General features: G+C 41.1%; 2 pseudogenes; both read right to left on the bottom strand.

Moving 5' to 3' along the window:
- Positions 1-7,279: 7,279 nt before the first annotated feature.
- Positions 7,280-41,189, bottom strand: LOC147464196 (pentatricopeptide repeat-containing protein At5g27110-like; annotated as a pseudogene).
- Positions 41,190-41,234: 45 nt separating this feature from the next.
- Positions 41,235-41,857, bottom strand: LOC147464195 (uncharacterized; annotated as a pseudogene).
- Between the last annotated feature and the right edge of the window lie 25,654 nt (positions 41,858-67,511).

Here is a 67,511-nt window from a genome sequence, read left to right as displayed (position 1 = left end):
CAACACACAACTGGGGCATGAACACCAGTCTCACACAATATGGGTAAAAGATACTACATACAATCACAAACTGGAGCAGAAACTTCGCTCATAGGGAGAATCTTACACAGAAAAACAGCAGGAAAAGAGTGAGTAATTTTGGACAAAATGTCACAGCGGCCATCGCGTCCGGAATGGCCCAAAACCCCAGTTCTACAATGTCAAAGTGCTCAAATCCGACCTCGGATGAGCAGTTTTACGGCCAAAACAGGCTCCAAAATGAGCAAAAACACACCTGCGGCGGCTGTTCCTCCTCTCTTCTCCACGTTTTTTTCTGGTCTTCTCTCAGTTTTTCAGTTCCGACACTTAGCTTTATTAGTTGGCACCCTTGGCCTTTTAGATGACCTCAAACGGACCCCGAACAGGCCAAAAACTGACCTCGCAGTGCATAGTTGTCACCTTTTTGCATCATTCGCACACCTGGCACTCAGCTTTTTTTCCAATAATGCATCTCGCCACCACGTGAAGTGGCCCCAAAAAAAGGTCCTCATGATGACCTTTCTGCATAATTCTCACAAGCAAACACCCACGTTGTGTCCGTCCTCATCTGCGTGCAAATATTGACCTCGTTCGCCCTCCTGACGCCACTAGATGCCATCTGACGCACCTGCTGACCTCACGTCGTCGGCCCGCGGATAGCTTCCCTCGAGAAGTTTTACGCGCTACCAACTCCTCCTTATTGTAGAAAAACACAATGGTACTAGTAACGATGAAAATCGATGCACTATGTACATGGTGTCCTACCTGTACACATGTGGGCCCCACGAAACCACCTGGCTCTGGAAAATGGGCAATACTTTATTTGATGCACCATGCATGGGTATGTACATATGCGCAATCCCTTGCTCCAAAAACTCCTAACAGCGTAACCACCTCACTCGCCGCGCATCATGTGATGCTTAGTCGCAAAGATAAGCCTTATAAATAAACTTGGGCGTTTAGCCCCCCCTTGTCCTAGTTTACTAATTTTTCCTAGTTTATGTTTCAAAAATCTAACGACGTTGCACATCTAGTGATTCCCGCTTGTAGTTCTCCACCGTGGATCCCATGGCCAGGGCTTCATTGAAGACCCCGTGTTACTTAGTCATGAGGGTCCATGCCCAAGGCAAAGATCTCTCTCTCTCTCTCTCTCTCTCTCTCTCTCTCTGCGTGTCTCTCTCAATATTCTCTCTTCCACTTGCTGAGAACAAGCTAAAACAGCCTCCTTTACCTCTTGGTGTCCCGCCGCCTCTTGGTTGCTTCTTCGGGTCGCTGCATGCAGCAAATTGCACCATTGAGCCAGGCTCCACACACACCTCCGTTCTCTTTCTCTTAAGCGCAACATATTGTTGCTTGCTGCTCACTTTTTCCAGCCCTTATGTCCTTCCAAGCTCTTTTTTTTTTACTGAAGAAGGTTTTCTTTAGTGCTACACTAAGATCTAGTACCATCGATTTAATTTTCTAAACCTTTTGCAGCTTGCGTTTTTTTGAATATGCTATCATTGGATTTGAGTTTCCCACTTGAGCGCTCCTCTCTGATTTCAACAAAGAGCTTCTCGCTCTTTGATGCATTGAAAGAGACTTCTCCAGCTTGTGTAAGCTATACCAAGCTTGAATTCTTCCTCTCCCCTCTTACAATTAGTGTATGAGCGACTGCTCTAGATTTAGAATAAATTTGCACAGACCTATGCCCTATTAAGCCTTAGGCTCTTGGTGCGGGGCGTGTACACGCCAAGAATATGAAGCCACGGTGCGACTTGCCCGAGCTCTGATACCAGTTGTAGAGTGCGGCGGCGATGCGAAAGCGTGCGGTGCTATCTACTAAGAATAAGAGGTCAATGGAAGTCAATGGGCAGCCAGGGCATTGGACGTCCGACCTGAGGCAAGGCACATGCCGCCTTTACCTCAACACTAAGTTTGAATTTAACCATGTGTTTGTATTTTTCCAAGGGATCATAAAGGCCACATTATGGAAGCCACTTTTTCAAACGTGCAGTTTAGTATATTGGTAATTATGTCCAAAATTGTATGAGAGGCACAAAGAGCTCATCGCGCATGCGCGCCTGTGTGTGTGTGTGTGTGTGTGTGTGAGAGAGAGAGAGAGAGAAGAGAGAGAGAGAGAAGAGAGAGAGAGAGAGAGAAGGGCTTGATGATGATGGTAACTATCTATGATAGCAAAATGCAAACTCTTATTTCACGCCGAAATAAGACTGGGTGCATCTAATATGTTTGTAAAGAACGGTGTTGCTTCACCGACAAGGAGGCAAAATCAAAAGGCGTATTTTAGCTTGCAACATTTTGCCATGAAACACAAAGGTAGATGTTGTAACACATTAGAGTTAGTCAAAGTGTGAATCATATAAATCCTTTTGAAGGCATCATGTTTGAAATTGGCTCCAAAATCTTGAGCAACAGAGCAAAAACATCATGACAAACGGTTGTTGTAACAGGAGGGAGGCATTACGTGCCTGTTAGAGTTGATGATTTGGAAGCATCCGAACTAAGGAGGAGAGAGAGAGAGAGAGAGAGAGAGAGCTCCCTCTACCCATTTTGTGACCGTTAATGAAATCCCATGCAGAAGGCGCTGAGAAATGGATGGGCACAATCTTCTCGAGCCGCTTAGGATCCCGTTGCCGTGCCTTGTTGAACTCTGACCCACGTATTCAAACATCAATAACTGAAATCCAACATAAGGATCTAAATTATTTGTAGGGAGCACTATTTGCCCCTCTCTGCCACTCACAAGCCTCTCCCTAGCGGCGGCAAACGATATCCACTTGATTAAAAAGAAGGAGCCCTTGCAAGTGTAATCACCACCACACCATCAGACTCTTTGTTGTCCTTCCCTGAGTCATTATCACTGCTTTCCTCATCATGCTTGCCTTTTCCTTTGTCCTTTATAGAGCTTCTGTCTTTGCCTTTGGATCTGCAATCTCTAGACAAATGACCATGCTTCCCATAGTTGTAACACAATAGCTATTGGTCTTCCTTTTGGAATCCAAAGCAGCAAGTGCTTCAACACATCTTTATCACAAATCTGAATTTTTGCCTTGAGTTATTAAATGGATTCCAAAAGCGATGAGATCATCAAATTCCAACTTTTCCTTTGTTTGCCAAAGTGTCTTAGACACCATTCATATGCCTCAAGCAATTTCGCGAATACCAAAGCAAACTAATTGAGTATTGGTTAGTGCACTTTTTGTAGCCAGTAGAATGACCTTAACCTTCATAAGAAAAGACTGTATGGAACTTCCGGTGGAAACTTGATGGCAAATAATTGTCCAAGAAGGGTGATTTCTCGCATCGCAGAATCCCGATCAAACATTCCAACGAGCTTGAACCACATATTTTGGCAGTTTTCAAAGTCTGTATAGGTGGAGAAATTTTCTTTATAAGAGATTCCACAATGGCCGACATTGCCTTTTATTACTCACATTCCAATCAACACATGGTTTTTTATACTTGTCATCCTGAAGGTGGGTGTACCTGTTGCTGGGATCCATCGTAGGATGAGGCTCTGAACCATCGACTATATCCCATAAGTTGTTCCGTGTGAACTAGAGTTGCATAATCAAGTTTCAATGGACGTAGTTATCATTTTCAGTTTATCGTTGGCGGCTTGAGAAAGGGGGGGCCATAATGTTGCAAGATCTGGAAATGATTGTTGATTCCTTCTCGCACTCCAAAAAAAAAAAAAGGTTGCAAAGTCCAAGCTACACACCACATTCTGCAAGCAAGAATCTCCAGAGTTTGCACACGAAGTCACCAAGATGGTTGGCCGGGGAGGTCACCACAATGCCCAAAGGGCACTCACAAACCTGCAGCAAACAACATTTCAAAACGCTAGTGAAGTAGGGAAGTTAGGGTCGCCGGCAAGAGGTGCGATTGTATTTGCCGTCAAAGGAGGGAGGGCTTCGTGGACAAGGCGCACTTCAAAACGCAACAGATAGTGGGGGGAAAGTTTTTCGTTGATGTCACCCAAGTACAACAACCATAGCATTTCAAAACGCAAAGCCAGAGGAGGGCAAGTAGTCAAGCGTCGATGGGTGCTCTACAATGAGTTTTAAAAATGCTACAAGCGAGTCACAGCGAGCGCCACCTCGCAGAGTACAAGGGGAGGGCAACAACAACAAGAACGCCAAGACGTCGGATAGGCAACATTTAAAAACATCGGTTGCAAAGTGAGGAGAGGGGCAATGGTTAAGTATCGGGATGGTTGCCCTTGCATAGGTGAGGCTGACCGGCTGTGTCGGTGATGCAGTTTTGGGGGCCTATGCTTTGTTTTACCATTATGTAGAGCCATTCACAAATTGCATGTATGTACAAGCTTGCAGGTGGACCACCGATTTTGCTCCGCCTTCTTCTCTCTCACCAATGCTTAACCTCCTCTTTGCTTGTAGATCTGATCAGGTCTGCTTGATACAATCCTCATTGACATTCCTCCACGCTTCTAGAACACAAAGATATGATTTATTTGCATTATTTATGAGTGAATATTGTCTCCACGCACGTAACAAATTGTTGTTTGTTTTTGGTATAGACCCATGGTAGTCACCCACAAGACCAATATAACCATCAGCTCCATCATGCATAGTATTGACTAAATACCACGACATCCCCACTAACGTCGTCAGTGCCCATAGTGGTGTAGAACTAGGTACTAACATATGCTCCCAAACACAACACAACACACACACACACACACACACACACACACACACACACCCACACACACACACACACACGCGAGCATACATCAAGACAAAGTTCAAGATACTGAGTTTCTGTCATGACTCGGGAGATCAAGGGCAGACTCGGCCATAACGAAAGCCTAGTACTAAAAGAAGCAATATATCAAAAAAATTAGCACAAAAATGAGGTAGTGGATAGGGCATATGCACCACAAAAGATAGAAAGAATTAGCACAATATCAATTGGTCGTAACTCAGACGAAAACTTCAAAATGTGAAGTCTGCATGTCCGCTATACGACTAAAAAATATACCTAGATGAATCCAGGGTAAGCCCAGATTCACCCTTAAAGGAAAGTGCAAGGTATAGACCCACTGTAGTCACCCACAAGACACTATAACCATCAACTGCATCATGCATAGTATTGACTAAATACCACGACATCCCCACTAACGTCGTCAATGTCCAATAGTGGGTGTAGAACTAGGTACTAACATATGCTCCCAAACACAACACACACCACACGCACACACACATGAGCATACATCAACACAAAGTTCAACGTAATGGTTTTTCTATCATGACTGCGAAGAAGTTGCTGTGTTTGAACGATCAGGATAGGTCGCGTAAAGCCACTTAGGGTTAGCGGCTTAGGATTCGACTGCTAATAGATTGTCGTATTCGAAACGATTAGGGTAGACTACATACGTTAGGCCGTATTTGATACGTTAGGATATGTTGTACCTTAGTTAAAATAACACTCCACTCCAATACAGTCGTACCTTAGTTAAATTGTTTTGGTAGAGAGAGAGAGAGATACTAGCCATCTCCCCCAAGTTCAACAGAAAGATGTGTTAATCAGCTCAGCATAGTGTTAGCGTTTCGTCATTTCAGTCTTAGGATCGTGCTAGCTGCTTAGGGTTAGCGGCTTAGTGTTTGACCGCTAATAGATGACAGGGTTTAGACAGTTAAGGTAAAGCCCCCTTTTTAGGCCGCTCCATATCGGATTAGGGCAACATTTAGCCATTTCAATCCGCTCAGAGCTAGCCGCATAGAGTTAACGCTTACGGTTAGCGACTATGTGTTTGGCTGCTAATAAATAGTCGTACTTGAAGCGTTAGGAGTATGTCGTGTAAAGACGCTTAGGTTTGCCGCTCCAAATCGGATTAGTGTAGCATTTGGCTATTTCAATCTGCTTATAGCTAACTGCATAGAGTTAGCGGCTTTTGGTTTGTCTGGCACATCAATTAGGCCGCTCTAAATCGGATTAGGGTAGCGTTTGGACATTTCAGTCTACTCAAGGCTAATTGCTAAGGATTGGCGGCTTAGAGTTAGCGGCTTATGGTTAGAAAACTTTGGTTTGGCCGCGAATAATAGCCGTATTTGGAACGTCACGATATGCCGCGTAAAGACGCTTAGGTTGGGTCGCTCCAAATCGAATTAGCGTAACGTTTGGTCATTTCAGTTTACTTAGGGCTAGACACTTAGGTTAAGCCATATCAATCTACTTAACGTTAGCTCCTCAAAGCTAGCCGCTTAGGGTTATCGGCTTAAAATTTGGCTGCTAATAGATGGCATGTTTAAAGTGTTAAGGTAGGCTTTGTAAAGCCGTTCAAGTTGAATTGCTCCAAATCGGATTAAGACAACGTTTAGCCATTTCAATCCGCTTAGGGCTACCAACTTAGGGTTAGAAGCTTTATGTTTGGCCGCTAATAGAGTGGCCGTGTTTGGAGGGTTAGTGTACGTTATGTAAAGCCACTTAGGTTTGGTTATGTTTTGCAATTTGCATAAAGGTTATGGTTTGCAAGCTTTGATATGGTTATATTTTGTGGATCTCACCACGGTCAATATGTTCTCACATATCTATGGACTTTCAGGCAAAACGAAAGTGGAGGGCGGTTGCTTTTGCACTCTCTCCTTTGAGTAGAGAGGGCTGGTTTTGGTGCTCCAGTACATGTAACACCAAATGCCAATCCTTTCGACTCAAATTTTCTTTGAGGTTTTTGCATCGGTATGGGCCTTGGAATGAGCGTCGATATGGATGTCGGTACATGTATTTCATTCCAGCACGTATACTGACGCCCTGTAGACGGACGTATGTACCAACGTGACGGTATCGATGGGCATACAACGCCCGGGTTTTTAAAACTTGTTTAATTTCCATCGGTACAGGCACCGGTATTTGCGCGACGTGTTGTAGTGTATAGAGGTATGTCCTTCCCAACCAACTCGTAGGACGCCAAGTTGGTAGCAAGATGGTCTTGAGATTACAGAGAGCGAACATGATAAGGTGAATGATGTAGGAGGAAAAGGAGGCGGAATATCAGCTCTCTGCCTTGTCTTCTCAAGACTAACAGAACTGTGACTTGGCGGTGAGGTCACTAACATTGAGCAGGTGCATTGGGCGATCATTATCCACCACAAAGATATGACCTTTGGGGCTGATCTTCAGCAAGTGGTGTAGGTCATGGGAACTGTCCCAACCAGTAAGAGGGCCACAAAGGTTCGCTTTTGAGTTGAGAAAGCAACTCACATTGAAAAAGTCATCATCATTTTGGACTTGGATACAAGATTTCAGCCCTCCTACCTTGTCCTTTATTTGGCAAGCCAAAAAATAGCCAGCTCATGTAAAAGGACTTCTTCAGTGCACCTAGCCACTCAGCATTTGCAAAGAATGAGATAAGACAACATAAGGGCCAGAAATGTCCTTCTCCAAAGCAAAAAGAGATCTTGAGACTTGATGTGCACGCTGACTATCATTATGCAATTTGCATCCACATAGTAAGGGCATCCATGACGTATATATAGACTCCACTGGCATATGATTGATAATGTGCTCACTTTCATCGAGCCTTCCTGCTCTGGCTAGCATATCAATAATGCGTTAAAATGCTCCACCATTTGAGTAACGCCAAATACTTGTTGCATAGAGAGAAATCTAGAAGTGAGCCTCATTTATGAGGCCGGCGTGACTACAACCTGATAGAATGTTATTGAAAGTGAATCTGTCAGGTGTCACACCATCTTGTAGCATCTCTTGGAAAATTGCTAAAGCATTGTTTGCATTTCCATACAATGCATGTGCTCCAGTCCATTATATTCCATGAGCTTACATCCCTCTTACACATCTTATCAAATATATGTTGAGCAGTTTCCAAGCTGGCCGCAGTTTGCATACATGTCAATAAGGGCATTGACAAAAAGGAGGCCATCATCCATTGCGAGACACACACCGCTGCAATGAATAAGCTCTCCCTTCGTCCTAAAGCTGCCTCAAAGGCGCAAGCAGAGAGAACAGAAGTAAATATGGTCTCAGAAGGAGACCTCCGCATGATTCCATCTTATGAAACAGTTGAAGCGCTTCTTTCCTTGGCCATTCTGTGCATAGGCTGGCAATCATTGCACTCCATGACACAGCAGTCTCGTTCTTCATGCTTTCAAACACTTTCCGCGCATCATCCAACCTGCCCAATCTTCCATACCGTAGCAACAAGTGCTGTAGAAACAACAACATCCGACTCAAATCCAAACCGACGGATGCAATCATATATAGTTTGAGCTTCCAGCAATGTGCTGCAAGCTTGAAGAGCGCACTTAGAAAGCTGAAGTTGCTAGGCAAATCCCATTCCGAAGCATATGGTGGAAAATTTCCAATGCTCTTTTTCTTTTACCATTCTGAACACATGCTGTGCAAATGGCATTTCCAAGAGACTACATTGCAGGTGGGCATTCTATGAAACATTAAGCAGGCAGCATCCAACGCATCACACCTCCATACATGCTTGATAGAGCATTCCAACAACACATCCATCTCGAACCCATACCCTATGACCTCGGCATGGATAATTTGGCCTTGTGATAGTGTGCACTTACTTGCACAAGCACCAAGGGCAGTGACATAAGTTACTTTATCAGGAATTGCTCCTCCTGTTCTCATTTGATGGAAAAGCTCAAGAGCAAGCTTTCCCTTCCTGTGCTGTATACAAGATCCGAGAATTAGAGTCCAAGAATATACATTCATCTGCTGGATGCTTGTAAACACATCCATGCATCGTCAAAGCGTTACATAAACTGTACATTTGTACACGGAGGTTTCCAAGCAATGTGTCCTTTGCGAGAGAACTGTTGTTCACGATGTGGCTATGGATGTGCTTCCCCCTGTGCCAGAGCAACATCGTCTCCCACACTTGCGAACGAGGGAAGACAGTGTAGCTTTGTCCGTGGGCAAGTCGACAAATTGAATACAACGGGCATAACGAAGGAGTCTTTTTTTTCCAAAAGTTGCAATTGGTCGCGAGGATTTTCTAACACAGGAGGAGACAAAGTGCTCAAAAAATGCTTTCAAAGCATGGTAAGGCTTTGCATTTGAGCCACATGAGATAGGATGTGTTGATCCTTCTATTGTAGCTCCTATGGTAATTTTCACAATACCTCATGTGCCTTGGAATCTGCGGCCTATTCTTCCCAAGGCTCATTTGCCAAAGTTAGTAGAGCTACTGAATGAAAAATCAAAATGGGAATCTTGGAGCCTTCTTGTGCTCCATACTCAAACAGGTGGTTCACAGTTCCAAAGAATAATGGTTCTCTACGCTTAATCCAAGATATGCAACCATGAACAAGGTGACAATTAGAAATGTAGGTACATGTCCAATTGTGGATGAGTTTGCAGAGTCCTTTGCAGTGAGGGCAATCTACTCAATTGGGGATCTCTACTCAGGGTATGATCAATTTCAGCTTGCAATCGAAAGCAGAGACTTGACAACCATGAGACACCTTTGGGTTTGGTAAGGATATGTACCTTGCCACAGGGAGCAACCAACATGGTTGCACATATGATGAATGAGATGAATAAGGTCTTACGTGACTTTATTCCTCAAATCACAATGCCTTTCATTGATGATTTGCCTATCAAAGGATGTGAAGAAAGTGACAAAGATGAAGCTTTGGATCTCAAGGGATGTCGCAAGTTTGTGGTAAATCACATAAAATGATTGTGATAAAATTTTGTCTAGGTTGGAAGAAGTGTATCTTACATTGTCAGGGAAAAAGTCTATGTTTGGTGTCAATAAAGTGCTCATTGTGGGGAACATGTGCAGGCCATATGGTAGGAAACCTTGTCCAACAAAGGTAGATGCCATCCAAAGAATGAAAGAAACATGCACTAGAATCACTGAGGTTAGAAGGTTTCTGGGAGCATGTGTCTTCTATGTTATTTGGATTCCACATTATGCACATGTAGCTGATCAGCTGCTTAGAAAGAATCAAAAGTTTAAATGGAAAGAAGCACATGTAAAATCCATGAAAAAGCTAAAGGATTTTCTCCAGTCATCACGACTTTGAGAAAGGTAGACTATGAGTGTCAAAGGCCAGTAATTGTGACAGTAGAAACCAGTCCTACAGGGATTGGATGGGCAATAGGGCAAGATGACAAAGAAGGACACATGTATGTGGTAAGATTTGGAGCAAAGGTACTAAGTGATCGCCAAAGAAACTATACACATATAAAGAGAGAGTTATGGGGTATGGTTACAGCCTTGAAAAGTGGGAGAGAGTACCTAATTGGTGCATGTGTGGTTGTAAAACAGATGTCTACCACTTCTTGGATGATTACAAGCTGCTCAACGCCAGACATTGCTATGTTGCGGTGGATTTCCTACATTGAGTCCTTAAATCCCGAGTTTAAGCACATTGCAGGTAAAGACAATATAGTGGCAGATATGCTATCAAGGGCAAGGTATGAAGATGAGTCACAAATGATTGACGAGGGAGATGATGTAGGCAGAAAGTTATATTCTATCTCTCATGTCAAAGGTAACAATGTCTACATGAATAATTCACTTGAATTGTTCTTGAAAGATCTTTATGAAGGTGATTGGATTTCTATTGGAAGCTACTTGAGTACTCTAACAAAACAGGATGATTGGTCTGAACAAGAATTCAAGAGGATACGCAGGAAAGCATATGGGTACTTTTTAAAGGATGGTTACTTGTGGAAGCATCCTAAACAAAAGGGTGCTACACCACAATGGGTTATATGTAAAAGAGAGACTCAAGTAAAGCTCATGCAAGAATTTCATGAGAGTCTATGGGCTGGACACAGGGGTGTGTGGGAAACCTTCTCTAAGTTGAAAGAAAAATACTGGTGGAAGAGTATGTATAAAGATGTATCTCAATTTGTAGAGTCGTGCGTAAGTTGTCAAATGTATTCAAATGTCCGAAATCATGATGGATTGCACCCTACATATCCACTAGCCATGCACTATAAATGGGTTGTGGATCTAGTCACAATGCCTCTAGGACTCTGGCAGATGAGATACTTGGTTCTTGCACAAGAGGACCTAACTAATCAGGTTGAAGGAAGAGCATTAAGAGCTAAAACCACAGAAGCTGTGTGCAAATTCCTTCTTGATGAGGTGATTTGCCGTTATGGTTGTGTGGGAAAGATCACTGCAGATAGAGGTGAAATGGATGTTGAAGAAGCAAGGGAGTTCTTTTCCACATTAGGAATCAAGCTTTCTCTTACCACAGCTTACAACCCTGAAGGCAATGGAAAAAGTGAAAGAGGGCATCCTCCTATTATCAAAGCTTTGGCCAAGGCTTGCGAAGGAAGAGTTGGTGAGTGGCCAAAACTGTTACCATATGCTTTATGGTTTGATCGTACAACACATAGCTCAGTAAATGGCTACATGCCTGCGGAGATAATGTATGGTCAAAAGCCATTGATGCCGATTGAAGATACAATTCCCACATGGAATGTACTACCTTGGCAAGAGGGGCTTAGCAGGGAAGATCTCCTTGCATTGAGCATAAGGCAACTAGAGAGAAGACCTGGAGACATTGAGGCTGCAAAAGAACGACTCAAAAATGCAAGGCTGAAAAACAAGGACTACTTTGATAAGAGACATCGGCTTACAGGCAAAGTAATTGACAAAGGTGACTGGGTTTTAGTATATGATAGTAGCCTTGATAACCAGTACACAGTCATGCGTAAGTTCTCAAAAAGATGGTTTGGACCATATGTTGTAAAGCATGTGCATGAAAATTCTACTTACAGCTTTTCTGAACTAGATGGTACAGAAGTAAAGATTCCCACTGCAGGAAAAAGGATCAAAATGTTTAAGAGAAGAACTGACAATGATCTAGAAAATGTTGATGAGGAGGAATAGCAAAACACATGTGAAGATGAATCTTTGGAATCATCCATTGAAGAAGAAAGAAAGGAAGATGTACAAGAGGTCTGATCTTACAAAAAAATAATGTGGCACATACCGGAGGACGTGCAGGTTTAGAGGGGGTGGATATCGTGTTGTGACACGTACATAGTGGGAACGCATGCTACAAGATCTATCTTGTAATTTTTTAGATACATAATTATCTTTCCTATAATGTACACATGTATATTTAAGTATAATAATAAGCCTTCTATCTCATCCTATTATTTTTCTCAAGGGTAACCTATTCTTACTTTACCATCATAAAATACTATGGGAAAAGTGTCAATAGCTCCGCCTCTTTAACTTGGGGCAAAAAGCATTGATTCTTTATTTCTACTATCTCATTATCATCTCACACCCTAGCTAGATCCTATATCTAGGGTAAACTCCAATATATATATTCTATGTATTTTTCATATTTTTTAATATTTCTTTTTAAATAGCTACTAGGATGGAATCAAATCCTAGTGGGACACTAGGTGGCATGATTTCAAAGATACACTTATTTTAATGCATTATTGTAAGCATGATTACAAAATTTTGTCAAGGAGCAATGTCATGCTTTCATACGGCATGAGGTGTCCTTTGGAATCAAATGAAATTCTAGGCTAAGGGGACCACAAGAAGACTTTTGCTGCCAGAAATGGACCCTATTTTGATGATTTTTTTACACACGGCTCCAATCCGAATTGGAAAAAAAATTTTAAATGAAAATCGTAGATAATGAGCTGAAGTTTTTGCCCATATTTTTACTTTTTTATTTGAAGCCAGGGTTAAGGAGATATGATCAAAATACTGGACCCCAGTCTACCCACGTCATATAGGGACAACTCATTTCCAACTTTTCCAATTTCTGTTCACACTGGCTCTTCTCTTCTTGTGTAAACCTTGGGGGTTCCCTTCACCTATAGAAGGAAACCTCTTCTTCCTTGAAAAGAACTCAAGCATTCAACCCATTGATGAGAGGAATCCATGAGGGAGTGAGTAGTAACGCCAAATTGTACTTAGCCATTAACAAAATCCTAAGCGTACACTTTCTCCTAGAGGAAGACTAGCCATTCTTGCATGCTATCCATGGAAGATCAACTCTAATCAAATAAGGTCTTCGACTTGGCGTATCAATCAAAGTGGAGTTCTCTCCTCTTCTTCTCTCTCCATCAATAATGGTGTCGAAGGGTTTGTCAAGTAAGATGTGTTCTACATTGATGTTTTCTTGATTTCTTGTTGTTTTCTTTTTCGTCTCTAATCCAACATATATATATATCTAATCTCATCTCGTTAACCAAACCTATCTCTCTCATTCTTAGTAATTCATCCTCTCTACAAATTTTAGGTTCTCCGTGCTAGAGGTACATCTCTCCCCGCAGTATCCTTATTGCCTACGGGCAAGAATAGGGCTTGGGAGGGAAACTCTCTTCTCTTCTCTTCCCTTCTCTTCTCTCATATCTACATTTTACACATACTAGAGTTATCCTAGATGAATAATCCACATGATGATAATTTCTAGCGCTTTCACTATGTACGATCTATTAGAATTTATGTATGGATTAGCTGTAAAATACACTTTCAACAACGTATAGTGTTTCTCTTTGGCCCAGAAAGGCTCAATGAAATACTTCTATCACTGGATCCCATTATACTACCTCTCATAGACTATAACTTTTCTTTTGACGTAAGCGTAGTTATCTTGCTATGAACCAAGAGGATTTGTACACACAATTAATCCCAATCACTAGGCAAAATATATATATTATAGTAAGCACAAAACTACAATTCCAAAGAACAATTCGTAGCCTATTTGGTCAGCCAAGATTGAATACCATTGACTCATCTATACACCCTTTCATATTATCCATGATACGAGATGACTGTAGCCTTGATGTTTTCATCTTTGTGTTGTTTTTACACTCTCTTTTGTGTTCTTTCTTTGTGTGTGTGAGTGCAAGAGAGAAAAAGTGGGATTTCTTTGATTGCACTTCCTTCCAAACCCTAGTCTTCATGGCATCTATGGTTTAACTCCTTCATATAGTTTTTTTGGAGTTCTCTCACAAACTCTCACAGTTATAAGCCCGGTGCTTTCCTGTCAAGACCGCAAATTTCTCGACAACAGGTCTTGCATAAGTTCGGAAATTAGTTTCTAGAGAGTTTTAAATTTAGGGTATAACTTGAGTTGTACATGCTTTCTCTCACTTGTAGGCATTCATGATAGGTGTGCACTTCCACACACTATACATGCGTATGGCTTGATACAATGGTGGATAATAGCTTTTGTCCTAAACCATCATAGATGTTTCAAGCTGGATCCTCACTTGCAAATGCTAGCCTAGTAAACATGCATGGATATGTCTTGTTACTATAGCCTTACCTAATCTAGCATTTGAAATAGAAAGGGAGGATCGAGAACTTAAGCTTGATCCTCTTACATAAGTTGAGAAAGTACTGTCAAGAGTGCTTTAGACTTAGGGTAGAACTTGACTTTTACATGCTAGCTCTAAACTTGTAGGAATTCATAGGTGTACACACTTCCACACACTATGCATGTGTGTGGATTGATACAATGGTGGATAATAGCTTGGTAAACAAGCATAGATGTTTTCAAGTGAGTAAAGGAGACTCAAAATTAAGTTGGAGCCTCACTTGCAAATGCTACCTTAGTAAGCATGCATGGATATGGCTTGTTACTTTAGCCTCTCCTGATCTACGATAGAATCTGTAAGATAGCAAGGGAGGATCAAACTTAAGCTTCAACCTCTTGCATAAGTTGGGAAAGTAGTTTCAAGAGTGCTTTAAATTTAGGGTAGAACTTGACTTGTACATGCTACATCTCAACTTGTAGGCATTCTGCACTTCCAGTATGCATGGATATGGCTTGATACAATGGTGGAAAATACCTACTGCTTAACCACCATAGATTTTTTCAAATGAGCAAAGGAGGCTTGAACTTAAGTTGGAGCCTCACTTGCAAATGCAAGCCTAGTGAACATGCATGGATAGGGCTTGGTACTATTTTGAGAGAAGCATGCATGGGAAAAGGATACTATAACATAAGCTAGAGTCTCATGTACAAATCTTGCTAGTTCTATGCACAGGGGTAGTTGTCTTGAAATGACATAGAATTTTGAAGATGGCAAGGGAGGCTTGAACATAAGTGCAAGCCTCTTGCTTACGTTGGGAAGCAGTTTTAAAAGTGAGTGACTTGAGTTTAAAGTTGAAATTGACTTAATCTTCCTAGCTACCAAAACCCTTAAAACCCACTTATAAGCTCTCTTCTTAGTTGAGGTATAGGCTGTCTAAAACTAGCTTAAATATTTCAAGCAAGCAAGGTTAGTGGGCTTTAAGTTTGAGCCTTTTACATGGGTTAGGGAGTCACTCCCAAGTGTGGCGAGAATCTAGTTTAAACTTCACCAGCCCCCCATGCTAGATACCAACAATTTAAGACCTATCTTGTAGGACCTCTATTAGTGGTGGACTTCCAAGTGAGTCTCAAACTGAAGGCCGAGACTGAAGTGAAAAAATACTTGCTAATACTAGGCAAAAGAGTAAGTTATAGGGGCCATCTTAAACTAGCATAAAGTTTCTAAGTTAGCAAGGTAAAGTGGACTTTAAGTTTGAGCCTCTTGATGGGTTGAGAAACCACGTGCAAGAGTCATTGGATTCTAGTTTAAAATTGACCAGTTCATGTCAAATACCAACAATCCAAGACCCATCTTGTAAAAGATGTCTTAGTTGTGCACCTATAGGTGAGGCCCAAACTTAAGATTGATCCTTAGGCATACACATGATTTCTAGGAAAAAGGTGGGTTGATTTGAATCTGAGGCTACACTTGACAAGTCCATGCTAGTTACCTAGAATCTTACACCCATCTTTCAGTCTCCCTTAGTACTTGTGAAATTCCGAGTGAGGCTTGAGCTTAAGGTTAGGCCTCATGTAACATATGCTAGTTACCTAGAATCTTACACCCATCTTTCAGGCTCCCTTAATACTTGTGTAATTCCAAGTGAGTCTTGAGATTAAGGTCAAGCCTCAGGTAACATATGCTTGAAATTCTAAGACAAAACAAAGGTTATGGGCTAAGAGATCCATTCTTTTAGACTCCCTTAGTTGTGCTCTTTCAGGTTAAGTTGAGACTTAAGGTCGAGCCTCAGGTATACATATGTTGCTTAGACTTCTAAGCCAAGTTGTGGGTTGTAGGTTGTCGAAAACTAGCATAAAATCTTTAAGCCAGTAAGAGATAGTCACCTTTAAGTTCACACATCCTACATGGGTTGAACAAGTAAGTACAAGTGTGACTTGAATCTAAGGTTAAACTTAATGAGTCCATGCTAGGTATCTAGAATTTTAGACCCATGTTTTAGGCAATCTTATTTGTGTGCCTCCGAGTGAGGCTCAAACTTATGGTTGAGCCTCAGGCGTACACATTCTTGCTATCCTAAGAAAAAAGACGGATTATAGGTTGCCCTAAATCATCATTTAATGTTTTTTAAGTAGGTTAGCAATAGTGAACTTTAATTTCAAGACTCTTGCATGGGCTGGACAAATAATTACAAGTGTGGCTTGAATCTCAAGTTAAAACTGATGTGTCCATAATAGCAACTTGAGAATCTTAGTCCCATGTTTTAGGCTCCCTTATCCAAGTGAGGCTTGAATTTAAAGTAGAGCCTTAGGTGTACATGCTTGCTACTCCTATAAAAAAACATGGGTTACTGTGGTATGCTAAAAAAAACATACAATTGTCAAATAGGCCTGAAAAAGTGGAGTTTAAATTTGAGCCTCTTGAATGGATTGGAGATGCAGCTACTAAGTGTGGCTTGAATATAAGGTTACAATTAACCTTTCTATGCTAGAAACCAACATTCTTAGACCCATCATCTTGTAGGCTCCCTCACTTGTGCATTTTCAAGAGAGGCTCAAAGTTAAGGTCGATCTCCCCACTCTACACATGCTTGCTGTACTACGCAAAAAGGTAAAGCGATTTAAAAATCAAGTGAGAGTGTACTTTATGTTTGAGAATCTTGCATGGTTTGAATTAGCACTTTCAAGTGTCTCTTGAATCAGAGGCTCAAACTGAAGGTCGAGCCTCATGTTTACACATACTTGAATCTAAGGTTGCACTTGACTTGTCCATGCTAGCTACCAACAATCTAACCCCCCCCCCCCCCCCCCCCCCCATCTTGTACGTTCCCTTAGTTTTTTATTTTCAAGCGAGGCTTCAAAGTAAGGCCTCAAGTCTAATGTGCTTGATAGTTCTAAGTAAAAAGTGGGTTATGGGCTATCCTAAACTAGTAAAAAGATTCAAGTCAAGGGCAAGTGGACTTTAAGTTCAAGCATCTTGTATGGGCTGACAAGCACTTGTAAGTGTGAGTTGAACTTAAGATTCAACTTGACCAGTGCATGCACATGCTATTAGAAAATTAAGACCCATTTTATAGGCTCTCTTAGTGGTGCACTTTCAAGTGAGGCTTGAACTTAAGGCCAAGCCTCACACATGCTTGCTACTTTTAAAACAAAAGGTAGGTTATAGCATTCCTTAACTAACATGAATTTTAAAGTAGGAAAGGAATAAAAACTATAGTTTCAAGCATCTTGCATTGGTTGGACAATCACTAGGAAGTGTGGTTTGAATTAAACTCTACCAATCCATGCACATGCTACTAACAATCAAAAACTGAAGTTGTAGGTTTTGTTAGCCATGCGTTTTGAATTGAGGCTTGAACATAAGAGCAAGCCTAATGTGTATATACCCTTGATAATTCTAGGCAAAAAGGTGGGTTGTAGGCTCTATTAGGCTAGCATAAACATTTTAAGTAGGTAGGGGAAATGAACTTTAAGTTTGAGCACCTTGCATGGGCTAGAAAACAATAGTGATAGTGCAATGTATAGTGGACCAAACAACTAGGGATATTGTAAACTCCTTTGAAACTTTACCATTTGAAGAAGATAATTGATAATTGAAGGTGCAAGGCATGATGTATTGAGTGAGCCTCTTGACTATCTATTCAAGGTGATTTTTTACCTTTTGTATAATTGGAATGTAGTTGAAACTGAGCTTAAAAGTCCCATTTTAAAGAAAAGATTGGAGTACTGATTTTTATACTAGCGTTACAGCAGACTCATTTGAGATCCCTTAAATTCCAACTATTGTTTGATAAAATAGTCACTACAATCTATAACGGATACTCAGATAACAATGTGGACTTGTCAATGACTATTATGTTTTTAATACATTACCTTGGTGTTTTTGAACACCACACTCATCTGAGATCCCCTCATTTCCAAAAACTTCTTTAACATATCAAGAGAGCCTAATAGGAATGATGGATATACTTGCAACTCAAACTAAAGAAAGGACTGAGGTCCACTTTTCAGCTCAAGTGAAGTGACTAAGGTTTGGGACTTCAATCTAACCCAACGAGTGATAGCCGTTTTTTGGCTCTCCATAATTGCCATAGTGAGTTAACCCACCCTACCAAAATCATCCAAACATCATGGCTATCCCTACCATTTCATTGTATATAGGTGTGTGTGAGTTAGGGGACTTTTCCCATATCTTCTTAAAAACCCTCAGCTAGCTAGTCACTAGGCAAGTTGAGCCAAAAAAAATAAAAAATAAAAAATATAAGTATATTATGGCCCATTTGTGTGTAAATATTTCATTGTATATAGGGCCTAAATAAAAGGATTTTTCATAATTATTTTGGTATTTATTTAAATATTTCTACCTATGGTGTGTTATTTATGCTATGTACATTGACTCACCATTACCATATTTTTTCTTACCATTTTTCATACTTTTTATTCCATATAAAAATAATCTCATGCAAGCTATAACTCCATCCCAACAAAAATCCAAAAAACCTAGTTTTATTTATGTGTATATTTTTTCACTATTGTGATTTTTCCTTCCCACATCTATTCTCTTTTACTCTTATAAATTAGAACACAAAAAATATTCATCTTTTTATGGTAGACTTATAATGAGAGAGATTTATTTTGACCCCTTTATATTTTTTCCACCTATATTATTTATATTTGACATGTACATATTTTTTTAGACCCCTCAATGTTTGATTTTCTTAGTTGTACTATTCACTTATATCATGATCTCAATAATATCTTCAATTATAGACCTACCAAATAAGGTCAAGGGTATGTGGAATGCATGCATGCACCATGGGAGCTCACTCTTGGAGGTATTCAAAAGAATCATCCAAAGAAGGACCTCACAAGGACCTTGTGCAGTGAAAAAAGAGTCGGTTTTGCTGAATATTTAAAGATCACATGCTCCCCGAATTTGAAAAGGTGATACAAACAAAAGTTGTAGCTCGTGAGCTGAACTTTCACCTCAAATTTTTTCATGTGTTTTTGAGCTACGAGCTGTGAGCTATGATTTTATTGGTGGACCCCAGTTTGCCCATGCTATGCAGCCACACTCCCTCTTCCACTTTATCATTTTCCTCTTTCACACACACTCCTCCCTCTTCTTCCCACTCCCAAACCTGCAACTCCCATGTACTACTTCACCCTCTTCACCATTGCCACATCTTTCACACCTTCATAGCCTTCATCCTCCATTTCTACACCCTATGTGTCCCCCTTTCTCTCTACATATATGTCCATATTACCATACTCTCTTCAGCTTTGTAAAGAACTTCAAAAAATCAGCAAAAATCCAAGGATAACCTCTGCAAATGAAGGCTTTTATCATGAATTTTCCAAGGTTTGAAATAACATAGCTTCATCGACACGCGCTGCTTCGCCATGCTGACTGCTTCTTCTTCCGGTGCTGTAAAGAGGTGAATGTCAACTTCTCCAAAGCTTCAACCTCTCTTTACAAGCTCATCCCTTCTCTAACTTTTCTCATCATATATCTCACCATTTGGTGAATGATTTTGTAAATATTTTTTAGTAATAATTACTAACTACTAACCACTAACCACTAACCTTATTGTAAAATGCACCCTCTACTAGAGTAGGCACTCCCAAATTATTCACTCAATTCTCTTCTATCATACTCAATAATTTTCTTCCCTTGAGCCCACATCCATGTGACTCAAAGGACAAGAGAGACCTACCCTCATTAAAAAAAAAAAAAAGCATAATCTTTTATTCCTTCAAATAAACTTGATTAGGCCTAATCCTAATCGGGGCTTCTAAAACCTATAAATAGAGCCCTTCTCTCCCTTGTAAATCATCCCATGATCACACTATACCACACCATTCTCAACACATAACACACCACTCTTCAAGCCTAGTTGTGTAGAGTGTGTGCATTGTGAGTGCTCTATTCCATCACTACACATAGGTGCATGGAGAAGCTTGAAGTTAGTTATGCCATCTAGAGGAGTGGAGTGATACTATACTCTGCAATCACACTTGTAGCCTACTCTTGTCCATAAATAAGATTCATAGTTTTGGGTGCAATTGTATGCTGCAACTACGACTCTTCTCTCCAAATTGACTTGATAAGTTGTCTCATCAGGTGGTTGAAGGTATATTGTCCTTGAAGTTTGTTGTGCCATTTCATGCTTGGTGGTTTGAGGGCTTGTTGAATTGTTTTCCAAAACTTTCAATTGTAAGAGGGTGCTCGGTGAGAGGGCTCCCGTGACCCTAAGACAATTTGTGTATTGGCAACAAGGTCAATTTTTGTGTTGTCTCTCTATTTCTCATCAAGCTTTGTGTGCATCTAGTCTTTAAGGCTAAGACTGAGTTGCTCAAGTTGATTTGTGCGCTTTACCTCTCTCTGGCGTGGTGAATTTTTGTGTTTGGTGTGTGTGGCTATCTTGCATTCCCCTCTCTTTGTGCGTTTGAGTACAAGGAGATATCACGTGCGTCCTAGTTCGCATCTACAACTAGGTGGTGCCCATTTTCTTGTTTGGTTTCTGGCTGTGGGTTGCTGTTGTCTTTGATTGTGCTTGCCCCAGCCCCATTTGAGCAGCACAAGAGCCTCGAAGGGTGTTTAGAGGCCACTCTTCTTGTTGCCCGCCTTTGATCGCCTCAAATTGGTGCCCCAAATTTGTGTAGGGTTAGGTTGCGGGTTTGTGTGTGTGTTTGTTGTTTTTTCCAACCCCAACCCAATTGAGCAGCACAGGAGCCTACAAGGGTGCTTAGAGGCCACTCTTCTTGTCGCCCGCCTCGGACCGCCTCAAATTGGTGCCCCCACTGAGGACGGCTTGTGTATTTTTTTGAAGGCTCAACCTTTAGCATAATCAAGTAGCTTGCATGAATCACGAGAATTTGTATGATCCTTTCATTCCGATTGCAAGGCAAAAGGTACACATAATTGTTAGTACTAAGTTGCAATTTCAACATGTAACTCGTAGAATTTTAGGTCCTCTTAGGTTGGCAGAGATAAATACATCAATAAATACTTTTATTTTGCCTCTCATTAGGTACGACCTTAGTTTGGACGTCTATATTTTTGTTTTGTTTTAAGAATTAGATCATGCATAGACCGTGGATAATGGCCCAAGAATAGAGGTTTTCCCCTTTCATTTCACTCCACATATTAGAATAAACATTGCAATTAGTAGAAAAATCCATTTTCAACAAAGTATGGTGTTCATGTTTGGTGCCCAAAGAGTAGGAGAAATTCTCGCATCTTGAATAATCAGTTGGCATGTAAGTAACTTGTTCAACATTTGTCGGAGTAGAAGGAGACAAGTATGGCAAAGGAGATGACTTCTTGATAGAAACACTTTCATGATTGTTGGCTCTTCTAGCATGATGGAAACCATTTTTGATGTAGAAGTACTTGTGAAACTTCCTTCGGGCAATAGTGACCGCTTCTTCAAAGGTAGAAGGTCCACTACAAGTAACCTTAGTCTTTAGGAAAGGAGACAAACCCGAAATAAATTGCTCCATTTTTACATAATCTGGAAATGTAGAACTAAACCCACGTCCTCCCCATTGACGAGAAAAAATATCCTCATAAGCATAGTAGTCTTCACCATGTTGTTGAAGTCTTCGTAGTGAAGCCCATGCTTTCTCCGTTGTTGGAACTTTAGAGAATCTGGCCTTCAAAGCTTTGGAAATTTGGGTATATCCATCTTCAATCTGAGAAGACATACTCCAAAACCATTGCTCAGCATTGCCTCTAAGGCATAGCAATAGAAAATCCCCTTTTTCAATGTCATCCCTTTTACCAAGGATACGACAAACCATTCTAAAATCAGCAAGAAAATCATCAACATCTTCTTCTAGATTTCCGAAGAAGATTGGGATATCTTCAAAGGTATAGTGTGCCATAGTCTCTCAATGCTAGAACCACACAAAGATTAGTTCCAAACAATCATTTTCTCTCATGACATCAACTAACTACACAAAGTATTGAAAGGTCTTTCAACATGAATTCTAGATTCTTATGTGAAAATGTTTTTTTCCTTTCTTATGTTATGCTAATCCAAACCATATTCTAGATCAATTTTTGTTTCCTTGAAATTGAACTCGGTCATACAAGTTTTCATGATTCATATAATCTACTTGATTATGCTAAAATTTAAGCATTTATGCAATACAACAACAATAAGCACAAAGTCATTCCTCAATGGGGGCACCAATTTGAGGCGGTCCGGGGCGGGCAACAAGAGAGGTGGCCTCTAAACACCTCTCAAGGCTCTCGTGCTACTCAATTGGGGCTGGGGCAACCACAAGCAAGAAATAACAACACCAAACCCACAGCCAAACAAATGAAGGGGCACCACCTAGTTATGGTATGCGAACTAGGACGCAAGAGAGAGTTTAGCACAACCACGAGGATGCGCCACAAAACACACACAAGCAACCTCACACCAAGACTCACATAAAATGGGCCAGAGAGAGCTAGAGAAAAGGGAAGAGAGAGAGGAATGGATCTTGCATAATACCTTATTTGTGACTTGGAAATGGAGATGGTTCATTATGTTTCTATCGTAGAGTTTGTACAAAACTCACTCAATGCTTAGTGAATTCTAAACATTGCCAACACACACACACACTGTCTTAGGGTGTGGGAGACCTCTCACCACAATACCCTCTTACAATGGACACAAAATTGTCAATGAAAACACACTAAAATACTTTCTAAAACAAGATAAACGATAAAACTCAAAGTACACAAGTCACCTTGAATTCACTAAATCGTATCCCACAAGTGGAAGGACGAAGATTTGAACGTCGAATCACGCCTTTGATACACCAAACCTCAATTTATTGATGATGGAGGAACATATACAATAGTGGTTTTGAGATTTTGAACTCACGCTCTTTCACTTGCAATGTGTAGCTTGAAAGCTTCTCTCACACCAAGAGTGAAGCTCACAAAGTGGTTGCTACACCTAAGTCTCTCCTCACGCATAGAGTGTTCGGGTGCTATATGAGATATTGGAGGTTGTTTTACAAGAAGGAGAGGGGCCTATTTATAGGTTGGAGACCCCTCATTAAGATTATTGGAAATCCTAATTTACAACCTAACAAATTAGGATTATGAAGTTTTTGAATATCAAAACATTGTGGGCCTTCTTTGTCTGCTTGAGTAATGGATGTGGGCTCAAAAAAGAGCATTATTGATGGTAGATAAGGTGAAAGTAAGTAAGGAGAGAGAGAGAGAGAGAAAGAGAGAGAGTTTTACTATACACATGTCTTGAGGTGAGGTGTCTTTTATGGTTAGGTCAATGGCTATTTTTTGTTATTATGTTAGTGGTTAGTGTTAGTAATCACTAGAAGGTTAATGATGTATTTACAATGGGTTGAATGAGGTGGATGGTTGAAGTAAGATGGTTGAATGAAGTGAAGAAATCATTGTGATGGTGAAGCTTGAAGAAGTTTTTGACTTACTTGTGTAGGTTCTCAAAATGACTATCGATCTTCTTCTTTGTCTTCTCTTCTGCACGCCACCACCGCCAAGGTTGATTATCGCGCGATAAAAATGGTAATTTGGTTGATGATATCTCTTGATTTTTAGAGGTTAAGCATGTTTTACATGCTGAATTTTATGTATATAGAGAAGGGGTAAGATGGAATTGTACTTTGGAAGTAATAGATAGAGACATACAGATGATGTATGTACATGTAGAGCTCATATGAGAGCTATGGAAGTAAGAGGGGAGGTTAATGGTGAAGAAGGTGAGAGACACCATTGAAGGTGCAGGTTTAAGTGAGGGATTGAAAGGAATGAGTTTGTGTGTGTGTAGAAGTGTGGAAAGAGGTGAGAGAAGACTATGGGCTACTAGTGAGAAAAGTGGGCAGGCTGGGGTCCACTCCAAAAATCCTAGCTCACCGATGGTTGCTCCAAAAATCACCAAATTGTTTGAGGTGATTATTTCAGCTCTTGTTTCATATTTTCTCTTTTTACCACAGCTCCAAATTCGCAGTGGAGTTGGGTGCCAAAAATCTCACCAAAAAGACTGGTTTTTAATGCCTGCAAAAGTCTTTTAGTGCCCCCCTCCTTTGTTGAATTTGTACAATCCATCCAAGAGTGAGCCCCTCCTTTGTCATATCATAATACAAAGCATCCAAGTTGCCCTTTACACATGCATGGAGGAGGATTATTGGTGAATAAAGTAATATATACATGGTGGGACTAGTGTATGGACTATTCATGGATTTTAGCTCAATGAGCACATGGTATTAGAATAAAAAATATGGAGAAATTATTGATATGGAAAGATATTGGAATCATATGATATGGTCCCTCTTTGTATTATTTTGGGTGAAAGAGGAAAAGGTTTGCAAGTAAATGAAAATAATATAATAAACGTGACTAAGGGAGTAGAGATTATTTTTTGTTTTCACGAGGGTGAGGGTGAAAATGTGGGAGTGATTTGTATAAAATAAAAATATGAGGTTAGAGTATGTACACATTGGCAAAAAATATACTTATGGTGTAAGAGGATGAAAGAATGCATACACAGGTTTAATAAAACACACAACTAAGTATAAATATTTAAATAAAATACCAGAATAATTATAAAAATCCTTATATTTAGACCATATATACAATTCAATATTTACACACAAATGGGCCATAATATTTATTTTTTTATTTTTTTGGCTCAACTACCCCAGTGACTAGCTAATTAAGGGTTTTTAAGAAAATATAGAGAAAGTCCCCCAACTCACACACGCCTATGTACAGTGAAATGGTAGGGATAGCCACAGTGTTTGGGTGATTTTGGTAGGGTGAGGTAGCTCACTATGACAATTATAGAAAGCCGAAAAACGGCTATCACTATATTTAAGGTGCCAAAGGTTTGGCCTTATGGTCCTAGATTTAGGCAAGTGGTCAACACATATATGACCAAGTGCACACTGTGCTAAGAAACTTGGCCACCACTTCACTTGCCAAAGTTTAGGCCACATTATCAATCCTAAGTTTCCAATGTTCTTACTATGTCATAAGAGACAACAGTTCTTTTTTGTCACATTTTGCCTCGTGGAAAACCTCGGCTTGTTTTCACATACTTAGGCGCTTCAAGCCAGGCGCTTGTTTTCACATACTCAGGCGCTTCAAGCCATAAGAAATTTTCATACTCTTCGGCAACCCTTTAGTTCAAGTCTTCGAAAAAATGTTGTTTAAGGCCACCCTAAACCATTTTCATTTAGGGGTGTCTAAAACTAGCTTTTTGGCAATTCGGGAAGAAAACGGTCAAAGTTTTATACTTTATTTTAACCACTTGACCAATTCAAATATTGGAAATCAAGGTCTTGTAATACTTTCCTTTGGACATCACACATTAAAACTAGGTCCCCCACTTGTCCAATCTATGCTTTAATACAATAAAGGGCTTTTGATTTCAAGATGCACCACTTTCCCAACATTGATTCCATTAAAGAAGCTAGTTCTACTTAGACATCTAATAGCAAGGTCTTGTAGCAGTTCACATTGAACATTTTCCATGACATCTAGGTCCACCACTTGTCTAAGATATTCTCTAATAGAGCAAGGGGGTTTTGGTTTCAAGATCCACCACTTGTCTTTGGACATTCACCATTACAACTAGGTCCACCACTTGTCCAAGCTATGTTCTAATACACTAAGTAGGTTTTGGTTTCAAGGAGAACCACTTGTACAAATTTGTTTTTGGAATTAATTTCTTTACATATTTCACCTTGGACCTTGGACATTGGATACTACAACTAAGCCCACCACTTGTCCAAGCTATCCTCTAATATAGCCAAAGGGTTTGGGTTTCAAGATTCACCACTTTTCCAACCTTGCTTCGATTAAAGAAAGGAGGGGCATTATAACTAGGTCCACCACTTGTCCAAGCTATGCTCTGATATAGAAAGGGGATTTTAGTTCCAAGAATCCACCACATGTTCAACCTTGCAAGACTCAAGGGATACTTGGACATTGGAAAGCATATTCCTATAGTAGTTGATAGGTGGCAGTGGGTATTACAACTAGGTCCAACCTATGCTCTAATATAGCAAAGAGGCTTTGGTTTCAAGGTCCACCACTTGTCCAACCTTGCTTCCATTAAAGAAAGGAGGGGCTACGTAAACATGGGGGTGCAAGGTCCTAAGGTATTTCACCTTGGATATTGGGCATTATAACTAGGTCCACCATGTGTCCAAGCTATGATCTGATATAGAAAGGGTATTTTAGTTTCAAGATCCACAACGTGTTCAACCTTGCAAGACTCAATGGATACTTGAACATTGGAAAGCATAGTCCTATAATAGTTGATAGGTGGCAGTGGGTATTATAACTAGGTCCACCACTTGTCCAACCTATGCTCTAATATAGCAAGGAGGCTTTGGTTTCAAGATCCACCATAATTTCCAACCTTGCTTCCATTAATATAGCAAGGAGGATTTGGTCTCAAGGTTCACCACTTGTCCAACCTCTGCAAACCTTTTTCATGTTGTAGCATGATTTTTTGTTTGAAGAGTATTTTTCTATGACTATGGATTTAACAATGTAATCTTTTTCACTTACAAGATGGACTTCGAATCTGGGGAGAAATTACATATGATACTTGACAACTAATGAAATTGTTGGTATTGGTTGTGTGTGTAGAACAGATCTAGATTCCACTTGTGGCGGTACAAAGATAGGGCAAGGAAATGTCTCCATACTAGTGGAGGAATGCTTGAAGGATGTGGTCCTACCTTTTCCTACAATGGATAGTTCATCTCTCCAAGGTTCATTATGGAGTGTTTTTCAATGGTCAAAGCTTCTTTTGCAATCTTTTTATATTGAATGGGAACTTAATTGATCCACAGGAAAGCTAGAATGGTGATGAAGAACAGGATCATTATGATCCTCTAGTTACAGATGCAATACATATGACAATCCCAGAATTTGACGCAGTGATTCGAGAGTCTTGGAGAAATCAAAGGGTCCTTTTAAAATATGACACAATGATGTAAACCATGAATGAAGGTACCATCTTATATGTATTTCCACACGATTATGTCAACTTTTAGGAACTTGGTCATGATTGTGTGGGTGTGGGTATTGAAAGAGAAAATGCAATCATTGATGATGTGGTGGAAGTGGGTAGCATCACTTTGCTAAAGTGGCCCATCAAGCAGACAACCATGTTGAATGGGAGCCCATTACAACGCTTTGTTCCTTGGCATGCATGCTACATATGAGGATGTATCCAATGATGACATTGTTGGAAAAAACCTTGATGGGAGTAATGTTGTCCAGTTGTCAAGGAAGAGACAATACACTTTCATGAACAGGACTCAAAAATCAAAAGCAGCACCAGCTTCCACTTTTTACCTTTCAAACAAATCAATTCAAAGGGTATCATGCATTGATTGTTGTGCACAAAAATGTTGCCAGTTTGCAGATCGTGATATGGTGACAAGGTTACGACGACAATTTTGGGGAGAGTCTCAAAAATCACGCACTAATTATGTTTATGATGTTATTTCTATATGTTATCAGAAAGATGAGAAGTCACGATACCAATTCAGGCTAAATGGCTCTATTGTTTGTTGTAGAGCATGGTATGAGTTGCATGGAATACCAAAGACATCATTTTATCGTTACAAGAGAACTTTGAAAATGGTGTGCGCTAATATGTACATGGGAACACATGTACATTGAGAAGGGGACTTCAACATACTAGTTTAGCAAGAGCACTACTAAATGAGTTTGTGGAAAACAATTGAGGCTCAAGAGAGACTCAATTGGTGATTCCATCAACATACAAAAAAGTGGATATTTTATGTGAAATCAACACGACACTTGACCAAATGGGCTATGAGAAGAAGCTATCCTAATCTTCTCTTGGTAGAATTTGGAAAAAAGAGTACCCAGATGTCACTTTAACAAAGACAAGTGAGTTCTCTAAGTGCAATAGTTGTAGCTCAATCAAGGCAAGGCTAGAAGCTAAACCTTCTCTTGAAGAGAGAGCTCTTTTCTTGAGGGAGAGAGAAGCTCACATTGCACAACAAAAGAGTTGCAGAAGCCTATATTCTGCATGGTGCACATATTCAAAAACTCAACCACAAAAATATGTATGCATAATCCATGATAAGATGGATCAAAAGAAGACTGCCATTCCTAGATTACGCATTTTTTCCTAAGGGTGTGGATTCAGGATATAATCTGCAGTAGGTGGCATTGATTGGCATGATCACTCATGGACATGGAGAAGGTTATTACGAACACTTTGTCTTGAATGGTTTGTGGCCAGTTGCCCCAAATCTTACAATTGGCTCAATTGCTAATTGTTTACATAACCTAGAGAGGATAGATAAGAATCCTCTTGGTGATCTAGTAACAAATGGACTTCCAAGGAGCAATATTTCACTACTACATGCTTTGAACTCAAGGGATTCTTTGGACTACCATAACTTGAGTGATGGAAAAGAACCCATTGTGCAGCCATCAAAAATTGTAGAAGAGGAATTGGGGTCAACATTTTGCAGGTTGCCAGAGAACTTGTTGCTACAATTGGATAATTTTGCAGGGGAAAACAAAAAACGATACTTATTGGCCTATTTGTTAATGCTTGTTGTTGCAAGGGGTGTTTTCAAAACCATCCAGCTAGGATTTTTAATGGTTGGGCATACACATGAGGACATAGACGCCCATGTTTAGTAGATTTTCAGAGAAGTTGAGAGTTACACAAACCTATACTTTGCCACATTTGATGGATACATTAGGAAACAACTCATCTTCATCTCCAGCTCCATTTTTCCTCACAAAGATCTCCGATTTCAAGAAATATTATGATGGCTATCTTTGTGATGGACAAGACATACTTGTTGGACATTCCAAACAGCTTCAGTTTAGGTTCTTTATGTAGGATGAGACACCAATGATGCAATGTAAGGCACATGTAGGTGTATCAAGCTGGAGTGGAAGTATTCACCTTTGGAAAACAGACACAGAAGGCAAGCCAATGTAACCACATGGAGATCCACCTCTAGTACCAATGGCGGAGTATGTCAAGGCCCATGAAGAAGTCATTTTGGGGCTCAATAACTATATAAAATTTTGGAAAAATTTAGGGAATGGTTCAAGTATTCCGCAATATTATAGACCCGTGATAGATTATTGGAGTAAGATAATTGAAGAGATTGGAAAAGCAATCATATCAGAGGGAGTCTTCTATGAAATTTTTTGGCCAAAAACTCAAGAATATTCTCACCTACAAAGCACTACAATGAATTTGCAACAAGGAGCAGAAAGATTCCTAGGCCTTGAAGAGTTGAACGATCATTTTTGTGGGCCTCAACGAGATAGGCCAAGGGAAGAGTCTGACCCTATGTTTGATGTGCACCAAGGTGACTTTCTTATGCTTGTTCCGAGTGACACTGAAATCTATCCAGTGTGGCTTGCAATGGCTTTATCTGACATTGATAATGAGCCTACATCACCAAACTACAGAAAACTCTTGATTCAATATTGGGCACCTTGCACGAGAAAAAGTGGGATGATAGATACTCAAGCTTACAGTAATTGTTGGAACGGTTATTGGGCTGTCAACTATAAGTACCCACAAGTGTGGGAAACTGTAGATGCAATTGTTTGGTCCTGGATACCCAACAAAGAAGGACCATTTTCTAGAATAAAGATTCCAGAAAGGCATGCTCTAAAAGCCAAAGAAGGCCTCACTCGTGCACATCAACCACACTTGGATCAAAGTTCAGATATGGTATCAAATGTGGAGTAGAATTATGTGGAGCTTCTATTGTGACTATACTAGTCAATTTTGTAAACAAAATCTTTTTTGTATCTTCCTTTGTTTTATGTAACTCGTAGTTTTTATTCAAATCCATGTGTTGTACATCCTCTTCACTTTTGGTGTTTATCAACACCACAATCCTATGAGATTTTCACTTTATTTACTAACCAGACACCTCAAATTTTCCCACTTTAAGTGGAAAATTCCCAAATTACATGAATTTAGTCGATTTGGAGATTCCCATAATGTGAGATTTTTACCAAAATACCTAATATGGTCTTTCATCAAGGTCCAAACATAAAAAATAACAATTTTAACACTCAAAATCTATGCATTTAGCTCACGGAGAGGTTGTCACTGCGAACCACAACAAAACTAAGAATGATTACACTTATATTCAAGAGCAAGAGACAAGGAACACAATGCACTAATTGAAATAAATTTTTGATTACAAAACAAAGAGAAAGATTGATTACAAGTTGTAGTAGATTTGCAGCTCTCAGTCTCGACACCAAAAGACTCCTTATAAATAATGTTAATGTTACTTTTGAAACTAAGGGTTTGACCCAAATACTGGGACCCTTTCCCGTGGCCATTGGCCACTTTACAAGGCTTGTAGATTCTGAGAAAAAAATAGAGAATAATAGGCTTGATGAATACACTTCAAGAATCATCATTTTTTAATTACAAGGCTTCTTTGGAAAAAAAAAAAGAGTACAATGAAGTGTGTCTTGTAGACAGCTCTTTAGGTTCCCATCCGCTGCATCCTCCAAACATTCCCCCCTTCCTATTTGTTGCACGTCCTTGTCCAAACTTTGCATCGTTGTCAAACTATGATCTGGATGTAGGTGCCATATCAAGCTGTTCTAGTAATTTAAGGTTTGCTTGTCAAGTGTTCGGGTGAGTTGCCTGAATTTCTTTACTCTGGCTTCTATCTGGATCCTAACTACCATTTCTCTGAATGGGTTATTGCTGAGAGGATTATGACATGCAATGTGTCCTGCTTGAAGAATCTAATCATCATGAATGCCACTTCAAAAGTTTGCATGTAGTGTGAAGGCAAAAACATAACTCGTGCATACAACCCCACGATTATGTTTTTTCTTGGAACTTCAATTTCCAAGTTCCAACCCAACCCTGTGGTTCCTTCCACAAAGACATGCCAAGGGTGGTTAGCTACTTCAATAACCTTAAACATTGTCATGCATGTTGGAATTAGGGTTGCAGGAAAACATGCATGTTGGAATAAGGGTTGCAGGAGAACACACACATCTTGGAGAAGATGAAGGAAACGGTCCTAAGTGTGTGCACGCACATCACTACCACATGTATATGGTAATAAATCCCCGCTGGAGTGATGCAATGAACGAGAGCTGGCACATGAGTAAAGGGAAGTTACATGCCCAGAGGACATGATTAGTCTAGAAAGGGGAGTAAGCCCTAAGCTTTGTGGAAAGCTTCAAACTTCTCACGAGACAATGCCTTTGTGAAAAGATCTGCAAGATTGTCCTATGTTGTCACATAAGCCAATTTGATCTCTTCTATTGAGAGCCTCCCCTTCACATAGTGGTATTGCACCTCAATGTGTTTTGCGTGAGCATGAAAAATTGGGTTCCTTGCAACTGCCAATGCACTCTGACTTTCAATGTAGATAGTGTTGGTAGTGTCCTGTCCAACACCCAAATGAGCCATAAGTTGTATGAGCCATACACACTCAATCATAGCTCTGAAGATTGCCCTGTACTCATCCTTACAACTTGAAGTGGACACAGTAGGTTGATTCTTCCTCAACCATGATGTATGTGAATTTCCAAGCATGAAAACAAAAACCACTCGTGGACACTCGTGTGTCAAAACAACCAGCCCAATCCGAGTCCAAAAGTCATGTAAGTATGGCGGCAATGATCCCCCCTTGGGATAAAACAAGCCAAGGTGTAGAGTCCCAATCAAGTAGTGGAAAATCATCTTGATCAATGCTTAGACCCTAGGCTATGCATAAATCAGCTGACCTATGAGACTGCAAATTAAATAACCAGCCTTGCGTTGTATACATAAATGAGACATCCAGCAGTTTGGTAGAGAGTGACATCTCTAGGATCACTTACATCATAAAAGACTCAATTTCTAACCTATTTCCATGGGAGTGGCAATAGGTTTGCAATCCTCAAGTCCAAACTTATGTAGTAATGTCTCTATGTAAATTTTCTAACACAAGGCAATACCACCATCACACTGCTTAAACTGTATACCCAAGTAATGATGCAACATCCCCAAATCTTTCATCTTGAAAGTAGCATTCAAATCAGCCTTAAATTCAACAATATGTCTCTCATTTGGTCTAGTGATCAACAAATCATCCACATATAGAACCACAATGAGAAGTACATCACCCTCACACTTTACATAAAATGTGCTTTCTATTGAACTCTTATGAATGCCTCGTTTGACCAAATGAATGTGAACCTTCTCATACCAAGCACGAGGAGATTGTTTCAGCCTATACAAATATTTGTTACATCTACATACCTTATCCTCTTGTCCTTTCTTGACAAAACTGTGAGGATGTGTTACATAAACTTCCTCAAATATGTCACCATTCAAGAAAGTAGTAACAATGTTTGGTTAATGTACATCCTAACCAAAATGAGCTGCCAATGCACATAGAAAACACACAGTAGTCATACGACAAGTGGGAGAAAAAGTTACTTCATAATTTATGTCTTTGTAGTGTGCATAGCCTCTTGCAAAACAAGTGGAGCCTTATGGCAATCAACCTCACCATCCGGCTTGCATTTCAACTTGTAAACCCACTTTGTACCGATGGCCTTTTTTCCAAGAGGAAAATCACCTAAAGTCCAAGTGCATCATATCATTAGGAAGGGAATGGGGTCTAGGAGGGCCTTTTAAATTGCCACAAGGCTATAAAAAGGATTAGATAATGTACAAATGGAAGGTTGACATGTGTCCCAAAATGGTGGGTATGCCAGAGGGTTTAAAAGATTCCAAGAGGAGTTTTTTTGGAAAGATATGGACGTCCATTTTATTTATGGAGTGGAAAAACCACTAGCTGTTTTGAAGGGCCATCATAGCTTTATTAAAGTGAGTGTGAATGTAATTCAAATTTGGCCATTGGATGGTGATGGGATCAAGGGTTGAGGTCCAAGATCCTCAATCTAAGAGAGGGTACAATCTGCACCCTTGGATCTTTGCCTAGATCAAGGGACCTCATGAAAATGCTCTTTTCCCTTGAAGGGTTGACTCCCAACCCTTGGATCTTTGCCTAGATCAAGGGATCTCAATCACAGGTGCCCTCCCACATGCCCCCACTTGCTTCCAGATCCCCCCAATATCTATATTTTATTCAAAAGTCCATCATGCTTGTCATTATTCCCCTCCACATTTCCATGTAATGATTGATGTCCCCCTCAACTTTCCACATCTTGTGCAGCTCTCCAAGAAATTATTTTAAGAGCTCTCACTTAAAAATACTTTCCATTTTAACCTTTAAAGAGGAAAACCATCCTTTTTTAATATATCAAGTTTAAAACCACTCAAACTACAGCATTGACTTGTAGAAAACCATGGAAAGGCCCTTATTATTCTTTTTATTCTCACATCTTGGTTTTAAAGAGGGATTTCAAATTACTTTTAAGAAAAAATTAGCCATTCCTTAAACTCCCAAATAAAGAGGTCCTCCTAGACCCCATTCCTTTCCTAATGTCTGATTGCATGGCAGCCACCCAATTTTCTAAATTCTCTGCTTCATCAAAAGACAAAGGTTCCTTTACATCATGTAAGCTAGACATAGCCAAAGCATAACAAATTGATGATGCATGGAGAGAGCCTGAACAAGTACGACTAGAAAAAGGTGCATCCAATTTACTATCACGCAATGTATGCACCACCATTTTGGCATACCTCTAGCTTGCTCATTTTTAGTGCTTTCCTCATCAAGTACATCATGTACATCTACATCATTACTAGGCTGATCTATAACATTTTCAGAAACCCCCATTGGAATAACATTTGCCTCATTGGAATTTACTTCCACCCATAAAAAGAGGCAACAAAGTGTCATAAATGTCCTATGAGCTTACATTACTGTCTCTAGTACATGACAGCAAGGGCTGAACATAATCTTCCACAAACACAATAGCCCGTGAGACCAATATATGCGTTGTTTGTGGAGGATACAATCAGTAACCTTTGCTTTCACCACTATAACCAAAAAAAAAACATTTGACAGCCTCATCATCCATTTTTTTACGCTATGTTTGTGGCACCAAAGCATATGCCAAACAACCAAATATACGCATGTGCTCAATAGAAGGCTTTCTATCATGCCATGATTCATATGGAGTAATAGACCAAAAAAGTTTTGTAGGACACCTGTTTAGTACATAGGTGGCACACATGATGGCCTCAAGCCAAAAATAATTTGACAAAGCTTGACTTTTGACCATACATCGTGCCATTTTTGTAAGTAATTTGTTTTTCCTCTTAGCAACACCATTTTGTTGAGGCGTATAAGGCAATGTTCATTGGTGAGACATATACTCCCCCCCATGATCGGAACGGAGGGTGCCCATAGTATATTTCAAGACATTTTGAGCCATAGCCAGATATTGTTTGAAGCACATAAATACTTTTGACTTTGCTTTAAGCGAAAATACCCATGCATGCCTGGAGTAGTCATCAATGAAATACATGAAATAAAGGTAAAAGTACGAAGCTTGCATGGGCCCAAAAACACCATGGAATACGGGCCACATAGTTTGATGGTTCATAATGTTGCTAGAATTTGATTTCATTGTAGTGGTTAATAAAGAGACTACACATTAGAGGATAGACCATTTATCCCAATTAATACATGGAGAAGCACCTTTAGGGGTTGAGGATTATTTTCTTGACTTTTATCTCTTCAATATCCACATCGTACTAAATTGGAGTGAACATGTTAAACCATTACTCCCCACTAGTTCTCTACAAACTGAAAGACAACCATCAGCCATTGAGCAATCTTGCTCCTTAGTGCTAATAGATGGATGTTTATACACGCATGGAAAAAATGGCATAGTTAGGTTATGCATTGATCCATCCAAGAAAGAAGTGTACTCGAAGCAAGCTCATGTATAAACTATGGGTATTCGCAATGCCAAAATAGAAATGTACTAGAGATAGACCGATCCAACTTGGGGTGTATTGGTCTCACATGCACAAAAGAGTCCACAACTATGTTAGTTCATGTGATGCTTGTGCAATCTGGAAGCCAATCAAGCATGCTGGGTGGAAGCAGGAGTGGGTGGACACAATAGCTGTGTCTGGGACATCACTTTAAGGAGAGTGAGCAAGCTAGTAATTCTCGTCCTTTGAAACTTGAAAATCTATTTTTTGGGACTACTATTTTTTAAAACGTGGTCAGACTCACGAAGTACAATTTCATTAGGGCAAGTAGATTTTTTGAAACATCTTGCACTCTGCAGCGTCTGTGTTCTCGCAGCTATGGAACATTGATCTCTCTCTCTCTCTCCTCTCTCTCTCTCTCTCTCTCTGTCATAACTATTGCCAAGATTTGGCTACCAATTACTGAACATTATCTATCTGATTTGCTGCCAATTATGTGTTTCATGGCTGTTTGTTATCGTTATTCTTTGGCAATGGCTAGTTAATAGCTTTCAAATTTTGGCTGGTAGCTATCCGTGTTTTATAGATAACTCTTGCCACACTAATAGCTATCAAATGCATTTTACTTCATAGCCACCGACTAGCTATGTTGTACCATCTTATAACTAGTCAAATATATGTCGTAGTTGTTCACTATATTGGCCAGTTGATAGCCGTAAAAGTTTGACCGGTAGCTATGTGTCGTTACATAACTTTTGTCGGGCTTTTTGATTGGTATTGATATTGATAGCCAATAATGACTATTTTTGTAATTACCTACTTGTTGATAGTGATAGATACTAATATCTGTTCTGTTATTAGCATTTGTGTAATAGCTATTGATCAGGTATTTGGATTAGGTGAAACTATTTTATAGCTAGTGATTTCTGTAAAATATCTCTTGATAGATCTTTGATAGCAATTGATAGCTGTTCATGGCTGGTGATTGCTATTTCATAGCCAAATTTTGCTTTTTAATAGGTAATCAAGATATTTTATGGCTAGTCAATGACATTCTATGGCTAGCAATGACTATTGATAGCTAATAATCAAGTATTTTCTTTAGGATGAGGTAAACCAAGTCAAGCTCTTTTAGTAGGCCAATTTTGGTTTTTGAAGCATGTCAATCCGAGTTACGGGTCAAAAGTTACAGGGAAAATAGTGAAAAATCTTCTCACAACTACACTGCAAGAAGAGATGGTAAACAGGTGAATCAAATGAAAAGAGGTAATCTTGGTCTTTTTTCATAAAATAAGATATTTGGAGGATAAAAGACACAAGCATGTGAATGTGACACCTCAAAGATGCCTTAAAGGGAAAGACACACAAGTTGGGACCCCCTGCTGGAGCCACACAAAAGATGCCTAGGTGGGGCGCACATACATCATGCACCCACATGGAGCCTCAACGACCAAAAATGCTGAATTTCATGATATTTTGAGTCCTAATATTGCCCATTTTAAGAAATATCCAAAGAACATTTGATTTGGGCTAATTCTTTAGCCTAATCAAGTGATTATGTAAAACATGGCTCCCTCACCTATAAAAAGGGAAACCTTCTCTTCATTGGGGGCAAGTTATGAGTGAGTGAGAATAGCTCAATTCTATAGTGACACACTCATCTTAGTGCCACACTTTTTCTTGAAGAAATGCTGAAGTCTTGCCTCATCTTCTCTCTCCATTAAGGTGGTGGTGATTGCTCTCATGTAAGATATATGTTGCTAGTTTTTCTTTCATTTGCATATCTAGTCCAATACTTGTCTCTAACTCTATCTCCGTCTCTCATTACCTATCGTTAATACCACCACCACACTTAGATCTATCTCTAATTCTATCTTTACTCCTCCTTTCATCTCTCTTGTTGTGTCCTAATTGTTTCATTGGAAGGTATTCAAGCAGCAATCTTGTCAATGTAAGGGGCACAACCTTCTTGTGGGAAACAATTGTGTGCACAAGGTTAGTAACTATATCTTCATCTTTCCACAAGCATCTCTCTCTCTTAAGGTTCTCATTCTCTTCCACAAACTCTAGAATCTCCTTGCTATAGGTACTTCTCCCCCTGCAGTATCCTTATTTCCTAAGGGCAACAATATGGCTTGGGAGAGAAACTCTCTTCTTCTTCTCCTTTCACTTCTTTCACACCTTTATCTTTGAACATACTAAGTATATCATTGATGAATAAACATAATCCACATGGAGGCAATTTCTTTCATTTCCATTCTATGCAATATATTAGGGTCAACATTTGGATTAGTCGAAAGATTCACTTTCAGTAACACATAGTGTTTCTATTTGGTCCTGAAAGGCTCAACGAAATACTTCTCTCACCAGATCCCATCACACTACCTATTATTGACTATGAATTCTCTTTTGATGTGAATGTGGTTATTTTACTATGAATCAAGAGGATTTGTACTCACAACTAATCCCAATTTCTAGACAAATCATATACATTATAGTAAGCACAAAGCTACAGTTCCAAAGAGCAATCCTTAGCTTATTTGGACAGCAAATATTAAATATCATTAATTCATCCATTAACCCTTTTATCCTACCCATGATACGATATGATCGTAATCTTGATGTTTTCATTTTTGTTTTGTTTTGACTATCTTTCATGAGTTCTCTCCCTCACGTGTGTGTTTGTAAGGGAAAGTGAGCGACTTCTTTGGCTACATTTCTTCTTTAGCTCTAGAAGCTATGTTATCTACATCTTAGCTCCTTCTCATAACCCTTGAGCTTCCTCACAAACTCTCACAGCAAGAGGCTCGGTGCCTTCCTGGCAAGACCGTCGACTTCTTGACAACGTGTAAGTGGGCTGACACTAAATTTACTAAGTCATACCTTTCTGCATCAATGTATTGCAATTTGTATCTTCATCATCAGCTCCGTGTGCAATTACAGACCTTCTTGTCAACCTCCTAGTAGACAGACTGTGCCCATGCTTTCCATCTCTTGAAAGCTTTCCCTGTTTTACCTTGTCCTCTATGTCTCCAATTGTTGCCTCTAGAGCATCATCAGGTGTCTCAGAGATCCGTAGAGCTGCAATGGAAGATGTGATTAAACTAGAAGTACCTTCAAAGCTACTTAATATCTATCTAGAAGCTGGCTAATAACATCATATTAACTCGCTAACATTTGTCATACACCACCTAAAGCTCTGTAATACTTTGCCAACAACATGTAGCCATAGCATGGCTGGAGAGGTACACAACTTGAGACTTAGCAAGAAACTCTCATACCTCACCTTTGCTTTGGAGACCATCTTTTGGACTTGTGGAGCAGCCCGTAGCAACGTCACAAGTACTACTTTTTCCAATTACTGGTAGCTGTGAATTCTTGAAGGGGCTGCAAGAAGACTTTGCTAGGGATTCTCCCCAACAATCAGAGCCTACTGTGGATCCTGCCAACTGCATTGTATCTCCACCAAATGTCTTCGTTGACTGCATTGTATCTCCACCAGATATTGTTGCTGGTGTGAACATACATGTGGTTGGAACACAATCATCTCTACTATTACAAAAAGATGCCAAGCAGCAATTAAAAAAGGAATTCAACCTTTTGGAAACAAAGTCAAACTTTTCAACAAATTATTGGATAGCTTTTGGTTGTTAACAACTAGAAATACTTGCTGCATAGTGAACGAGAAAAGATTTACCACACACAATCAAGAGCTATTAGGGAGCTGATTAACAAGTGTCAAGTAGCATTTGCCTGCTACTAGCTCTCTAAACCTAGCAAATGGCTATAACCCACTAGCTTGTTAGAGCTATCTATTAGGAATTTTTAATATCACGTAAAAATATTTCTCAGAATTAGCTATAGCCTATTTTCTTGCAAGCTATGAGCAGCAATTGGTTATACATAACTAGGCACTACTGGCCACATAGTAAATAAGAGTATATACCACACAATCAACAGCTAATGTGGAGTTTTTAAAAAATCATAAAGTAGATTTTACCAGTTAGTAGCTCTCTAAACCTAGGAGGTGGCTATCACCCACTAGCTATGAAAAACAATAGCTACCCAATAGCTGGTTAATACCTACACAATAGGTAGCTATCACCCACTAGCTATTAAAAAAAATAGCTACCCAATAATAACTGGTTAATTAGTACCTACACAATAGCTACCTAATAGCTGGTTACAAAAGCAAAAATCTCTCAAAACGTGGCAAATATCTATTACCCACTAGCTGTGGAAGACAATAGATTCTTAATAGCTGGTGAGATAGCTACTTCTAGCTAATAGCTCTCAAAACATTCCAAATAGCTATTGCACAACCCAATAGCTATGGAGGACAATAGCTACTTGATAGTCGGTTCTAAGCTGTCTGTCAAGCAGCTATTGATAGCTGGCCAGCTAGCTACTAAAAGCTGATAACTCTCAAAACCAGGCAAATAGATTTGAGCTAATAGCTATGGCAGGAAATAGCTACCTAATAGCTGGTTATAAACACTATCAAGCTACTTCCAGCTAATAGCTCTCCAAAATTGGCAAAAAGCTATTACCCACTAGCTATGGAAGACAGTAGCTACTTTCAGCTAATAGCTCTCCAACCCTGCAAAATAGCTATCACCCACTAGCTGTGGAAAATAGCTATCATCCACTAGCTATGGAAGCCAATAGCTAACTCATATAGCTGACTAAAATCTTTGTCACACGGCTATTGATAATATGTCAAATAGGTATTGCTAGCTAATAGGCCATCACCCACTAGCTATGGTAGACGATAGCTACCTAATAGCTGGTCAAAAGCTATCCGAGAAGCAACTTTAGTCAAGTTTGGGTCTATAATATCTACACACTATCAATAGCTGGTCAAAAGCTTCGGGACCAGCAGATATGTAATAGCTAGTACCCAGCTATTATAGAGCTATTAAATTCTAATAGTTAGGAATATTGGTCACTAGTGAATGAGAAAGTATTTACTCACACAATTAACAGCTATTTTGGAGCTATTTAACAAGAGCCAAGTAGCTATTACCAGCTAGTAGCTCTCTCTAAACCTAGCAGATAGCTATCACCCACTACCTATGGAAGCCATGGGCAAACTAATAGCTGGTTTAAAGCTGTATCTAATAGCTTTTTACAAGCTTGTGATAAGTTGCTATTGGTAATTGGACAATAAGTTGTATTAGTAGCCAATAGCTATCAAATAGCTAACTCATAGTTGTACCTAATACAGCTATTGGTTACTAATACAACCTACTACTAATTACAAACTATTTGACAGCTTACCACTAATTACAAGCTATTGACAGCTATTGGTTACTAATATAATTTACTACGAATACAGCTATTTGACAGCCTACTGGCTACTAATAAAGCTTACTACTAATACTTTTGGTTACTAATACAGCTTTTCCTTCCTTTGGAGCTTGAGTAACCAGAATTGGGAACATACCTATTGGAGTAACTTTTTCTTCTGCCACAGACGTTGTCTTTGCACCAAACATCTTCTTCTCCGAAGCAGGGATCTCTATGCTGCATATCGGTGCCAAGCAGGAATCGCTCAGCGTGGAAAAAGTTGTGAAACAAAAATTGTGATAGGGGTGTTGGCAAGGTAGCATGCAAACACCCACAGTATTTTATCCTAAAGATCCCCAGAGGTAGTGCACGGCTCGTCAATAAATATAATGCCTCGACGTACATTTGACATGATTGGAGGTGATGGAGAGAATACAGGTGCTTTTCCTTGTTGCAATTGTAAAATTGCACTGCCAAAAAAAGCCTCCTACTTTTTGAGTCTCGCCAAGAGCACATTCTTTTGTTGCAGCCTCTCCTGATCGGACAAAAAAATTCTGCAAAACTGTTCAAACACAATATAAGAGAAACAATGGTATCTTCTTGGTGTTTGCAAATCAACCTGTATGGCTGCAACATCGTTTTTTTTAGATGTGCCAGCCTCTGTGACACCAAGAACACCGAGAACTTGCAAGTTAGCACTGATCACAGCTTGCAACATCATCACCCTCTCCAACGGCACATTGCCACTAGCCTCAAGCGTAGCTAATTATTCTCGTGCTTCCCATAACTGTTTCAAGAAAGTGTGTCCCTTTGACTGAACTTGCACTTCCACTTGTGCTTGCTGCATTTCTTCAGAAATCTGCCATATTTCACTCTCAAGCTGCCTAACTTTAGCTTGTACATCAAACCGCATGATATGTGCCAGCTCTACATCCCAACTATTTGATGTATCCACACTCGCCTTTGATGATTGAGCTACCAATACTTACTTGCACCCTTTTTTCCCATCATTCATGTGCGTCATTACTCTAGACATCTTGTTGGAGAGCCCTTGTTTATGTGCCCCTAGTCGAGTAACTGAGTTCTCAGCCACAACAGCCCAAGCTACCCGATATTTGGACTTGTCAAGAGACAAGTCCGCCCTCTGGTACTTTTCAAATGCAAATGCTTTGCCAAACCAGGTAGCACACTCACCGTTTATAGGTAACTCCTGGTAAACCATCTGATACAGCATCATGAATTTATCATAAAGCTGTGACCGTATGGTTTGAAGCTTCACCTTCTGCCCTTTGGTTTGTAGCACCGTGAGCACGGACAACCAGTCTTTCTCTATAACATCCATCAAGTGTGGGTTGTCAACCCCGTCCAGGCTGAGGTTGTAGACTTCATGGAAGTCTTGTCTTGACATGCAAAGTTTTATATGCTGGATTCTAGTAAATGGAGGTGGATTCCACCTGAAATATACATATAAAACCAGTTTTATAATTAAATGACCCATCAAAATAACATTTTTAATCATCATTTCACCACAAGAAGTAACTAAAAACATATACAATCTCCTAAGAGGAAGGATTTTTGCACCAATAACAAATCCTAATGCTGAAACAAGACTCTCTATGTGTAGGTATGTGTGTGTGTGTGTGTGTTCCTATCAATGTCCATGGATATGCATCATGGAGCAAAATGAAACAAAAAAAGAAACAAACAATGGTCATGGTTGGGTGGTGCAGCTATCGGGACATGAAGCACCTTGTAATGGTGACAAGGAAAAAAGCAAGCAAAACATGTCCAATCAAAGGTGGCAAGCTTGAGACTAATCTACCCTGTTTTAAACATGCAATACTTTCAGTTGTGCATGTGTGTGTGTGTGTGTGTGTGTGTGTGTGTGACATAGAAAGAGAGAGAGGATGGAAAATATTGACCACCCTACCTCAGAGAGCGAGAGAGGACCTGAGAGACATGCTACCCTTCTGTTGCGTGGCTTGTTGCTGCCTGTTGCTTGAGATGAAGAGAAGCTACATGAATGCCCTGAGTGTGCTGCCTGTGCTCAACACCCACGCAAGTACGATCTTTTGGGACCTCTCTCGCACGTACGAGATTTGGTGTTTTTTTCAAGTATTTTTTGAATCCAAAAATTTCAAAGGGGCTAACAGCTAATGACATAGTTAAGTGGCTATTAAAACACAGCTTTAGAACCATAAAAGTGTACCACGCAGTCATGCTTCCATCCTGCTACAATGTTCAGGATAGCAAAAGAACCAAAGTGGGGAAAGCTTATTGTGGATTATATAGAGCAAGGAGTCTTGCTAGAGAACTTGAGCAGAGCTAGACTATGCTCAATCCAACATGAAGCAGAAAACTATGTTATTGTAGAAAATCACCTTTATCAAAGAGGGATAGATGAAAAATTGAAAGTTTGTGCAACAGAGTATGAGTACCTTCTGATACTTGAACAAGCACACACCGGTCCAATCGGAGAACAATTTTTCTATGACAAAACAACAAAATCGATACTCCTTATAGCAATTTGGTGGCCTACTCTACTAATGGATGCAGATTACTGTGTGAAGCGATGATGGTTGCCAACAAATGAAGGTACCAATGCAACATGATGAAATTCCATAGCACGGGTTTATTCCAAATGGGAAATAGACTTTTCTTGGCCTATATTGCCATCGTCATATCAGACGCATGCTCAATACATTATTGTGGTGTTGGACGGATACGCCGCGACGGACGTCAACACAGTGAGAACTCGCCTAACAAGATTTGTCCAGCTAAGGACGAAGATCGACCCACAGGCGCGTGGAAGCAAGCATAGGGTGTCAACCTACACTCGATCGACTCCTAACTAATTCCTACAGAGGTCCTGGCCCAATGTCTAAGTCATAGCCTTTCAGAGTGCATAAGAGGAAACTTCCTACAATGCTTTCTAGAGCCGAACACCCATCAAACAATCTCGAAACACCATAGAACTTGAAGGAGACCCTACTAACACCAATAGGTCGCTCTCCCTAAAGTCTATGAACCAAAACCCCAACCCAAAAACCCGGTGCAATATCACGTAGGATGTCTGGCCAAAATTTACAGGTCTTCGTTTCCGAAATCTAAAGTTCCTAATGTGTACTCAATGCGAATGCGTGGATATGCTACAATGCAAAATTGGACAACGTATGCTTACCAAATCACCAGATGAAGCTCGTAGACGGAGCTTGCAAAACCAAACCGTACGCGCGTAATGTAGGTATCGGTGCGTAGCTCTCGTAGGGGGAAACGCGTTTCACTTCTCCGCACTCCATTCCGACCACCGGTGCACACGTAGTGTCAAGATGAAGCTCACACTCTCTCTCGTACACAGTACGCTCACTCATAGACTTCCAAACTTTTTTAAAATCAAAAAGGGTTTTTTATTAAGGTCAAAAAGTGGTATAAATACCTTACAATTCTCAAACCCTAAAGTTCCAAGTTAACCATCTACTCAATCTAAATGTCAAAACTGGGATACAATCTGGAAACTTCTGTAAGCCCCAATATTTAGAAGGTGAAATGTCGGGTTTTCTCAATGAATGAATAATTACAAAAAATAATAATCTGTCGAGACGTCATTTTCCGTAGGGTGTGTCCAGCTTCTAACAGTCCCCCCCTCCTTGCTCATGCCATCCCCGACATGGCTATTGAGCTGCTTCTTATCTTATGGTTTCTCGCATGTTGAGCAGCGACTCGTATCTTGCATTTAAATCCAGTAGTGTTGGGCCGAATATATCAGTGTTGATGGTGAAGAAGCCGGTGTAGAAAGCTTCTTCAAAGTCCTGGAAGTGATAGGATGGCACAAACATGATCCTTTGATACAATGCATGTATCACCTCCTTGGAAGGCTGACTAGACAGATCGTATGCACATCTGTAAGTATCTTGAAAGAAGAAGATATTGTCTGTCGCCTAGCCTGGTTTGAACATCTCGAAGACTGCCAAAAAGATTTTGTAGATCTTCCTCATCATTATGCAAGAAAGTTCAGGTGAGCCAGTGAACAATTTGATGGTGCCCGTTAGGGTTTTCACCATGTATTGAACACTTAGCTTCGGATACATGGTGTATTGCAGCTTCGGATAGTTTAGCCAAGTGGGTTGGCTTCTTTGTAGTAGCTCCTAAGCCTTCCACATCCACATCCTTGGTAGAGAGCAGTAGCTTAGGTTATCTCTAATGATTTTGGGTGCCTCTACCAAATGGATTAGGTATTGTTGGTACTTCGTCAGCCCTGCCTTTCTCCACCTGGGCTGGGAGTCGACTATGAACTTTGCCCCTTCAGGCTGGGAGATATCTATTTTGTAGAGTGGCACTGTTGGCTCTTCTTTGATTCTCTTTTTGATGGTGGCGGCTTCGTACTTTAGCAAAGGATATGGGAGAGAGGGCTGTAGCCATTCACGTTGAAGGTTGCTGGCGTCTATCTTCTGAATGGTCATGGATTTAAAAACCCTCTGCTCCCATTCCAAGGCTTCCTTGGCCGTTTCTTTGATTTCTGTTTCTATGGCCTTGTGCAGCTTCTCTTCCTCTTCTTGGGTTAGATCTTGTGGCTCTTGAGAGGGTCCTACTAGGATTTTCTCTTTCATGGGTGTGTCCACAGGATCTGCCACATTCTCTAGGTCTATTCCTTATATGGGTGCTGGCCATGTGCTTGCCTTCTCTTCTGCCTGCTGGCCTCTCAGCTCTTCTATCTGCTTTTGGAGTGTCTATTTCTGTGCTTCAGCTTACTCTCCCTTTTCCAGGACGAGATTGCTCAAATCGGCGTTTATCTTCTCCGCCTCCTCGAGATTTCTCTTGATATTTTCTAGCTCATCTTGCATTGCCTTCTGCTCTTCTTCCATGCGTGTTTGCATAACCCTTCTTCCATCATCAACCTTTGCTTCTTCTCTAAGGTCAACTCTTTCTGGAGATCTTTCATTTGTTCTTCATAGATCTGGCTCTCTGAAGTGGTGTGAGTCGAGCTAGTAGCTCTAACTCTGGCAGGAGATGCTCGTAGCCGCTGGATGGTTTGGTCTTTGACTTTAAGCTGGTCCTTGAGCTCAAGGACCTCATCTTGGCTAGCCTCCTGCTCTATTTATGCCTTCTCCTTGGCATTCCGCATTGCTTCAACTTCCTTGGACTCCTCAGCAAGTTGTAGGGTTAGGTTATCCCTTTCCCTCTCTGCATCTGTCAATGAATTGCTGAGTTGTCTATATTGCTCTTCGGCTCCTTGCAGCCTTTGAGCTACTTCCTGATTTTCTCTTTCCATTTCATGGCATCTTTGCAATGCCTTTGCCAGACTGGCTTGCAGTTTTGCTTCTCTCTCTATCTGCCTTTGGCTTTGTTTTTGTAACGTGTCAACTTCAAGCTTTATTTGCACTTCAGTGGATTTGAGAGTTACCATTTGACTTTCTGAGGCCATTGATTGTGCTCTTCGCCCGGTTAGCTTGGTCATCACCACATCCCAATCACTGGTGGGTGGCTGTAGGTCCACTGTATCAATGGCCATTTCTTTAAGCTCCACTAACCGCAGGCTTTGCATTTGTTCTTTGGGCCCCGTGCTTGGCAAGTCAAATGCGATAGTGACAGCCTCTTCTTTTGTATATCTGGCAGCTAGTAGGTATAGAAATGTGTTATATCTTGCTTCATTTGGCTCTGGCTGCTCACTTTTAGGCTTAGCCTCTTCCTTTTGTTCTTTCTCTTGGCTTTGTTCTTGCTTTGACTCTTCTTGGTCTTCAGGTTTGTCTTGCTCCTCTTTCTCTTGAGTCTGTGGAGGGCTACGAGGAGGTGGTGAGGGCGGTGGGCTAGACTCAGGGCTGGACGATGGAGTTTTTGGCTTTTTCTTGAAATCCCTGTCCGCCTTTGTCTTCCTTTCTCTCTCTTGGCCTTCCTGCTTCTCTAGGAGTTTCTGTTCGACTTGATCCACTTCTGCTTCTGTAAATGGTACATGTGGGGTATTTTCCGTTGTGGCATCCAGAATCTCAAAATTCTTAATGTAGTCATCAAATCTGTCTCTGTGCACCCTTCGGGATGATCCCGACATTGCTTCTCGAGACGGCTTCCATAGCTCATTCAAATCTCCTTTGAGGGCTCTTTCGGCCCTGAAACTTTCCATCAGCCGCTCTAACCGTGCCGCCTTCTGTGATTTCGTCTCTTTAAAAGGCTTTTGGATAGATTCTTTCTTCCTTTTCTTCAACTTTAGCTGCTCTTCTTGCACGGTTTCTAACCTGCATTTCAACCTAGTGGCAACCCTTGGTGCTTTGGGTTGTTCCTCTTCCTTATCTTCCTTGAGCCTCAGCCAGTCGTTTTGTGATGGAGGGTCGGGCTATCTTCCCTTGGCATGCAATGCCCCATAAATCACCTTCGTGATTAGCTCACCCGACACGATGTATGTGGGGTTCTTATTGCCCATCTTCACCAGATTATCATGTATATAAGTTGCATAATTGATTACCTTTGGCTTCAGTTTTTTTGCATTGCCCAAGTGAATGTTGTGGCAATTGCAGCAGGCGGCATTCTGTACTTTTGTGGCCGCTTTGTACACATATGGAAGTACTGATTGTACAGCTGACTCATGATTTCCACTTTGGGGTTGGCAATGTCTTCAAAGGTATAGTTGCCTTTCTTTTCAGTTTACACCTTTACTTCGTCTCTTCTTTTGGTTACACTATCCCCTTTGTTGGAGAGGTCTAGTGCAACTTCCACCACTCTCTCTGTGATTAGAATCTCCGTGCCTGGCTTGCCCTGCAGATCCGTAACTCGGGCCACTCTATCTTTGTTGATTGTCGTCACAAATTCCCATACTCTTTTTATGTCAATACCTGTTGGCACAGCTTCAAAATAATTGTGGAGATCAATCTTCTCCAGATACTGTGCCATCTTGCTTCTGACGAACTCATTGATCTCCCGTGGTAGCATTGGTAGCTCTATCACATTTTCTTCGGTGTCTTTGAACACGCCCTGGTAAATCTTTAGATCATTTGACTCTAGCAGATCTTCTTGGATCCATGTGCTGGTTGGCTTTAGAGTTCCTTATGGTATGACGAAGGGCTCTACTTCTTCCAAATAATCCTTTATGGTCATCCTTTTCTTCTTTGCCGATGACTTTGCGGCTGCCATAGATCCTGTTGCACTCAGTGGTGGGCACTCAGTAGTCCGAAGTTAGCGTTTTTTCCATATCAGCTGAGAAACTGAGTTTTAACTACCAAATGACTTGAAAATTGAAAATAAAACTTAAAAGGAACTTGGGCCACTGTGCATGTGCTCATAGTGCAATTTTGGCAAAAAATTTTCATTTAGACATCCTACACGTAGGATGTCTTTTTCTTCAGATTTTGGCAAGACTTGACCTGCTCGTGGTCCTTGGCCTGTACAACATGGCTATGTGCTTGGATTTGGATTTGGGCATCAAAAAGTTTATTTTTGGGCTGATTCAGGCTTTTGGTCACAAATTGGGTAGAAAGTCCACAACAGGTAGCAAATGATGTCCAAATGGGTTGAAAATTGATATATGGGCTCCTTGCACCATGGTAATGGCTCCCATGATGTCATTCTTTCCACAGAAGGTCAAAAACATGCTTGAGACATCCTACACGTAGGGTGTCTATTTCATCAAAATGGCTTGGGATTTGTTCTGTGGGTAGTCCTTGGCATGTGGAACTTGGCCATGCTCTTGGATTTTGATTTGGACAAGATTTGATGTTGGTGAGACCATGTGTAGTGTTTTTGGGCTCAAAAAGTGTATCTTGAAGGTGCTGAAGGTAAAAAATGATTAGAATGGCTTCAAACTTGATATATGAGCTCTTGAAGGTGATAAAAAAAGATCTCGAATGTAAAAATACCCTCTGTAGGCCAAAAATGTCAAATAGACATCCTACGCGTAGGATGTTTGCTTCATCAATGTTTGCAAGTAACCACACAGATTGGTTGGCTATGTGCTCATGAATGTGTTGTGCAAGTTTCATGTGATTTGGACAAGTTTTGGTAGGTCTATGGCTCATTATTGCCTCTATGCCCTAACTTTGCGCTTTTTCATGCATATGAGGTCAATGTTGGTCCAAATGTGATGAAACTTGGTAGCCAGTATCTAAAGGCTATTCAGAAAATGTGTGTGATGAGAAATGTTGGGTTCTGTGCCCAGAAATAGCCTTGAGACATCCTACGCGTAGGATGTCTCCTGATGATTTTTTCCTAGAAACTATCATGGTGCCTGCCCTGAGTCCCCCTGAGTCCCTTTTAAGCCTAATTTAACCAAAAAAGTCAAATGGATAGAAAGTAACTCCCTGTGTGAATTTCAAAGCCTCAGAGCCGTTTTTTGACTTTTGAAGTGCTTCTTGGCGACGATGAATTTTCTTGATGTTGGTCTATATAGCTTCTCGATCCCTTGGGGATCCTTGCTGTATGGTTTTTGTCGACTTTGGCTTCACTGGAGCTCCATTTGGAAATTTGTCGCTCTAGAAGCACCCGTGGTTGCGTTTACATGTCTTCGATGACTTGTGGTGGTCTACCACCATAGGACTTGGTTGTTGATGGTTTAGGAAAGCTACTCGTGAAGTTTGGTGGCAAACGGACATGCAGTTTGGCTGCGAGAGCTATTTGACGCTTTGTGTGTGTAAGGTCTCTGACCCGATCACAAGAGCACCCTTGTACCACGAAATGAATACAATGAAATAAGTTACTATTTTCAGCAGTTTTCCAGATTCTGTCAGTGTCATGATATTTGGAATGTTATAAAGCTTCAAAATGTGAATTAAAATAATTTTTGTGAAAAAATTCCAAAAATAGTAAGTTTTTGGTCACCCGAACCGTCCAGTCTCGACCGTCTTGAAAAACTGCACTCGTACCCCAAATTTGAAAAAAATGCATTTTCCAGCCCCGGGGGCTGCTAAATATGGCAGGTACTCGGGCCAGTACGCCTTAGTTAGAGCTTCGTATGGCAATTTACGGCATCAAAATCCGATTCGTATGACCCGTTTTTGCCTAGAACCAAATTTCCTAAAAATTGTCCGGGGAGGCACCGGGGGCCCGGGACTGTGTGGGAACAGGTCCGAGGCCACTCCAGATCAGCTTTAGCAGCTAGGGGGCGCCCTCTTGCTTTGTGGGAGTCTTGGGAAAGCTGCCAAGCTTGCAACTCAGTCTCAGAACCAGTTAACCAAGCCAACCTGACACTTGGTGGGCAGAGAACTGGACTTGCCATGCTTAACTGGAGAAGCTCCCAAATGCATTTAGCAACCCAGATCGATTTTCAGCCTGTAGGAGCCTATTTAAATACCTGCATACACACACACACACACTTATGATCACACATACACATAGTGCATACACACACACCCACACACATTGGGGAGGTGTTGCCGAATCACACACCTATTGAAGAAGAAGCTAGGAGGGAGGTGCTGCCGAATTTTCATCTCAAGAAGCTCGATTAGATCAGAAAATCGAGAAGATTACCAGCTCTTAATCACGGTAACGACAGTTAATTAATGCTATCTGTAAATTCCTTTCTCTACCATCAAAATTTCTCGTACATTATGTCTATTCCTAGCCGAAAATCTCTATGACTACTCTCTAAATTCTCCTTATTCGTACTCCATTATGTAATCATTATCCCATAGCTGAATTATCAGCCATTCTTCACTCTCGATTAATGATTAGAGCATAATTATCAGAATCTTCTCTCTCTAGATAGCATAGTAATTAATCGGTAAGCTAGTATTTGTGCAGATTGAAGAGAATCACTATTGTAATCACTCATTAACATTGCAGCTTAATTGAATTCATTTTTTTCTTATGCATTAAGACGTAATTAAGGAGAAATTAATCCGTCATTAAGTCTCTAAGAATTGGTTTTTCCTCACACATATGCATAGGGTAAATCTGCATCATCTAATTGCTAGGAAATAGTTTAATCATACTTAATCCAATTCTCTGGTAATTCCAATAATGAAATCCTAATTATTCTTGATCATGTAAGCCGAATAATTATCTTAGAGCCGGTTCCCATAGGATCATGTGCCATCCTTAATGATTGCTTTATGAAAGAAATCTAGACTCTCATATAGGAGGGATTAATTGATGTCACTAATCTACCCATTGGACTGTTATGATGCTGTGAACCTTAGCTCTTTCCCCAAGCTAATCATTTAAAGTAGTGAGAAATGGCCCCGGTTAAGAGGACGCACTTCGGTGGTGCCCATGATCGCGAAGCAGGAACGAGCAATGTCAACGGAAAGGGGAAGGCTCCCATGGACGAGCAAATACCGGCCATCTCACGGGCCATCGATGAAGAAGTGGAAGAGGTAGATCATATTTTTATTCAAGTTGTTAAATTAACATTGCATACGCTAGTTAGGAATGCTCATATCCCCAAACATGTTGGAGAAATCGGACGGAAACCTCGGCATTGAAATCATTGTACATTAAGTTCTAAAGTAGGAAGGTAATGTCTGATGGGTATGCTGTTTGCAAGAGGAAAGAATGTTTGCTAGGGAAAATTTAGCTCGACATGTTCATTTTATTTCCAATGTTGAATCAGTCCTGACCCCCCTACTGATCACAGGGGGTAGAGTTCCTCGTTAGGACTCTTGAATCCACGACATGCTTTCTATGCGGTGGATACCCACGTCTTGCTTTCTATGCGGTGGGAGTGTCCATGACATGCTTTCTATGCGGTGGATACCCACGACTTGCTTTCTATGCGGTGGGAACCCACGTCTTGCTTTCTATGCGGTGGGAGTGTCCATGATGTGCTTTCTATGCGGTGGACATACCTAGTTGTATGGGCAGCTAGGCGACAACGGGAGGAGTGAACTCTCGCTGGAGGGGGGATGTTGTACCTCCAGAACATTGGAACTTTTATGAATAAGTTTGAGTAGAATTTTTACTAGAATTCTGTCTTGGTGTTGTTTGCAATACTGGTTGAAGGGCTGTATTAACGAACAACGTGATTCGGAATTAAACAAGGAATCTTTATGTTGAACAACCTTTGTGGTAGTAATTAGGTCACACAAGGAAGTGTGAGTGTGGGGGCTTGGCTCGGGTTGCCAAAGCCTACGAGATGGGTGGTCCCGATTGGTCGGGAACTCTCTGTCCCCATAGTGCTTACTCGATATTAGTAACGCTCATTGCCCCTAGAGCGGGGAATTCTCGAGAGTACGTGCCTCTAAAACATGGGGAAAAAGGCACTCGAGGCTTCTCTCCTCTTGGAAGGTGGGTCATAGGATCGCTAGATAGTTTAAGTACGCTTCCCCTGCGAGGTGGAGCTAGATCTCGTTGCTAGTAGGCTCGAACTCGACTCACTTTGTGATGAGAGATCGTCCGCTAGTTGAACCTTGAACCATTTTTGTTTGCTTCCGCTATAGATCTAGTGCCCACCAGGTTTACCATCAGATCCATTGTTTGATACGACGGGGTGGGGACCTCACACCTGGTATCAGAGCCTAGGTTAGGCTGGGAAAATAAAGTCGTATTGTTTGAACATTTAAAAGGAACTGAAAGTGTATAGGTAGTTGATCCGAATTCCTTGCATTGGTGTTGCAGGAAGACCCCGTGCTCGAATATCGAAAGTTCCAAGTGTTTGAGCTTATTTATGAGCAAGCTCGAAGATCCCCTGTTTACCAGTTCAGGCGAGATGTCATGGAGATACTGTTGAAGGCTTATACGCCACACTCCACTCGCATTGATAAAGGATGGGAACTTGATTGGACATTTCCAGGAGGGGTTTACTACATCAACGCTCGGAAGCTAGGATGCCTGGCTACCGACTTGAAGAAGATACGTTGGGGAGAAGAGTTGAGAGTAATAGAGATATTCTACTTGGTGCCCACACGATTGGATCAGACTGTTTCAGGCAACTCCAACCAAACCATCAACGACTGGCTCTTGGAGAAGGTCACCAATGTGATTCCAGCAAACCGAGTCAAAACCTTTGGATTACTAAAAGCGGAACTCCGGCCCGATATCTTAGTTTATTATCCCCTCAAGAATGTGTATAAGAACTATTACACGAATGAAGTAGTGCATCATGCCAATACCATTTCCTAGGCGTATGTTATACACAAATCCATAAAGCCTTGTAATAAGCGGTCACCAGTCATTCTAAACCTTGAGGAGTTTCGATTGTAATAAAATTCCATCAATAAAGTGCTTTTTGTCTCTGAATCTCTATCTCTTGATAAAGTGAAGTTTTGAATTTTTATTAAAGTCTCGTGTCTCTTGAAATTCAAGTAATGGTATCAAGAATTTCGTATAACCCATGTAGGTACCGCCTGTTGCTCTGTACTCGGCAGCGCAAGAGAAGAAGCTCCTCCTTAAGCAAGCCTAACCTCCGATCTTTAAGGGCGAGGGGGAAAATGTGGAGAGAGATGCGGAAGTATGGATGGAAGCCATGGACGATTACTTTGAAGCTGCGGAAACCGAACCCGTGAATCAGACCATGCTTGCGATGTTCCGCCTGACTGGCGATGCCAAGATATGGTGGAAGCAACATTGCAGGGACATGGATATTAAGGGATCTTCCCAGTCCTGGGAAGACATCAAAGCTGCGATAATGGGACGTTATTTACCACCTGCCTATAGGACCTTGAGAATGAATGAATTCTTTTCACTTCGGCAGCTGAATTCAACGGTCGAAGAATACTATGCAAAGTTTGTCACTCTTCGGAGATATGCTCCTAAGATGACCTTGGAACAACAGGTGGCGAGGTTCTGTCAAGGAATAATCGATCCCTTGAACACTCGGCTGGAGGCTCTCAGGCCGTCAACACTTCAGGATGCCTTGTTGAGGGCTAAACCTCTAGCTCTCAAAGTACAAAAGGCTAATGAGAATAAGAGGAATCATTGGGCAAAGAGGGCAAGGAACACTGCTTGGGACAACAGACCAGCCAACCAAACCTATAACCAGCGCCCTATTGTGGCTACCACTACAACCATGGAGTTCCCTGATGTTCGATGCTATGGTTGCGGCGAGCATGGACACTACAGATCCAATTGCCCCAGGAACATTCATGCAACCAACGCCAATGCCATACCCTTGAATACCCGTGGGCGTGGCCAAGCTAATGGAAGAGGAGGACACGGAAGAATGAACAGAGGGCGAGGGCGTGGAGCTACCGCCAGAGTGAATGCCGCAGTAGTTCAACCAACTGTGGGTGACAAAGCAGTGGAGAGAGCAACCCTGCATGCTGCAATTGACAATCCCAATGGTTGCGAGAAATACGCAGTCATTCATACGCCAGGATCTCTCAGAGGTGAACAAGTTAACTTCCTTATAGATTGTGGCAGTACTCTTTCATTTCTTTCACCCAGATGCATGAGAAAGCTTAAGCTAGATAAGTATCCGTCAAGCAAACTAGTTGTCGAGTTAGCAAACGGCAAGGAGGTAGTATCTCAACACTCTGCAGGCAAAATTGACTTTGATTTAGGGGGACACCCAACTTCTGCCCAATTTCAAACCTTACCCTTAGGATTCTTTGATGGGATACTAGGGATGGACTGGCTAAAGCAAAATAGGGCCCACATACATTGTGCACAAGGGAATTTTACCTTTACAGATAACTTGGAAAATGAAGCCTTAATCCAGGGGGAAAACGGGAGACCTAAGGCTACTCTAGTTAAGGCCAGCAGACTCTTGAAGGGACTAAGGAAGGGTCAGCAAATATATGCAGTTAAACTCAATAAGGTGGACCAATCAGATACCTCACTTCGACCAGACTGGCTGAGGGAGTATGATGACGTATTCCCCGAAGACCTTACGAATCTTCCACCACACAGAGAGGTAGATCATGGAATTGAGACTATCCCTGGGTGTGAACCTATCTCAAAAAGACCTTATAAAATGTCACTTCTGGAGGCCATCGAACTCAAAGAACAACTTAGACAACTCATTGAGCAAGGATTCATTCGACCCAGTACTTCTCCTTGGGGTGCTCTAGTTCTTTTCCAAAAGAAGAAGGATGGGACCTTAAGGCTATGCATAGACTATCGTGGACTGAACCAGGTAACTGTCAAGAACAAGTATCCAATTCCAAGGATTGACGAACTTTTGGACAGACTCCACGGTGCCAAAATATTTACAAAGATAGATCTAAGGTCAGGATATTACCAAATCAGGATCAAGGAATCAGATATTCCGAAGACAGCTTTCAATACTAGGTATGGGCACTACGAATTCACAGTAATGTCTTTTGGTCTAACAAATGCTCCTGCAAGCTTCAATCGACTTATGCAGGATATTTTTAGACCTTACCTGGATGATTTTGTCTTGGTTTTCTTTGATGAAATTCTAGTCTATTCTAAGAATGAAGCAGATCACAAGGAACATGTTCGCAAAGTACTTGATCTCCTTCGAGAACACCAGCTTTACGCTAAGGAGAGCAAGTGCACTTTTTGCTCACCAAAGGTCAACTATCTTGGATTTGTCATTTTGGCTGAAGGGATTCAGTAGACCCAGACAAAGTCAAGGACATCGTTGACTGGCCTCAACCATCCACTGTCAGCGAAGTAAGGGGATTTCTTGGAATAACGGGATGGTACAGGATTTTTGTCAAGGATTATGCACGTATTGCTGCACCTTTGACGGAACTCCTGAAGAAAGGAATGAGGATCAATTGGAAGACCGAGCACGAGTCTAGCTTTGCTAAGCTAAAAGAATTCTTGGTCTCAGCTCCTATTTTAAAGCTTCCAGACTTCAGTAAAGAATTTGAAGTAGCGACAGACGCTAGTAAGTTTGCTCTAGGCGGAGTTCTTACTCAAGAAGGAAGACCGGTGGCGTATACTTCGCGAAAGCTGAGGGATCATGAGAAGAATTATCCCACTCATGATCTGGAACTTTTAGCAGTTATACATGCACTGAAGTTATGGAGACATTATCTTCTTGGACGCAAGTTTCAGTTGGTTACAGACCACAAGAGTTTAAAGTGGATTTTTACTCAACCCATTCTCAATATGCGACAACGGCGATGGATAGAGCTATTACAGGAATATGACCTTGACATAAAGTATAGACCAGGGAAGGAAAACGCAGTTGCAGATGGTCTTAGCCGAAAATCGTTTCTCGGAGCTATCTCTATTCCAAATAACCCTATCTGGGATAGAATCAAAGAAGCATCCCTCGAAGATCCAGAGTACCAACGTATGGCTTCATTAGTCCAGCAGAATAAGATGCCTGAAGAGAGAGATTACTCTCTTATGGGAGGATGTCTTTACTACAGACATAGACTCTGTGTACCCAGAGACCCAGCTTTAAAGAAGGACATTCTATATGAAGCACACGATAGCCCTACATCCGGACACCCAGGCTATGCTAAAACTCTTCACGCCGTCAGAAGGAGTTATTTCTGGTCTGGAATGAAAGGAGACATACTTCGATATGTGAGGCAATGTCTTTCTTGTCAACGGATAACGGCCAAAAGGATCAAATTACCAGGGCAACTTCAACCTCTTGACATACCCCTGATGAAGTGGGAATGCATCACTATGGATTTTGTTACAAGGTTACCTTCTACAGGAGGTTATGATTCTGTTTTCGTGGTTGTTGACATGCTCACAAAAGTGGCTCATCTAATACCCGTAAAGACGACCTTTACTGCTTCAGATGTTAGTCGGGTATTCATCAAGGAGATTTTCAGGCTACATGGTCTACCCAAGCGTATTGTCAGTGATAGAGATGCCAAGTTTACATCAAAATTTTGGACCTCTCTTTTCCAATCTATTGGGTCACAATTAGCCTTCAGCACAGCATATCATCCGCAGACTGACGGGCAAACCGAAAGAGTTAATCAAGTCATTGAGGACATTCTCAGAGCCTATTGTTCGCAAGAACCAAAGAAGTGTTACAATATCTACCTTTGGTAGAATATGCTTATAACTCTTCCGAACACAGAAGCATTGGAATGTCACCTTTCAAAGCTCTTTATGGACAGGACTGCTTAGCACCACTGAACTTTTCAGATCCAACCATCAGAGTAGAAGCCTCTAGAAAGATGTTAGAAGATATGGAAGCATAGACTAGAGCTATTCGCCAGGACATTCAGGCAGCTCAGAATAGGCAGAAGCACTATGCAGATAAGAATCGTTCGGAAAGGACTTTCAAAGAAGGGGATAAAGTTTTTCTGCGAGTCTGACCTAAGAAAAGCAACTTATCGCTAGGCAGATATAAGAAGCTTAGCCCAAGATATTGTGGACCATTTGAGATCGTTAAGGTTATAAGTGACCAGGCCTACAAGCTAAAGTTACCTGCAAACTTGAAGGTTCATTCCATGTCAGCTTACTCAAACCCTATATTCCCAACCCTGATCAATTCTTGGACTCAGATCAGATAGTCATGCCAGCACAAGGAGTTCTCGAGCTCCAACCTGACTATGTACTTGAAACAAGAGAAAGGAAATTACGCAACAAAACTATCACAGAGCATCTGGTAAATTGGAACGATTACCTTGAAGAAGATGCAACTTGGGAAGACGAATCGACTCTCTTAAAAGATTACCCAAACTCATTCTTGAGATGAGGACATCTCAAATTTTTCACGTTGGGGAGGTTGTAAGGTCTCTGGCCCGATCACAAGAGCACCCTTGTACCACGAAATGAATACAATGAAATAAGTTACTATTTTTAGCAGTTTTCCACATTCTGTCAGTGTCATGATATTTAGAACGTTATAAAGCTTCAAAATGTGAATTAAAATAATTTTTGTGAAAAATTCCAAAAATAGTAAGTTTTTGGTCACCCGAACCGTCCAGTCTCGACCGTCTCGAAAAACTGCACCCGTACCCCAAATTTGAAAAAAATGCATTTTCGGACCCCGGGGGCTGCTAAATATGGCAGGTACTCGGGCCAGTACGCCTTAGTTAGATCTTCGTATGGCAATTTACGGCATCAAAATCCGATTCGTATGACCCGTTTTTGCCTAGAACCAAATTTCCTAAAAATTGTCCGGGGAGGCACCGGGGGCCCGGGACTGTGTGGGAACAGGTCCTAGGCCACTCCATATCAGCTTTAGCAGCTAGGGGGAGCCCTCTTGCTTTGTGGGAGTCTTGGGAAAGCTGCCAAGCTTGCAACTCAGTCTCAGAACCAGTTAACCAAGCCAACCTGACACTTGGTGGGCAGAGAACTGGACTTGCCATGCTTAACTGGAGAAGCTCCCAGATGCATTTAGCAACCCAGATCGATTTTCAGCCTGTAGGAGCCTATTTAAAGACCTGCATACACACACACCCACACACATTGGGGAGGTGCTGCCGAAGCACACACCTATTGAAGAAGAAGCTAGGAGGGAGGTGCTGCCGAATTTTCATCTCAAGAAGCTCGATTAGATCAGAAAATCGAGAAGATTACCAGCTCTTAATCACGGTAACGACAGTTTAATTAATGCTATCTGTAAATTCCTTTCTCTACCATCAAAATTTCTCGTACATTATGTCTATTCCTAGCCGAAAATCTCTATGACTACTCTCTAAATTCTCCGCTATAGATCTAGTGGCCACCAGGTTTACGATCAGATCCGTTGTTTGATACGACGGGGTGGGGACCTCACAGTGTGTCTGATGTCGTTTCTGACTTTTGGTGCCGCTTCAGGTCACCTTTTGGTCATGTGGGCTACATAGACTTGTCGAGCATGTGGAGATGCTCCTACCCATGAATTTTGGTAGCTTTTGGATGCCTTTCCACCGTTTTCCCATTTGGTGGCCACTTGAGGGATTCTAGGAATTAGGGTTTCTCCTGATGGTTTTCTACTGCCTTTGGACATCCAAGACTGGTCTCCTATGCTAGGGTAAGCTGCCGATGAAGTCTCATTGCTTTTGGGTTAGCCGTTAGGTGGTCACTTCTAGTTGTAGGTCTCTACTGCCCATTGTCTGTGTGAACCCTACGCTAGTTTTCGCGACAAAACGACAAACATGCGCAAAAAACTCAAGGTGGTGAGCCTACCTCTCATGTCTGAAGCCCGTCAGGTAGTCGTGTGCGTCGTAGAAGCTACTGGAAGTTCTGCTCGCTTTAGGGGGCAGAAGCTCTCTCTCAAAGGTCAATAGTGAAAATGAGCTTAAAATGAAGTGAAAATTTCTTATAATGGGGGTTCCCGAACCACTTTTCATGAAATTTGACATGAGCTCCCAACTTCTTGTGAGATGCGGTTTAGGCTCAAAAATTTCTTGATTTAGACTTCATTTGCCCTGTTTACCAGAAATTTGGCATTTCGGTCAAAATCTGGCCAAAACTCGCTTTTCGCTTCAGTCTCATAATTGCACCCCCATCGTACCATAGGTTTTCCTATAGTCACTGGTCATCCCCATTATTTTTTTTTCATTACGATCGTTTTTCACCTGTTTTTTGTATTTTTGAAGTTTTTCTGCCGAAAAATTAGCAAAATTAAAAGGAAAATAGCAAATCAAACCCAGAAAATTCCCAAAAATCATAATAAATCAAAAACATTACCACAAACATTACATACACTCACATGCAATTTTTAGGGCCGGATTTCTCTGTTTTACGAATATTTTACTGGAAAAATGTCTATTTCTACTTATATACACACACCTAGGGACTTGATTTGGCGTTTGGCCCCATATACTTGTAGATTCATGCTGTATAAGGGCATATGTACTTGGGTTAGTCCAAAAAAATTTACAATCAAACAACAACCCTTAAAAATAGTCAAAAATCATGCCCTTTTTTGCTCTTTCTATTATTGGGTCCGCATTTGACAATGCCTCCCCCCCTCCTAGCCGGAGTCCTCCCGGGCGACAAGGTATTGCCTCGGAGCATGTGCCGTGCATGGGTTGAAAAAATTGTGCTAATGCTTGGGCGTGTAATGTCTCCCTATTTAATTCATACTCGATCAATGCATGGAAAAATCAATGATGTGCAAGAGAAGGGTATAAGAAAAATGCTTATTGGCATTCGCTGTCGAGGTTTCTGATTTTCTTTGCAAGTAACAGCTGTAACTCTACTGCTCTTTGTTTGATTGTCTTTCGGGCAAAAGTCGCTTGCTTTGCCGCTACTGTTGATATGGACGAAGTTGTCTCTTTGGAGAGAATTGGTTTGGCCGGAATGGCCGTAGACCGTATCTCTTTTGCTTTCCATTGGTAGCTTGTCTTGGTCGGTTTAGGGTTTATTGCTACTGCATTCGGTGCCATTGTTTTTCTTCTCATGGGCATCCATATAAATCGGTTTGTTGGTTTCATATGTAGCTGTCTGTCTTCCGATGTTGCTTGTACTGAAGGGAGTTCCTGTTGCTTCGACTTCGGGATCCAAATGCGAGTTGCATTTGAGTTATTGCTAAGCATTTTCTTTGGGATCCAGATCTGTTTTATTCCCTTGGTTTTTGATTGAACCATCTGCTTTGGTTGAATTCTTCCGTTGTCTTGTTTTCTGTTTGCCATGTCATGTCTATCCTTTCGTATCCATATTTGTTTTTCTCTTGTTGGTAACTCTGATCTGTGCACTGCGGTTGGTGACTTCGTATGTATGTAGTGAGCATGGTTGGCAGTTTCCTGTTTGTTAGCCTTCGGTATCATGTTGTCCTTTAGTGGCACCCTTCCTTTCGGCTTTTTATCTAGTGACTGAATTGCTGGCATCTGATTCTTTCGGCGTTTTGTGTGCTTTCATCCTTGACCAAATAAAACCTGTGTGGGAAATATATTGATGTACTTGTACATGCAATATAGTCCAACCCAATGTTTTCAACGAATGTGATGTACTACTTTCCAGCACTTGTGGAGTAGGATGAAGTTTACTTGTGGACTTGAGCTGTGTGTATAATCCGTAAGAGATTAAATTTGCTCGAGCTCCAAAATCAAGCAATGCCGTCGATTCAACTTGATTGCTACCCATTTTGACTACAATTATTGGCTCCACTGTGTCTTCATCAAACCTCGTTAGTCGGATGGCATTGATTCGCAATGGTGCTCCACATTGTTGTTGTTGTCGCAGAAGTCTTCTTTTTGCAATGCGTTCTTTTGCTCCTGCTTGAGATTCTTCTTGTACCCTCTGCTTCTTCTTCATTTGTTGTTTTCCTTCATGGATTTGTTGAAGCATATCCTGTGTTAGTGGTAAATGATATTTCTTAAATCGACACCCACTAACCAATTGGGTATTTCTTCACCTACTAATGTAGCAAGCTTGACAGCTCCACTTTGTGATGGACCACTAATCACAAAGGGTCCCAACCCTCGCTTTTTTAGTTTCTTGGCATGTTGCTTCAAAATACAAACAAGTACATAATCACCTGTTTCGAATTCTTTCGTGCGCACATGCTTGTCAAAAAACTCTTTTTGTCTTCTCTTTTTAGCCTAGTTCAAAGCTATAGCTCTCAAGGGAAGTTCATCTAGCTTTTCAAGGTCATCTATTCTTGAAGAGAATAGGCGTTTCAAGGTCATCTATTCTTGAAGAGAGCTCATGCCCTGTCCAGTCATTTTGTTTCGCTACTCGTAGGGTTGGAATTAAAAACTCTATGGGTAATATAGAATTTAGGCCAAACACCATGCTATATGGTGTCGTTCCTATCGATGTTTTGTAAGCTACCCTGTATGCCCATAGTGTGGAGTGTAGCTGCTGATCCCAATCTGTTCTTGACTCTGACACAATTTTAGTGAAAACCGTGCATAGTGTTTTATTTGTGGCCTCAGCTTGTCCATTTGCCTGTGGATGGTATGGAGTAGATTTCCTATGTATGACCATGAATTTCTCTAGCAGATATTCAATGACTTCATTAAGAAAATGTGTTCCACGATCACTGACAATTTCTATTGGTAAATCGTATTGTACAAAAACATTCTCATACAAAAATTGTGCAGTGGTCCGTGCATCTGCTTTTTGTTTTGCCTTGGCTTCTGCTCATTTTGTAAGATAGTCCGTAGCCACAATGATATATTGGGTATGGGTACGATATGCAGGGGGTGAAATAGGCCCCACAAAATCAATTCCCCATTTTGCAAATGCCCTTTCCCCCATCATTGGCCGTAGAGTCAGCTCCGAGGGCCTTGGTAAAGATATCCGCTATCTGCTTCTCTGTGCTGACGTAGACCAAGTCGATGTCACCCGCCAACACTCGCTCTCGAACGTAGTGGTAATGGACCTCTATGTGCTTGGTCCTGGCATGGAGCACTGGGTTCCTGGCCAACTGCATGCTGCTGAGGTTGTCACAATGGAGGAAAATCTGCTGGTCCACCTGCACTCCCAAGTCCTCAAGTAATGTGCGTAGCCAAGCTACCTCGCACGCCGCAACTGCTGCACCTCTGTACTCGGCCTCTATGCTCGATAAAGCAACTGTAGGCTGCTTTTTGCTGCTCCAAGTAACAGCAGCACTCCCAAAAGAGAACATGAAGCCACTCGTAGATCTCCTATCAACAATGCTACCTGCCTAATCTGCATTTGTATACACATACAATGATAATGGCACATCTGTTGCATAGAACAATGCGTAGTCAACAGTCCCTTGCACATACCTAAGTGTGCGTCGTACTCCATCCAAATGTGGCTTCCTAAGAAGCTGCATGAACTGACTCTCCAAGCCTACTGTGTAGCTCAAGTCTGGCCTTGTGATAGTCAAGTAGATTAGACTACCCACAATCTTCCTGTACATCTTGACATCCTCAACAACATCACCCTTCTCTGCACTCAGCTTTGCATTCACATCCAAGGGAATAGAAATTGGCTTACAATCAGCCATACCATACTTTGACAACATATATGTCCAAAGCATACTGTCTTTGTGACAGCCATACACCCTCTGGAGTCCTGATCACCTCAATGCCAAGAAAGTAGCGCAACTCGCCCAAATCTTTCATTTCAAACTCCTGTTTGAGAAGACCCTTCACATGGTCAATCTCCATAGCATTGTCACCCACAATAATAAGGTCATCTACATATATGGTAATGACCACAATCCCCACATCACTCTCACGTACATAGAGTGAATGATCAGCATGAGCTCTCCTAAACCCAATACTGACAAGATACTTGGCAATCCTATCATACCATGCTCTAGAGCCCTGCTTCAAACCATACAAAGCTTTGAGAAGCCTGCATACATAATCTGGGTAACCTGGATCGACATAACCAGGTGGCTGATCCATATAAACTTCCTCTTGCAACTCACTATTCAAGAAGGCATTCTTTACATCCATTTTATGCATAATCCATCCTCTAGATGCAGCCACTGCTATGACAGCTTTTACAGTCGTCATCTTTGCCACTGGAGCAAAGGTCTCCTCATAGTCTATGCCATACGTCTGTGCATAACCCTTTGCGAACAGCCTTGCCTTGTGACGCTCAATGTTACCATCAGCCTTATGCTTGGTTTTATACACCCATTTACAGCCAATAGCTTTCTTTCCACTTGGCAATGGCACCAACTCCTATGCGTCATTTGCTTCCAATGCAGCCATCTCTTCATTCATTGCATCATCCCAATGCACATTTCCAACTGCATCCTCAAAACATGTGGGCTTCACATCCTGTATCACCTTAGCCATGTAGGCTTGGTGATGCGCTAGATACCCATCATAAGTCAATTTCTGAACTGGATTTCTGACTCTGTTAGATCTGCGCGGTCCTGGGTCACTCCTTTTCCCTCTAGCATCTTCTTGTACTTTCCTTACACTAGGTGTCCTGGCAGCCGGAATTCCAAACTCCTCATCAAGACTTTGTTCAGAACCATCTCAATCCATGTCTACATGTGAAAAACCTGATGATGCATCAGCCATAAAGGGAGGTTCATCAACTTTTTCCTTTCCTTTCCGTGATACATTCCCTGTACGTGCTGGTGGAGTAACCTGCGTACGTAGTCTACCATTCCATGACTTCTCAACAGATCCACGAGAAGAGGACTCTTGTGGTCCACTCAAAACCTGTGACTGTGGCCTCACATTTTGTACAACCACATCATCTTTTACATCAGCCCCAATAGTGCCATGTGCATTACTATACCAGCTGCTCATCTCATCAAAGACTACATCTATGCTCACTCGTAATTCTCGTGTAGTAGGATTGTAGCACGTGTACCCCTTTTGTTCAAGGGAATATCCCACAAGAATACATTTATCTGCTTTAGGATCCAATTTCCTAGGCAACGCATCTGGTACATGTACGTAAGGTATGCAGCCAAACACTTTCAAGTGTGCCAAATCAGGCTTTGTACCTATAAACTTTTCCTCATGTGTTACATCATGCACCGTAGCTGTAGGTGTCCTGTTCATAATGTACACAGCTGTATTTACAGCTTCAGCACATAAATGATGAGGCATGTTCTTCTCATTCATCAATGCACGTGCAACCTCTGCAATGTGCCTATTAATTTTTCCTTTCTGCGACCCCATTCTGTTGTGGAGTATATCTGCATGTAAACTGCCTGTGTATACCATGCATTCGCAAAAAATCTGAAAAGTCATTGGAGAAGTACTCTCCCCCTCCATCTGACCTCAATGTCTTGATTTGCATATATGTCTCCTTCTCAATCATGACTTTGAAGTCTTGAAAGTGACCAAACACTTCACTTTTGTTACGCATGAAGTAGACCCATACTTTCCTTGTATGTTCATCAATGAAAGAGACATAATACCTGCAACCATGTATACTTGTAGTATCGGTTGGACCCCAAACATCTGTGTGCACCACCTCAAGTGGCTTTTTACATACATTGCGCTCATGTGGAAATGAGCCCTTTGACTGTTTTCCAAACTGGCATGTTGCACACACTTTATGCATACCATCCACCTTGAATTTGGGCAAACCTTTTACAATCTGTTTTGATTGCATGCTGTGCAATCTGTGCTCATTGACATGGCCAATGCATTTCTGCCAAATGTCAACATCAGCCACAACACCTGTGCCCTGTGCAAATAATGCAGCTTTTACCTTAGGCATGTCTACATTCAACGTAAACATTCTGCCCACACATTTGCCCTTTGTGATCAGCTTACAGCCATTCTGGAAATCTTCTACATAACAACCATTGGGATTGAAGCGAACCTTCAAACCCTGCTCAACCATTTTTCCAACAGAAACAAGATTCTTTGTAATGTTTGGGACATGAAGTATATCTGCTAAGTACTTTGATTTCCCACTCTTCGTATTTAGAGGCATGTCCCCTACATGAGTAATGGGGTGAGTTGTGTCATCTCCTGTCTGCACATAGCCTGACACATCTGGTTTGCGCATATCTCTAAACCACTCTCCACGAGAGGTCATGTGATTAGCGGCACTTGAATCCACATGCCAAACATCATCTTGGGTGGAATTCTCTGTAGTCATTGTATTCATTACATGCTACATAACAAACATGCGCTCTTTTTTGCTGTCATCTGCATCTCTGCTAGTAGATGCATAGTTGCCCTGTTCTCTCTTTCCACTTGCTTTTCCCTTTGGACAGTCACGTGACATGTGACCTCTTTCACCACAAGTCCAACATTCTCTGCTATCTGCAGTATGTTGCTGTCTGCTTGATCCTACAGCACGACCTCTTTGACTCCCCTTGCCTTGAGACTGGTTTCCCTTGCCACCTGTATTGTTTTGATTTGATTGACCTTCTGGAAATTGGCCCCTACAACCCCTTGGGCCTCGACCATGACCTCTACCTCTACCTCTGTTGGAGTTAGAATAGAAGTCCTGTTCAGAATTATTTCTGCCATGAGAAGAAGATGTGTCAAGGTTCTTCTCCTCAAGAATAAGCATAGAAATCAAATCTTGGAACATGGGGATGTCGTCTCTTGTATTCATGGAAGACCTGAAATGTACATACTCATCTCCTAGACCATCCAAGCATGCATGGACAATGTGATCGTCTTCCACTGAGACTTTAATAGATCCAAGAGCCTCAATGATACTCTTGATCTTCAAAGCATAATCAATGATTGAGAGGTTGTTCCTCTTAACCTGATTTAGATCTGACTTTAGTTGAAGCTTCCTGGCCTTGGTGTTCACCTGGAACACTCTGCCTAAGTTTTTCCATGCAATGGCGGGGGTTTCAGCATCCTGTAGATAGCCCATCATGCCATCTGTGATGCTCATAGAAAGCCAATACATCACTTTTCTCTGGCCTTGTTGCCAGTCCCTCAAAGCTTTTCTTTGTTCTGCTGTAGCATTTGCCTCGGGAATCTCTGGTTCCTTTTCATTGTCTCCTTCTACATAGTCCCAATAACCTTTTCCTTTTAGGAAATTTGTTATTATGAACTTCCATGCAAGGTAGTTATTTTTCTCAAGCTTCTCAGTAACAATCTGACTGAAACCGTCATACATCTTGAAGCACTAAGACAAAATAGCTGCAATCTGCAAAAACCTGCTATCGTGGTACCTGTAACGCTTTCTACACTCAACGAGTGTCCACAATCAAGCGTACATACAACCACTGTACTTGTACAGTAAATCTCTGTGTGCTGCACTTTGGAGACCTGTTCAAAAACTAGTACGAAAACCCCCCAAAAACATTTTCGCTGCACGGGGCACCTTCGGCATCTGGTCGTGGATTGCAAACGAACGGATTGTGATGCTCTTGCTCTCTTAGCCTCTCTTTCCTGCACCAGGCTCTGATACCATGTAAAGAATGAGGATGCAAGAGAGCTACACAAGACAAGCACAAAGAACACAGAGATGGAAAGCTTCTTCTTCTTCTCACTGAAAAGAGAGTACAAAATGACTAAGTGCTAAAGCTGAAAAGTAGCACATATGTACATGCGGTCACTAAGTGTGAACACACTAGAAGCATACTAGGCTGGCACTATAAGTGTAGTCCAGCTGTAGAATCACTAGCAGAGATCCTCCGTGTCGGTCACCTAACGCGCCAGTGAGTATATGCCATAAGCGGCCAAGACCCGTAGTGGATGCCAACTCAAAATGTAGAGCTCGACATCTCAACACAAAATTGGATCAAAAACTTCCTCAGAATCAACAACAAACATATCAGCATCAATGCCATCTCCCTTACTTAAAACATGAAGTCTTCCACATTCAGGCTGACTGCCCTGATCTGATTTTGGACACTCAGATTGACTCCCCTTATCTGATTTTTGGTGATGTTGAGTCCTATCTTGGTGAGTGGAAGCATGCATTGATGTTGTGTTTCCATCTTGCTCCAATAGGTCAAGAAAACTTGCAAAAATAATGGTTTTTGCAACATCAGAGTATTCTCTAGGAGGACTTGGAACTGAAATTTGATATGGTTTACAAGCTGAATTTTCAAATCTGAGACTATCTGATGCAAAAACATTGCTTCTACACATGTTTTCAACATCATGGTTGTTATTTGGATGTATGAGGTTACGACCAAACATGTGGACCACCGCAGGCAAATTCTTAGAAACATTTGGAGTAAAAGACTGCACCTCGAAGCTTCAAGAAGGGATCAGAGAATTGGACAAGCCTCAACTAAACACTAGGCTAGTACCTTTAAACAAGGTTGGAGAATATTGCGAGGGAGAAGATGGAAACACCACACTACTAGTAGAATTCCAAGGAGTAGTTTCCAAAGCTATTCTTGACAGTGGAGCAGAAGTCGCTATCGCCACCAAGGAAATATGGAAAAAATGGGGAAAACCGGCTTTGAGAGCTACCAGAATGAACTTGCAATTGGCAGATGGATTCATGGAAAAGCCTCTAGGACTCTTAGAAAAAGTAATTGTCACCTCGTGTGGAATCGAGTATGAGCATACGTTTGCAATAGTCGATTTCGACAAAAAGAACAATTAAGAGATCATCTGGGAAGACCATTCATGAGACAATTAAAGATGGTCCAGGATTGGGGTTACAACCACATATACCTCAGACATGGCGAGACTACAACCAAAATACACCTAAAAGACCATAGTTACAAAGATGTGAACCAGACACCAGTGGAAGAGTTTGATTTAGCTACATTGGCAGGGTCCGAACTCCCAGCATGGTTAGGGCAACAAAAAAAGCTATGTATGTGCGGAGCCTCACATTGTGGGAGCTTAAAAAGAGAGTAATGTGTATTAGAAAGAGAGATTGAGGACAAGGATTATACTCTGGAACCTTTTCTTGAAGATTCCTTAGAACCTCTAGAATGGGAACACATACTAGCAACATTGGATGTGTG

The sequence above is a fragment of the Adiantum capillus-veneris genome, chromosome 2 (assembly GCF_014529385.1).
Source record: "Adiantum capillus-veneris isolate H3 chromosome 2, ASM1452938v2, whole genome shotgun sequence".
Lineage (NCBI taxonomy): Eukaryota > Viridiplantae > Streptophyta > Polypodiopsida > Polypodiales > Pteridaceae > Adiantum > Adiantum capillus-veneris.
This window is presented reverse-complemented; position numbering and strand designations above follow the sequence as displayed.